Source organism: Micrasema longulum, unplaced genomic scaffold (assembly GCF_059751315.1).
Source record: "Micrasema longulum isolate JH-2025_06_02 unplaced genomic scaffold, ASM5975131v1 h1tg000256l, whole genome shotgun sequence".
Lineage (NCBI taxonomy): Eukaryota > Metazoa > Arthropoda > Insecta > Trichoptera > Brachycentridae > Micrasema > Micrasema longulum.
The window spans coordinates 530,357-592,632 of NW_028277461.1; the positions used below are offsets into that span (position 1 = coordinate 530,357).

At 30.5% G+C, this 62,276-nt stretch overlaps 1 protein-coding gene across 2 annotated transcripts; it reads right to left on the reverse strand.

Moving 5' to 3' along the window:
* Window positions 1-18,899: 18,899 nt before the first annotated feature.
* Window positions 18,900-41,843, reverse strand: LOC148283176 (maltase 1-like). 2 transcript variants are annotated; one of them, XM_088223927.1, is made up of 9 exons: window positions 41,502-41,843; window positions 38,275-38,454; window positions 36,744-36,907; window positions 35,856-36,235; window positions 34,319-34,517; window positions 24,970-25,178; window positions 21,547-21,789; window positions 20,554-20,694; window positions 18,900-19,039 (listed from the first exon to the last, which is right to left on the reverse strand). In XM_088223927.1, exons 1-9 carry the CDS (start codon window positions 41,683-41,685, stop codon window positions 18,964-18,966), a joined length of 1,776 nt encoding a protein of 591 aa, XP_088080053.1. In that variant the 5' UTR covers window positions 41,686-41,843; the 3' UTR covers window positions 18,900-18,963. The 2 variants fall into 2 exon arrangements, 1 of the variants encoding a protein (XP_088080053.1); XR_015821916.1 differs by lacking the exons at window positions 18,900-19,039; window positions 20,554-20,694; window positions 21,547-21,789; window positions 24,970-25,178 and adding an exon at window positions 33,422-33,825 and having other exon boundaries at window positions 34,031-34,517; window positions 41,502-41,774.
* Between the last annotated feature and the right edge of the window lie 20,433 nt (window positions 41,844-62,276).

A 62,276-nucleotide genomic window follows, 5' to 3' on the forward strand; every position in this document is an offset into this window, starting at 1 on the left:
AGTATTTTTATTAGTAACTTACTTGTAAATATAAGTTGTTATATCATTAATATCGTATCTATTAGAATAAATTATAAACAATATATATTGCTCGAAAAGTAATTAGAGATTTGAGATAATACAACTAAAATTCATTAAGCGCTTTGTCAGAACTGTTGGAAAGTCAAATGTAAATAAATACCTATAACGTGTATTTAATATTTCAAATATAATACTCACTGAGCATATTTCCACAGGAAGTTTAATCCCAGCCATCGGCTATTACGGGCTCTCTCCCACTAACAGTTCAGAACAATGGGTCCCCGTTTTCCGTCAAGCGGAAGAATACTTGTGCCCCTTGGGTAGGCTAGCATGAACGATTTGTTCAAATATTATACCCGCGATATAGAGGTGATTCGTATAAGTGAAATGTATAGTATTCTAAAGAGTTCAACTTGTAAAATAATATTTATTTTATTATTGATGCATGTATGCATTATTCGCGCGTGAGTTGTCACTTTCTAATTTTGGTAGTTGAATGATATACAATTTGGAATAAGTACTAGTATTTTTAACATTGAACTGACGATCTATGCGATTTAAAAGGATTCATTGCATTTTTTTATAAAATCAATTGATGTTATGAAATAAAATCAAATTTAGGATATTTTGATAACTTAGTGGTTCATTGTTATATTTAAGAGGCATAAATAAAATAACTTTGTTTTATTCACACAACCGACGAGTTTCGCCAACTACACGACCAGTTTCGGCAACAAGTAATCCTAATAAATATTTAATTATAAAACTCTGAAAGTAAAATTTTTCTCCATTTTTACAATTTTTTGATTTCTTATTTATTGTATTGTTTTGTTTTGAATCCTTTTAATAATATTTTGTAAACTTGCCAAACACAAGATTCAGACTCTTTTTTGGCAAGTTCAACCTTAAGTGTTCCATTTTTTTTAATGTATGTAAAAAAATAACCTTAATAAATAGTTAATAGAGGGCAACGTGTAGTTGCCGAAACTAGTTGGTTGCGTAAATGAAAAGTGGTTTATCAAACAAAGTTATTTTATTTATGCCTCTTAAATAAATTTGGGATGATTATCGTTTTCAATAGTGGTTCTCCAATATTTTAAAAACAGTTTTTCTTACTTATCATGTCGATTCAGCGATTCATATATAAAATAAAGCAGCCATTCTTAAGAAAATAAAACTGAGATAATAACACTTTTTTTTTAATTTGATACATCTTTGATGGGCGGACATAAGAGTATAACTGATTTTTTGTTCATTTTGTGATTTATATGCAAAAATGTGCCTTGAACATGACTGAATCAATGGTATAAACAGTACACTTCTTTAACTACTCAAAACATAAATAAACAACATTGTGCTAATTAAACTTTGGTTTTAATAAAATAATTATGCATATTTGTGTCATATTTTCAGTGGCACAAAAAGTAAAAGATGGTTTTAGTAATATAAGTACACTCATTTCTATTGTTAATTGAGAAGCACAAATAATATCATATTAGTTAGTTCTAGAAATGTACGTAGACTCATTTCTGTCTCATCTTTAATGATTTAACTAGTATATCTGAAATATTTATATTATTTGTACTAATTACTTGAATGTCGTTGCAAAAATAAAATTGTCTGTAAATAATAACCCATTTTGCAAAATATGGGTTCTATAGCTTAATAATTAGGTTCATAATAACGTTTTTTTGCTCTCCCAAAAAGTTGCACTCTTGCAGCTGTACTCTTAAGTCCGCCCACCAAAGAAAAATCAATAATACATACATTAGTTTTTGGACAAAACAAAATAAAAATGTACTTGACCAGTTTCGATGACTTTCACAGCCTGGTTGATCACACAACCTAAGATGTGCATTTTTCAAAAAAACAATCAGCCCTAATAAAACTCTGATATATTTTGTTTTACAATATACTTTATTTAATATTTGTATTTGGGTACTTAATTGCAAAGAATCGCTTTATTAATTTATTAAAATAACTTTTAAAATAATTTCACTGCGTGTTAAAGGAATTTTGGTGATTTTGTTTTTGTTTTGTTGAAGTCTGGCTGACAACACAACCTAAAATATGCATTTTGCAGAAAACAGTCAGATCTAATATTGAATGATGCGTCATTCGAATTTTGAACGTTTGAGGTGACATTCTGTATGAAAACATTTTTTTTTTAACAGGCTTTTTTAAATAAATTAATTTATCCATTTTAATTTATTTAAGAGAACTAGATTTTTGGAGGCATTAATCTTCCCATCAGCATCTATATCGTAAGTTTTTCCTAGTGCTGTAGGCGTTTTCTGCAAATCGAGAAATACGGTTTTTGTGATCAACACTATTTTCAGGCGGTGATTTTTACGGTTTTTTCGATGAAAGCAGCCTGGCTGTTTTTGGAAAACATAGAATTGACCTTACGGCAACCGATTACACAATATCTTTTTTTTTTAATTGTGGACTGGCATGTTTCTGCATAATAACGTTCAATAAGTTATGAATGTATGCGCGATACCGTAAAAGCGAACAAATTCTAAAAATAACTACTTTTAGTTAAAAGTATTTTTGAAAATAAATATAAGAATGTTTTTTTAACAAACGCTAAAACCACACTTACAGATAAGTTTTAAATTAATTTTGAAATTTCATGGTTTAGAAATGTGGGTAGTTAAAAATTAGAGATTTTTAAATTTATAAATGTTTCTTAAGATAGTCGTTAAAATCGTGGGATGTTACACAACATTTTTATTCGATGAATGTACGCACATACGGTTTTTTCGTTCATTCACCATAAATTAGGCACACAATTTAAAGCAATGGCCGGAAAGTGGCAATAATTTATATCTGTTAGGTTCTAAGCGTCGTTTTTTCGGTTCCCTCCTAATCCAAGCTCTGTTTATTTAATCTAACGGCAGTAAAGTAACGGCGTGAAAGCTCGTAACGACTTTATAAACGGAGCTTTATTTTCATTTGTTTATGAGCGTTTACTTCTGTTTGTTTATCAGAAGGGCTGTTTGTTAATATCCTGGCAATTGTATAGTAGCGGAACACTAAACGCGCTGTTTGTTGAACACGTGGACCTGTTAACGGGGTGTTTGTTTATTTGTCGAAAAGCGCATTAAGACCATACACTGAAACCAGTGCAGCGTACTAATGGAACTTTGTGAAAATCACACTCCAATTAGCTATTTACTTTTAGCTCACGTTTATAGCTTACTATGTTTGAACTTCTTAATTTTTAAAAACAAACTTCGGATACCATACTTATGGAGTATTTATCAATTTTATCCGGTTATTTTTTAAATCATACTGGTTTATCAATTCATGAATCTTTTAGTATTTTAATACATCCGCATCTATAAAAATAGTAGTAAACTTATGTTTTACGAAATCATAGTATGTGTTATTTTTGAATAATTTTGTTATTTTTATAAAAATATCATAGATGTAAAAATAAATTTAAATAGTTGGTAACAATATTTTGGACATGTCCAAACGTAAAAGCTTAGATCCTATATTCCCTTCTCAAAAATGTTTATGTTCTCAGTTGCATTATTGACGTAGTTGTTGTAGCAGATTGTAAACGTAGTGTTTTTTTTGTAAAAATCCGATTTCAAATTTTTAATGTTAGTAAATAAAATAACTTTGAGGTAATAACTTATAAAGTTATTAATTAAAAAATACTTGGTACACTTCCAGTTATTTATTTGACCAATTAGCGCTTTCACCCTCTAATGAACATCTTCAGACTGGTGAATATTATACAGTGTAAGGATAATTTATATAAACTAATGTTATTACCTCATTACAATGGAATTCCATCAAGAATTGTCAATAAATAATTTAAATAAAATAACTTTGTTTTATAAACCACTTTTTATTGTCACAATCGACTAGTTTTGGTAACTACACGCTCTCTTGCCCTTTTCAGGATTATATAATAACTAAACATACATATGTAAAAGAAACAGTGAACAGATAAGTAGGTGTCGATAAGGAGCAGGGAGTAATTGTGTTTAGGTGTGGTAGGGAAGGAAGAGGGGTAATTGTGTTGAAGGTAGGGTTAGAATTTATAAGAAAAATATTGAAAATATGGCTTTAACTAAACTTTAATTTATTATTTATAATATCAAAATTTTGTTTGACGGCTTTTTTTATTTCAAGAATTTCCAAATTATTGAGTTGATGTAGGTATAATGTATTTTTAATTTAAACAAAAATGATGTAACTTCTTCTTTTAACACGAGTTTTCACTCTATTGGAGAGGTAGCAACGTTACTTTTAATTATGTATCCCAAAATTATTTGTAATTTTATTGTCAATTTAAAAAAAAAAAAAACGATACATTTCAAAAATTTAAATCTAATCAGTTATTGAACAAGAAACCATATTATTGTATTTTTTAATTTGTTTAATCCATTCACGTCCAAAACAAGATACTGCCCTTCTATTCACCCTCATCCCCCTATCTAATGTCATCCATCCATCTAATTGGTGGCCGTTCCTCGTGGATCATGGTCTCCGGAAGCACGTTTGGTCCATCTATCTTTAGACGTATGTACGTGCAAGGGCTGATAAACCGAACAAAGTCGTACGAAAATTTCACGATAAGAACCGCTTATTAAGCTGACTAAATCCGGTAAGAAAAATAATAAAAGTAGTTAAATACTTATAAACCCTTTGCGCCTAGAACGTTTTTGGTAAATTTAATATTGAACAATGTTGGGGTTAATAGAAAAGCACTTGTTAGGGGAGATGTATAAACCCTTAAAAAGTCTAAACGCTTTAGCTATTCAATTTCATTTATTGGATTTCCATTGCTTTCGTTTTACGCGTTTTAGCTCAGATTGAAAATTATTAGAGCCCACGAACTATAAATTTTGTTTAATTAACCGGTTTTTAATGACAGTGGAACTTGCACTACCTTTATTCACGAAGCAATATTTTTTGCAGTATTTAGATACATTGATAAATTGAAATACTATACATTTGTTGCAACAAAGAGGGAAAACGTTTAAGGAGAATGTTACACAGTGTGTAAAGTGGCCACTTAAACCAGCTAATGACAGGTCGTAAGCCCTGTAGATGCCTAGGCTTCTATATTACCTTCTCTTTAATGTTCTTCATCTCTGTTGTAATATTTAAATGTTATTTTCCAAACCTGGATATTACGTGCCGTAAATCACTACTGTAATAGGGCCTTTTGGCCTATATTGGTGTTAAAAATGATTGACTAAAAACGTTTAGTGTTGAATAAATATATCACACTTCATTATTGTGATTCAAGTCAATTAATTTATTCGAAATAATACATACGTAAAAAACTAAAATTGAAAACGTACATATTCTAAAAAGATAAAAAATACATAAAGAGCTTGTCAAAATAGTAGGAGAATTCTGCTCCGGAAAACCCCTTTGGATACATGAAACAGATCAACATCTAGTGCGATGTTTTTCAGCATAACGGTAGCTCTTGCAACAGGTATAACCATCGGCAGGTTGGTGCTGTATATCAAAATATGAAGGAATATATACTGACGCTGTCTTAGATAATGATCAGGAACATACAAACCAATGTTTATCATAATCTCAGAATTGTCGATCATACCGCGCAACAATCGATAAAAATGTTAAGTCGAATACACATTTCTTCTAGTCTCGAAACTGTTGTAGCCGAGCATACTCTGGAGAAACTTGGTCGGGTAGAGCCAAGTAAAATACCTGCACTCTCTCATGTAGAGATATCTAAGAAATTATTTTTTGATTTTCTCTATCATAAAAGCGTACTTCAGTTGAATGTAGCTATGCAGAAAGCAGCCAGTCCACAATTTTGAAAAAATGAGATATTTATGTTATCGTGTGCAGTAAAGTCAATTCTATGTCCTGTTAAAAACAGCAAGACCGCGTTCATACAAGAAATTGTTTTAATCACGTTTTGAAAATGGTGTCCATCACAAAAAAGGCATTTCTCAATTTACAGAAAATAACCACAGCATTAGAAAAATCTTAACAAAATTATTGAAACTAGTCAAACATTTGATGAGCTTCTTGTTTGTAATATAAAAAGAAATATATTCACTGTTTATCATTTTTTTAAAGTCAAAAACATTCTAACTGTTGTGTAGATTTGTTTATTCACTCATTTCACAAAGGTGTTCATGTAGTTCTCAAATTATCGAGCCACTCTCGAGTCTACTTCGTACCAAGGAGTTGTAAAGAGTTCTCAGTACGCCGGTATTTAAAAAAAACTGGATTATGTGAGACAGGTTGCCCTCCACATACTGTGCACTTTACCCGGAGACACGTCATATTGATTTATTTATTGGATCTCAAATGAAACAGCATTAGTCCAAATATATTGATGAATGTTTGAAAAAATAGTTGCTATATATAAATCAATATTATTCCCAACGTATCTGATATATTTAGTATAGGGTATTGTTCCTATGAACAAACCTTTTAAACTTTTTCAAATATGGTGAATGGTAATTATATTAATTTATTCATGCATTTCATAATATATATAGTTTTTTGTTCACTTTCCCCAACTGTATGAAACCGTACTTATGATTTTTTTGTTGTATTACTTTAGAAAGTTTTATTATTCAATTTTGTTTTTTACATTTATTCTTGAATTGTTAAAACTTTCTACTGAATATGCTATATAATTTTTAGGTTATTTTTTAAAATGTAAATCATGGATAATTTTAGGTTAATTTTTTTTTATAAATCTTGGGCATAAGGAAATTTATGTTTTTTAAAAAAAAAAATACTAAGCCAAATATGTTCGTATTATAAATTTTTGTAAAAGGCAGATTTGCCGTTTATGTTAATAAAATAAATATTATTTCTGAACTCTAGGTATCGCAAACTTCTATATATGTTTTTCGGAGCATGATATTACTTCGATTATATCTTATTCTCATAAAATAATACACACATATTTATTTACGTTTTCGTGCATATAGTTTAGTAGTTATTGACCTTATTGTAGGAAGTAGAAATCCAATTACGCATAACGTTCGCTATTTTTGTAAATATCCATGCACGGCTAAGGATTTGATGTTTCGGGGCTGTTAGTATTGAGAACGGATATGAAAAACCCGCTGTTTATAACGTAGGTATATTAACGTAATTACTACTTTAGCCTTACATAATCATAGAACTTCCTTCACACTGCTGAAATTTGTCGCTATGAACGAAAAAAAATTCCCGCATTAATAAATGTTATGTCGATTAAGTAATTTATTAATGCCACTAATTCGTCCATTTTTTCAACACTTCAAATATTAATTTTTATAAAATAACCTGTTTTAAAACAGTTAGTAGAAAACATTACAGAAAAAATCTATCGAACTCACATTTGACGCAAGTTTTGTAGTCTGTCTAAATCATTATATCAATCGATTGCGCAGTTACTTATTGTGGTATTATTCTTAATACTAAACGAATAATTTTTACATTAAATTTTTTTAAAACAATTTGTTGTTTTTACCAATATTTTTTTTTCCACCGACCAGTTTTAATTCTTAACAGGCTTCTTTCTCAAGATGTACTTAACTAGTTAAGTATGCTTTGAAACCGGTCGGTGGGAAAACATAAGAAATTAGTTGTTAAATCGGGTTGTGGTCCTGTGGCTAGTGTCTCGGACTCACGGACCAAAGGTCCGTGGTTCGAATCCCACTCTACCCCAACTCGATTCCATTTTCTAATAGTGAGTTATTTACAACTCGTTGAAAATGGCCCTCAAAATTAAATATTTGGGTAAATCATAAGAACGCAAATATTTATTTTTAAAAAAAATAAAAAAATACGAAGTTGTTTTATTTATTTTAATGAAACGAAAAACCACAAAGCTAGTGTTTTAAATATAAATTTCATGTTTTATTATTTTGTGTGTATACGGGCGTATGAAATATAAAATTATGAGTAAAATAGATCCAGAATCTTGGACAAGTGTTTTTGACTCGATGGCTAAGTGAGAAAAGTCCGTTTCGTAGTGTAGTCGTGGGCGTGTTTGCCTACCGTGCTTGAGGTCCTGGATTCGATCCCTGAGTATGTCAAAATGAAATATTTGTTTATAAGGTTGTTTTACAGTGTAATATTTCACTGTGACTGAACTGGCGTAAGCGTAAGACTGATCACCTTTCCTTCTTGTTACACATGATAGAAAAACACTGCATGTGTTTTACCAATGCAGGTCATGCACAATCGGGTGAGGATTAATGTTTGTCGTTGACGAATGTAACGAAATATTTGTTTAAAAATAAAATAAATAATTTTTGTTAGCGAAACATTTGACGACATGAATATCGTCTGGCAAAACAAGCATTTAACAGTAACAGCGCTTAAACAAAGAACTTAAAAATAATAAGGTTTCTGTTTTTGATGTCAAAAATTATAAAAAGAATAATTGTAAAGCTCACACCACAAAGAGTTTGTATTCCGGTAAAGGGAAAAATCTCTTTTGTTTTAGCGTCTCCTTTATGCCTGCAGACAGAAGTTATTCGAGCTTAAATTCCAGTTATGAAAATATACCTCTTTCATTTAATCGGCGGTTTTTAGTTTCATTCGCTTTCCTCCCGCTCTTCCTTAAACTTAGATTACTTCTCTCTCTTCGCTTTCTTTCTCGCTCTATGCAAGCTTAGAGCGGAGGAGTACATTTTATAATTGATTTGGGATTTGCATACTTTATTTGCGTTATCTCTGGAGTTTTGAGTCGCAGGAAAATATTCCCGTCTGGAATACAAACGGATTAACTAGAACTAAAGGCGGAGGACGGAAATAATAATATTTGTGACAGCTGAAAGCTATACTGAAACGGAAGAATTTTCACAGAAATTGGACGCTAACGCTTTCCAGCAATTTTAATCAAATTCTACTTTTCTTATAGTATCATTTTACATCTTCATAAAAGTACTTTTGCCCTTCAAGACTTTGTAAGATTGAGAAAATTTAATTCACTTAAACACTTCAGTATTTCTGCATAATACTGGTGTTCCATATTTTTGAAATGCATAAAAATAAAATTTCAGATATTGAAGAACTCTTTTTTTTCTTCATAATCTAAGAATAGTAAAAAAAAAAAACAGTAAACACATATTTATAAAAAATATATGGCAAAAATGTTCTTAAGGCGGAAATAGGTAAGTCAAGACATTTACACGGCTTATATGTTATATATGTTACTTGTCATTGGCTAGTTAAGGTGGCCACTTTACGCACATAAACCAGCCAATGACATGTCATAAGCCCTGTGGATGTCTAGACTTCTATATTCCCTTCTGTAAAATGTTATTCATGTTTGTTGAAATATGTTAACTTGACGTACTGTTTAATATTCACCATTTTGCGTATGTTAAAACATCCAAATTTCCTTTACTCTTCCACCTGATGACTTTTAGTGAATAAGCTTGTGCATATTCAGAAACCATAAACAATTTATAAATATTAATATACAATTTTAAAATATTAATAATAACAAGAATACAAGGTCATCGTCAATTTTCTTTTCGCAACTAATGATGCATAGGGTACTGCATTAGTACAACAATTGCAGCGAATCTTGATTGTTTTTGCTACATGAAGGCAAGATGATAAGTTTTACCCTTCAGATGTTGTCATACACTTTGTCAGCAGATGAAATTATCAAACAAAACCAAACAATTCGAATATAATTGGCACATTTAAGAAATTTGTTTTTATTAAAATGTTAAACCAATATTAGGCACTATCTTATACTGGATGTGAAAGTTCCATAGATGCAACAGTTTTTTTTTTTAACATGTATGTTTACTAAGTAATCTATTATAATTTCACAATTATTGTAAAACGTTACATTAGAAAAAAATATTATTCTATTTAGAGTTCATATAATATTAAGCTGTGAGAATACAAGTTTCTATTATATGCTGCAAAAATGCTATTAAAAAAAAAGGAATAATTGGTTCTTTAAAATTTGGCAAAGTTGTAACAAATACATATTTTTTTATCATCTGTGTGTTCGTTCCCGAGAAAGTGAATTCTCGTAAGAAACATTGCCATGCGTGAGATTCATCTGGCTGATTTTTTCCACTTAATAGAGAACGCCTGAAAATATTTATATTTTTTTATACCAGCTTAATCAATATTTTAGCAAAATACCCAGGTGGGTATGTACACACAAAAAATGACAGAGTTAAAGATAAACACAAATAAAAAGCACATTATTTTTATACCTAAGCATTGTTTAAAAGTAAGAGTGTTTAAACAAAACTTACTTTCGAATAAGATGAAAACCCAAAGACCTCCAAAGGTAAATATTATTAAAAGACAGCTTTTCACCATTTGTAGGGTATTGGCAACATTAAGGAGTATATTTCTTTTAACATATTACAACAGACATAAATAATATTTTACAAAAGGGAATATATAAGTCTAGGCATCCTCAGGGCGTATGACCTGACATTGGTTGTTTAAGTGGTCACTTTACATACTGTGTAGCATTCACCATTATGCTTATGTTTAAACATCCGTATTTCCTCAACTCTTCCATCTGTTGACTTTTGCGAAGTAAAAGAGCCTTAACCTTATCATGTGGGTGAGATTCATCCGGCTGAACCAATTCACCTACTGGGCAACGTCTGAAAACAATTTTCCAATTTTTATACTTCTTCTTTTACCAGTTAGTTGATTCAACAATGTTTTGAATATGTCCAAACATTTGCATACAAGCTGGACTTCCTCCCTAAGGAGTTGTTCAGATGAAAATCTATAGTATTTTAGTTTATTATTAGTAATGGGGAAACGGTTTATATTAATTATTTAACTTTAATTTCAACAAATATTAAAATTAAATCATTGTTATTAAAATGATACAAACACGTATATATATATATATATATACATATATATATATATATATATTTATTATTCTCTCTTATTCCTAATAACTAATAACGGACTCCATCCCTCCCCATTCTTCTTATTTATTATTTCTCAAAAGTAAAAAGAATTATTCAACAAATATCTTATGCAGCTGAATTTTTCCAGATCAATGAACCCGTGAAAAACACTTATGTTCTCCAAAGCTGCGTACCACGATCCTCATATGAAAATTTTCATATCAGCCTATGAAAGCCTTTTATTAGGGATGAATCCATAAAGACGCCCCCATACAGAGCCGATTCGCAGTACAAAAGGTTCTCGAAATAGGTAATACTTCGGCTCGCTTCGGAGCTGTTCGTGTCTCGTTTCATTTATGTCTTGTTATATCCGATTACGCTGAGTTACCTGTATATATTTTATGTTTGGGAAAATTGAAAAATATTTATCCAATGTTAACATTTTATTAAAAGTGAAACCTTTTCTTAATTAAAAATTTTTTTCTTGTAGCAAATAAAAATTATTATAAGATTATCTCAATAGTTACCACCCGATATAATTGTCACACGATATTTAAGAGCTATGAAATAATTATGAGACAGCAGTAAACATTTTTCGTTTATTTCAAAAATTCAAGAATAGATATGGTATTTATTTTTTCTACAATAATGTTTATCGTGTTGTTTAAGATCAGATATATGTAGAATGTAGATACATAAAAATTACAAATTTAAATGTGATTTTAATGAAGTCTGGGTGTTTTGAGCAATAATTCATCACTGTAATTTATCTTTCTGACCCGTTGTTAGGTAAAATATTTACAAACTACTCCCTTTTACAAAAAAACAACAATCGTTTAAATTTAAGCTATTCAAAACTATTTTTTTCGGTTCAACTAGCCCATATGGATTTCAATTAATGTTAAATATGAATATCTGTCAGATTTTTCAAATATTGATTGCCTACAAAATCAGCGTTTTTTTTTGTTCAGTTCAGCTTTATTCTTAGGGATATATCTTTATACCAGAGACAGTCTGTTCTGAGATAGCTAGTAATTATTTCTTTGCTGTTTTATCTAAATCATTATTTTGATTAAATGTACTAGGTAGGTGCTTAGTAAATATAAACGTTGAAATGTAAATAAAAAGAATGTAAGGTGGGTGCTATAGTAACTGGATACTGTAAATATAATGGCCAAAATAAACAAACTTACTCCACCATAATATAAACCCTTTTTTAGTTTTTCCTTAAAATGGATGAATTAAATTTATTAATTTTTGACCATTAGATTTAGAATATCCAGTTACTATAAGCTCCCACTCTATCTTGAATTGAAATATCTGTCATGTTTTTATGATAGTGATTTGTTAGATTTATTTAAAATTGACATTTCACACATTTGACAAAAAATATATTATATTTTTTCGTATAAACGTATCATCTACTGAAATATTAAATAAATAAATAAGTATTTATATCGTATATGAACCATTTTTATAATTTAAAAAAAGTGTTGGATTAATCAATTTTATACCTCTGCATACGTATCATTATGTATATAAAATTAACTAAAACGAAAATTCCACGCATACATATTATATATAATATCATATGCAAGATAACACACTAAAACAGAATAGCCCTTAAAATGTGGTGTTAGTGGTTTCTAAGGGAATTTGCGGAGTATTTTTTTACAGCTTCAAGCGTAGTTACTGGATGTATATTTTACTCATAAAATGGCGCCTACTTTAACGCGATATTATGGGGATTCTCTTCGCCTCTAGAATAACGTAAGCCATAACGCACACCCTTATCACTATTTCAAGATAAAAATGATTATAATGTACACGTTCTATTACAAATAAACACGAATAATATAAATAATAAACCGTGATTTTTTATAGCTCCCTTTTGCGTGTATAAAAAATCTCAACTATGTTAAATACTTGTTAGAAAAGTATGTAAATCTGGGCATTGGCAGCGTTGTTTATTGCGCGATGTGTCTTTCCCTGGTGTAATGATCACTATATAACTATGTACGCCATGTCACATTCACTATTTTGTCCATGACTTTATGTGACAAGAAACTAAACACGGGCAGATTTCCATCGCGAAAAGTAATACGAGATTTGATAAAAAATACAAAGAATATTTAAATTTCGAATCTAGATACGTAATTTTAAGAGCCTATTTTTTTTCCTTAATTGGTACACGTATTTATAATAGGGAAATATCATACACTATGAATACCGATAAAAACATGTGAAATTGATTAAGATAAATTGATTGTATTTTCTAAATTAATATGGATATTGAGGAAAATGTTGGTCTTTGGCCTTGACAATTGTTACGTGAAGATTCGTGACTATGTTATATTTCAATTGAAACACTCACAAACAAAGTAAAAAATTTGACAAAATCGTGCCGTATTAGGGGGGCGTGGCCAATGGAGTGAACCGTTTTCACGGGAATTGAAAATTCAAAAACGATTATTTTTTTACTCGACAGTACTACAAACAAATTTCGTATATTTTTTTATCACACGATGTACCTAAATAATTACATTTTTTTTGTTTTATTTACAATTCATCATAATCATTTCCTTTCCGTACCTAATGTTGCATAGGGCATTGCATTGGTACATCAATCGCAGCGTATCTTGATCATTTTTATTACATGAAGGTAAGATAATCAGTCTAACGCTTCAGGTACCAGTCCAGGAATTATGAAATATTCTAGTTTGAAAACACGCTTTTAAATAAATATTTCATATTAATCATGTTGGGAACCAAACCCGAGACCTCTTGAATGGTAGGAAAACGCGCTTACCATTACATCACGAGGCCGACAAATTTATTATTAATAATTATTTACAATTAATATTGCTTAAACAATTATCTAAATATTTCATATCTCTACCTCCGCCTTTGTTATTGTTCCATATATTGGGACACCCCGTGGTGTAACGGTGGTGTAATATACGCTTGCCCCACGCACGGAGGCTTCTAGGTTCAATTTCCGGCGAGATCATAAAAAAAGTGATATTTATCAAGCTTGTGCAGTTAAATCACAACTGTAATTATTTTGCCTCCGGGCTTGCTGTAGTGAAAAAAATCATCGCAGGACAACGGTCCCACAGACGATTGAAATATTTCACAGCAATCATCTAGAATCAAATTGCATTGATAAACATACGAGACGAGACATATCAGTAACTAAAATTATAACTCGTTGAAAGTAGTCCCTTAAATTGAAATATTCTAGTCACTCACGAGAACGCCACTATTAGTTTTTTTTTTAAATTTAAAAATAAATATGGGCGTTCTTATTTTATACAAACATTTCCATTTTGGTGGCCATTTTTAATGAGTTGTAAGTCTTCTTCAGGTCCTCCCGACGTTGGCGATCACTACAGCGAAAGTACCTTGGTCCTGCGTTACTCCGCAGCCAGGACACCTGCTTATTAGATGTACTCGTCATAGTGATTCCGGGAAAAAGATGACCAGAGTGGTTTCCCGCTGCCTTCTCTGGTGGATTTTTTTGTCAGGGTTACCTTCCCTTAGCTGGTTGTTTCTGGTTTGGAGGCGCCAAAAACTCGCCTTTTATCCCCTCGATATCTGCTGTGATCACATAGTTATGAGTGTGATCCCACTGTCAAGGGTTCGCGACGTGGATGCTAACGAGTTGGACTAGTCAGTAGTGTTGCCGGTGGCATGCAACTGGGCGTTTGCAGCATTTTATATAATTACACCCTTCAGCAAGATGTGACTCACTGCGACCCTACTGACGATTTGAACGGTTGTATATAGGTAATCACTATTAGAAAATGGAAATCAAGTTGGGGCAGAGTGGGGTTTTAACCTCGAACCTCTGATCCGTAAGTAAGGACCACATTCAAACTATAAAATACAAGATAATCTATGTAATTTAATTGAATTGTGTGTGACTTTAAATGTTTGCATTTTAAATAAATGTATGCACATATTGCATATAGTCTCGTGAGATACATAATAATGAGTAGATAGGGTTATAGCAATGGCCGCAGCTATGTAGAACGCATATAGTACAGTTAAACCGTACGATGGCGGTGAAAATGAATCAATTCTACCGGCCCGTACATCTATGAAACTCGAAAACATAAATCAGCCTGTCTTTTTTACTACCGCCGCTCCGCACGATTGTACTTCGTACTAAAACTCATGCAGTGTGAGGGTCGAGGAACGGAGGTTGTAGGCACTATAATATCGGCAGCACACTAAAACTAGAGTACGAACCTCCACTCAATTTATGGTGATCGTCCGTCTTAAATAATTTATTGCAGCGCTGATAATGTACAGGGAAAAATGGGGTTTGCCACTTCTGTTTGTGATACGAGTATCTACCAAATAGAAAATAATTCCGAACACATTTAAGAGGATACGCACTTTTCTTCATACAAACGTATTCCCGTATTTTATTTTTGGATCATGACACTACAGCAGTGATATTTTTACTCACTATAAATATTTACTATTGGCGTGTTTCTATTGCTACACTTTTTTTATAAATAGTGTCTTATGGGAGCTAGAACCATTCAAAAACCTTTAAAAGCCCCCGATTTTATCTGCCGTCTTCGGACATACGGTGTACCCAACATGATAAACAATTTTGAAAAACAGAAAGCCTAACGAAATTTTTATTTTGATGCTCTTACTTGATAAACAAAAAAAATCGCGTCAGTTTTGGGATGCGAAAAACGGGATAACGAAACCTCGATTTTGTCGATTTTAGTTTAACATAATCAGTTCGAGGGACGTTCAGTTGTCCTTTTTGCAAAATATTGGAAAGCATCTGCAAAAGAGTGACGAAAACACTATGTTTAAAAACCTATTCGCTTAATTTCTCTTTAATTATTTTTTTTACACACTCCAAATGTTGCATATAAGGCAAAATGGTACAAGCGGAGAAGAATAATTTAGGTATTTTCAGGCGTTTTCTAGTTTGTATTGTGTAGAATCTTGCCCGCGATTCTTTAATTCACAAAAATTAACACATATAAAAATTAATGTAAAAAAAATGTTTCAATTGCAAATTGGTGAAAGTTACATTTAACGTCACAACGTAAAAAAATTAACAAACAGTGGAATTACAATGTTTTATATTTCCTTTTATTTTTTTATTTATTTTTTTATTTAATGCACAAAATACACAATTTTACATAGACACAATTTTATGTTTTTTTATGTCCCGACTTGTTAGAAAATTCCGTGTTAAGTCGGGACTCTTCGATATATAAATCCAAAATATTTATCAAAATATTAAAACAATACCCAGGTTATCAAAACAATATGCAAAATAATCAAAACAGTATACAAAATAATAATAGAAAAATATACAAAATAATAATAGAAAAATATAAATAATAAAAATTTATAAATGTCGAAAAATGTAATGTAGAAAAGTGACATAATAATACGCATGACAGTGATGATATACACATATACGTATATGGATAATAATGAAAACAGCAGCGATGTTATGCATTTATTCCCGAAGCAATCTCATACAGTGGTCTCTACCCCTCGATACAATCCAATTATGGATCTTCATCTTAAATAAAGACGTTGTTTTGGAGAACTTAATATGTTTATCCAAGACGTTGAACACTCTTGGAGCTACATATGAAAAGTGTCTCCGAGGAAACATCGTACGCGTTCTCGGTATTAAGAAGTTTAGGTTACGCGAAAACCTCGTACGGGCATTCTGTTGGGAGTTGGGACCTCCTTCCGTAGTCGCCTGGCCAGAAAATTGTCAATACATTCTTGATATAGATTTGACGAATATCAAGAACTTTTAACAATTGAAATAATGGTTCAGATGGGTAGGTCGGAGGGCACCGAAGCATAAATCTAAGAATAAGTTTTTGCGTCTTGATTAGGGGTTCATGACAATTGTCGAGCAACCTCCCCAGCCAATTATGCCATAAGCAGCCACCGATTGGAAAAGCGCAAAGTGGACATTTTTAAGAGTGCCAACGTCCAGGATGTTTCTGAGTGAGCTAAAGACATGACACATTTTTCTTAAATATTATTAATATATATCAATTTTCGACGTATTTTTACGAAGAACACTTTAGGAGCATAGAAATACAAAATAATGATTAACTGCATTTAGAAGGTAGTTAAAATATGCATTTAAAAAATGCAAGCTAGGGGATTACACCGGTTATTTATTTATGAGTGGATAAGCTGACTAGTCTTACATCCCAATTTACGAGTGAAAACACTGACTAGCCATGTGGAATTCAGCTTGTTGTTGGGGTTGGAGCTTCTACCCGAGTTGGAGATTGACAGAAAAAACGAGGTTGGCATTCAGTGATTATTTATTACACGGACCTTTGTTGTAAAGCGCTAAAATAACGGCGATGATGAGTTGAACTGACTGCCCTTGGATTATATGTTGAAATTGTCTGACTTGAGCTGATTGACGTCATTACGCCCTATGGTCTTTTTATGGGTCACATTTTTTTATTCTTTATATCTTCATGGCGGGAATGAAGTTAATGTTCTCCTAGACCTTGCTCTTATATAGACGGATGTCTTATGTGCAATACCGCTTTTTTTTTATATAATAATTTGGCTCTTACCGAATATGATGTATTGAATTCAATATAAAACGCTGAGTTACATCTTCGGTCGTTGCTTTATATTTCAAGTAAAATCGGCGTGTGTGTCATCTATTACTGGACTTTGACCCCCCCAGTCTTATCCATTTATAAGTAAAAACGCTGACTACTCTTACCTACCAATTGACGAGTAACATTTCAATACTATGGTGACATAAAAATATAAAATTGTGTTTGTAGCAAGAATAACAACAAAACATTGACGTCCGCGCTCGCCTATAGAAATCGATGCTCTAATTACTGTCCTAGTCTCATTGTGGCTCGGTAGATTGACGGGAGAGTGGAATGGAAGGGGCATAAAGGGTGGCGGTTGGGTGGGTTGGGAAAGTGCGTGGGGGCAGGGGGAGGGGCTAGACGGTGACACTTTAGAGGCGATTAATCACAAACAAGGGAGGCGCTAGATCTCCCCTCTACGATATTTCGACAATAAAATCCTTCGCGGGGAAGCCACGAGTATGACTACGTTTGACTCGTCGAATATTCAAATCATTGTTACTTATGAACGAACAATTATATTATTAATGTTAAAAATATAGCGAAATATGAAGACTCACCTTTTTATATTTTAGTAATAATTTAAACCACTGATATAATTTGATTAATAGCATATTGCTCATTCGGTGCAATAATAACCTTTTTTCGTTATAAATACACTAAAAAATAATTAATCCTCGGCTAACAAACTTAAAAAAAATATATTTGATTGAAGTCTTGCTGACTTGCACGCCTGCAATTAGTTGTTTGGTTTCTATATATTTTTGCTTCCCATCTTCATCCAATGGTGCTAAGGACACTGCACAGCATGCTACTTAAGTGTATTTTTGTAACCGTCGGATTTAAATATTACTTTTGATATAATCGTCATTGTATGCAGTTTTATATAAAAACGACTTTATTGTTCTTTGTGAATCAATAAGACGAAATCAAAATTTTGTTGAACAAAGCCATGTATTTGTTGAATTAAAAAAAAATATATATCCATAGTTATTTTATATCTTTCTAAGTAAGATAAAAACGAAAACTAAATAGTGAAAAAAGTATTCAAAAAGTTCGGCATCCTCTAAGCAGACTGATTTAGAGTTGTTTGGTTCGATTGAGCCATCCCAAAAAATAATAGAAAACGGTTGTAAGACTAAAAAGTTTTGTCGAGCCAACCAATGTCCATATAAAAAAAAAAAAATGTGTTCATAAGAACAGAAAAAACTTGTCATAAATAATGGTTATTTTATTTAATACGTTTTGATCTAAAGTTGCATTATTTAGATTGTACTATCTAAAATTATACAATAAATAATAAAATAATAAAAATAGCTGTTCCGATCAGTTGAGTATACATTTTTTATGATTTTAATATTTAAACTATTAATATATGTTTATTTTTAATATTGAATTTAGGAAGCATGGATGTTTTAAATTGCATTTTGTTTTTAAGGCTTTCCTGGTGCCACGAGAACAAGAGCTTCACCATTATCCAACGGTATAGATGTTTTCATCACCCGATCTCTGAAAAGTAAATATGTAAATAAAAACATCAACTCAAATTCCTTAAATATTTATATCTATTTTTTTAATCTTCAAAACCATTAATACATATTTATTTGGATACAATAATTATATGCTGTTATTCTGAGCTCTATATTTTTTTTCATAAAGACGAAAAGAAAAATTATCCTAGTCTATATATTCTTCCATAGTCTAGTATCTAGCGCTTTTTTCCGTTATGACTTAAGTCTTGGGATCGTTTGCCGACATGGTTAACATTAAGTTTTTTTTTAAAAATATGCTTTTCAATATTTCAATAAATTGTCCCTGAACTGGCACCTGTAAAGAATACTGGTTTTGTCTTTTCGAATTGTAATCAAAACGAAGAAAGTCAATAAAATAGCCAATACAGTTACACTAAACTACAGGAAAAAAATATTCCTACTATTTTGTTTACTCGATAATAACAATATTATTACAGGATATCTTTGGTAACTTAAAATATAAAAGCGTTTTTTTTTTATGATCTTGATGTTAAAAAAAAAAATCTGAAATAATGGAAAACACTATATTTATATAACCATCTGTTCGACCTCGTGGTGTAATGGTCAGCGCATTTGCGTACCATGCAAGAGATCTTGGGTTCGATTCCCGACATGGTTAATATGAAATATTACCTAATTTATAGGTCTAAAAAATAAATATAAATTTTGAATAGTTTTTTAAATAGATATTTTTTAAAGTATCGAATTATATTATGCTTTAAAATATATATATTAATAACTATAAAATAATAAAAAAGGAGGTAGGTACATGATAAAATATTTTAAAAATTAACAACAGTTTTAGACCAAAAATAAACAGTAGGTATTATTTAAATGTAGGTAAGTAAAATACGAAAAGTCAAAGTGATTTTTACAGCATTCGAATAATGTAGGTTATTTTGATTTTATCGCCGTAAGAATTTTTAATCTGTATACTGACGATGGAAAACGAAACTACAATTTCTCCATACTCGTTTCCGACCCGGTGTTGATCGCGCTACTCACCAGATAGCAGATGAACGCTCGAATTTTGCGTGTTTTGCTGGTTCGCGGATTTCAGCGTTGCTATTACGTTATCTTTATTTATTTTGCCACCGAACCATTGAATGAATGCAATTACCCACCTTCTACTGGGATTATTTCAACATTAATGTTCAAACAATTAACGAAATGCAGATGATTGGAGAATTTACAAAATAATTATGCCTACCACACGCCACAACAAATGTTAATTAATAATAAAAATAAAATATCATAGTTTGGAAAAGTAATCTAATATTTATCGAGAATTGAACCATGGAATTCACGAATGAGAGACGTACGACCTTACTCATACACCACGAGATATAAACATTAATTTTTCGGTAAATTAATTCCGATGATAATCACAGCAGTACGATCCAATAATCGAATTATATAACTCATATCAACTTTGCGCAATTGGAAATAATGTGTGTATTGAATGAGAAAGATAATAAAGTGAATTATTACCCTGGGTTTTTGTTTGAGAGCACGCTGGCTGTATAGACGATGAGGATGTCCGGTAAATCCTTAAATTGTGACAAGTCAGCATTTTCTTTTTGTTCACCAAAGTTAAATACGACAGCAAATGATTCACTGCCCTCCAAAGTCCTAAAACGAGACAGTTTATTGGAACGAGGGACAAAATTGTCTGTATAAACATTACTATTATAGATATTTCATTTCAAATAATCTGGAAGATAAATTATTAAAGCATCTAAGCATGTGTGTATATTTTTAAATAAATTATTATTATTATTTAAATAAATAATTATAAAAACAGTATGTAAGCGCAGTAATTTTTTTTTAATTTGTATTTTGTAGACAATTTTCAAAGAGTTTTAAATATCTCACTATTGGAATATAGGAATCAAAAGTAGAGTGAGGTTTGAAGCCCAGACTTTGGATCCGTGAGTCTACAACACTAGCCATGGGACCTCAACACCATTCAAAATATTTGTATTCTTCTTTAAAAAATATTTTATTCTTGACTTTTTTTCATATTTAGTTGTTCATTTATATTTTTTGCAAGTATTGAATAGAAAAATACTACGTATTTAAATGATTTTTAAACAATTGGGCTTATTTTGAAAATAATTCAATTACTAAACCACTTTTTAAAACTTTTCTTTTAATTTTATACACTTATTTTTTCAGCTAATATGATTTTGTTATAACATATTTTTTGTGTTCGATAAAATAATATCAAAGATGATACTTAGCAATACACTCAACAACTTACCAATATAAGATCTAAAATAATTATAACTTATGCCTTAAAAAATACAATTATTAATAAAAATTAAATTAAGACAATGAGAGAAAATAAAAAATACCAGAAAGACCTTAAAGCGATAACAGTGAAAATTGAATGAAGGTGCATCACAATTTTTTTTATAGTCTTCTATGGGAATTTGCGTGGAATGATTTAAAAACTTGAATTGAAAACTCGTTTTTTTATACCTTAAAATAATAAATGTGTTATCAGATAGAGGTTTGATATCCCAGTCTCCCTCCTGAATAGTTTTATGTGCCCTTGCTGCAGTAAGATCTTTGTAGACCTTGTAGTGACTTCTTTTAGTATTTTTCTGATTTTTTAGGTTTAAAGATTTGTAGTTCTGAGCAATAGGCAGCCAGGTCTTGGAAGCGTTGGAGAAGCCAGCGTTGGTTGAATCGTCCCATTGATATGGGGTTCTTTCTGGGTCTCTGAAGATAAAAATAGGTAAATAATTTCTTAGAATGTAAAGGGAAATTGATGAACGGTAGTGAAACATTTACATTTGTGTATTTGCACACTCTCTGTGTCTCTGTGTCAATCGACGCTGACGGCTGCTTTGAGGTTCTTTCTGGGAAAGTAAGGAAATATAATGGAGATAAGTCCGCCCCGTTGTGTAGGGTTTGACCCGTTTGCAAGCCATTCTTTAGGTCATGTGTTCGATTCCTGGTAGAGAGGAAGTAACATATTCATTAGAGATGATTTTGGAACTGTAATGTTTCACTGTTCCTTGACATATGCATTACAAGACTGATAACTGGTTATGGCTGTTGGAAGGGCTATCTCTATAGTGAACAATATTACTTTGGACATTGATATTTTTTATGTCTCTGGACGAGTTTTTGATTACAAGATTCTCATACTTTTACTCTCAATATGTTTGTACCCCAAAGGCAGACGGATGCAAATCTAAAATTTGATGGAATGACATTTCGATTTTCGTATCCAGTTTATGATCATGTCCATTGATTTTGAAGAAATTTTAGTCTAATAATGAAAGAACCAATGTATAAAGATACTGAAATTACGAATTAATGTTATGATTTATTAGAAATCACTTAGAGAAACTGGATTCCGAAGGCTATTGTTAAACATTTGACGTTTGGATTTGCATCCGTCTGCCTCTGAGGTACAGATATTATGTATACCTACGTGTTGTTTTTTAAATAAATCTAAATTTGTTGATTTTTTAATTTTCATACTTCTATACCTATGAATTAAGATATTTTATTTTGTAATGTATTTATATATGAATAAACGAAATAGAAAATAAAAAATCACACTACCTTCACGTAACAGATGATTGAACTACGCTGCATTTTTAAAAATAATCTAGTGCCCTTTGCACCATCGGGTACGCATAGGGATAGGTGAAAATAGTTTTTTCTTTGATTTTTTTTCAATAGAATAAACCGTTAAGCCTTTATTTTAGATAATTTAGCAGGTGTAAAATACGGAAATAAACTATTAAAAAAACACCACGTCTTCCATACCAACAGAAAAAAAATTGTGCCCGGAACGCATCTCACGGTTCGCAGTCTTACTAACTGCGCCCCGGTGCCCGTCTAAACCCAAATAGTTTATTGTTACAGGGCTTATTAAAATCACTTCTCAGTAATTTTTGTAAAATGTAATGGGGGTTAGATTATAACTGTCAAATTAACCTACGAAAATTCAAAGAAACTCAAAAGTGGTAGGTAGCAATGTCTTTTTTAAAATTTATTTTATTTTCAAACTCTTACGGATTATTACACATTCTGTTTAAAACTGAATATTTTATTTTTTTGTCTTCACTTTGTATCATCATCATTTCCTTTGTCGTTCCTAGTGGTGCATGGGGTACTGAGTTTGTACAATAATACAGCACATTTCAATCACGTTCTTATCGTTACATAAAGGGATGATGATTAGTCTTATGCTTGAGGTGCCGGTCCAGGGACAGTGAAATATTGCAGTGAATCACTTTTAAAACAAATATTTCACGTTGACCTTACCAGGGCCGTGATTATGAACAGCTATCTTCATCGGTATATACTGAGACGGTATAAACTAATATCGATATTTATGTACGAAAGTGTGTATATTTGTTTAAAAATTGATAATATCTTCATCGGTAATCAGTAATTTAATGTGTTAAGAAAAAAAAATTGTAAACATATACTATTTTTCATACAGAAAACTTAATTTTACTTTGTAGACAAACTTGAAGATACATTTTATCTTCCCATTATAATCGAGACCCTGGAATCATCCTGGAACATCAAGCAAGGTTGGCAAATTCACCAACCACTACACAGTACGAGGTAGACTTATCTTCACTCGATTTATTTTTTCATGAATTTTACCAGAAAGAAGTCATGTAATAAAAACGCTCGTTCAGGGTTATGGCTCTATTTCACACACATAAATGTATTCTTCATCCGTCTGGACATAAAAAACATAATGTACGAACGTGCTCTCTGTATAAATAAACAATAAACAACTGGTCCAAGAAGAAGTTTAAAAATTGGAAAATTGTTTTCAGGCGTTGCCTTGTATGTAAAATAATTTAGTCAGATGAATCTCTTCACAAAAATAAAGGTTTCGGCTCTTTAACTTCACTTAAATAAAGAAATGGAAGAATTGAAGAAATATGGATGTTTAAACATAGGAAAAATGGTGAATGTTTAACAGTGTGTAATGTGGCCACTTAAACCAGCCACTGACAGGTCATAAGCCCTGTAAATGCCTAGACATCCATATTCCCTTCTTTTAGGTATTCCCCATCCCTGTTGTAATTTGTTAATAATAAAATAATTTCGTTTTTAACCACACATTAGATCCATACGATTATTATTTTTTGTTTCAAACCCCCAAGGCTTTTACATTCATAAAAGTTATGTAAAACACGAGTATATAAACAACATGATTTTTTTTAAATACAACATAAAGAAATAAAAGATAGAACAGTTTTTACAAATAAAGTTGGTAAAGAAAAATATAAAGAAGCTGTAAAAGAGGGATTTAAAAAAAAAGTTATTACATATAAAAAATTCGATAAACGTCCGATTTCATGTTAAGTAAAAATTATTAAAATAAAATAGGATAAGATATATTCGTTAATTATACCTTGATAAAGAAGCCTATGGAGCTTTGGAACCAGTAAGAAAAAAAAGTATGTGTTTTAAAACAAAGTTCTTTAATATTTATTTCATTATGGTTTGATAGGATAATGTGCTGCTGCGGTGATTGGTGTGTGGTTCAGTGATTGTTTTGTGGGTGATTTTACATGAACCCAATTCAATTAATCTTCTGTTTCATTCCAAAAATTAAATTGATAATATTTTGTTCTCTGAAATATTTTTTGTTATAGCTTTCAAGTGTACGCTCGTATATCGTTTATAAATGTTAATAACTAGTAAATATTTTAATGATATTAAGATAAATGTTAATATTAGAACATTCATGTATTATATTTGTACTTTTTCAAGATTAAATAAAAAATATAAAAAAACAATCAAATTTATTATTGACAGATTAATTATTATCGAAATGTAAAATCATGAACAAAAAAATAAAGCTCAACGAATTTGTCGTTTTCGTCGACGAAAACAAAATATCACAGTTATTACCTCGAGTATTTTTGATAATCATCCCTCCCGGCGGTGCAGCCTGATACGTCCACCGTATCCTCATAGCTGACGTACCCATCCTCCATACCAATCTCGTCTCCCTGATAGGTAATGGCGACACCTGGGAGAAGAAGATCCATCATGTTCAGTCCGTCCACGTACTGGGGACCGAAGCGGGTGGCCATACGGCTGTTGTCATGGTTACCGAACTAAAAAAAGAACATTTACACCTGGGCCCCAATTACAATGGGAAATGGACTTCGAAGGAGTTATCTTCGACTGTCTATAAAAAAAAACGATTATTGTAAACGAAAATGAGTATATTTGCATGAACATTTAAAGTATCTTCATCGGTAAACTATAATTAAACATGTTTATATCCTATATTCTGCTTTTCATACAGAAAAAGATAAATTATCTTGACTAAGAGACGGATCCGTCTCGAAACCAGTAGATGCAGAAACGTTGGTAAACCACATACCAATATTTACTAATATGTATGGAAATTTGACCACAAAGTTAACGCTTTAAATAATAAAAACATATGTTTTTATGTTCATACATTCGTTATCATCATGATCAGATCGAAAAAGTTTGTTGTAGTTTGTTAAAGATGTTAAGATTCGTTGAGTACTGAGAATTCTTAGTAACTCGAGAGTGGCTCAATGATTTGGGGACCGCGTAAGTTTTCAATTCAATTAAACACAATTCAATTAATTTAGTTTATATAATACATACATAACGAAATAAAATTTTATGCGTACATATTATAAAAAGACAAAAAATATAAAGAGACTCTTGTCAAAATAGTAGGAGAATCCTGCTCCGGAAAACCCCTTCAGATATATGTAACAGATCAACATCAAGAGCGATGTTTTTCAGCATAGCGGTAGCCCTTCCAACAGGCATAACTATCGGCAGCTTGGTCCTGTATATCAGAATATGAAACAATCTATGCTGACGCTGTCTTAGGTAATTATCAGGAACATGTAAACCAATGCTCATCATAATCTCAGAATTATCGATCACACCGCGCAACAATCGATAAAAATGTGTAGTCAAATACACATTCCTTCTAGTATCTAAACTGTTGTAGCCAAGCATACCCTGGAGAAACTCGGTCGGGTAAAGCCAAGGATAATACCCGCACTCTCTCATGTAGAGATATCTCAGAAACTTCTTTTGGATTTTTTCTATTATAAGAGAGTACTTCAGTTCATGTGGCCCCCAAATCATCGAGCCACTCTCGAGTCTACTTCTAGTTGAAGTACTTTTTTATGGTGGAGAGGGTTCAGAAAAAAATTCTTCGGTTTCTCTACACGAGGGAGTGCGAATATTATCCATGGCTTTATCCCACTGAGTTCCTCCAGGGTATACTGGGTTACAGGAGTTTGAAGACCAGAAGGAATGTGTATTTAACTACGCATTTCTTTTAATTGCTAGGCGGTATTAATGACAACCCTGACATTATTCGGAGCATTAGCTTTTATGTTCCGGATAATTACCTTAGACAGATTTAGCATCGACTGTTTCACATTCCAATATACAGGACCAAGCTGCCAATGGTTATGTCTGTTGAAGGGTTATCTCTATCTTGAACAATATTACTTTGGACAATGACATTTTTCACGTCTCTCGTGTTTGTCGTTATAAGATTCTCTTAGTTTTTTAAACATATTATTCTCTAGATATTATGTATACCACTACTACTACTACTGCTATCATCACGCCATTTCCCCGTAGGGGTAGGCAGAGAGAATGGACCACCACACACGTCTATCCTGGCATATATTCATACATTTTGTCATACATGACCAGACTTAAGATTTTGGTTTATCTGATCATGCCACGTCTTCCTTGGTCATCGAATGTTACCGTTCATTTTTGCCATATATACTTGTTTTGCCATTTTTTCGTCGTCTATTTGTTTTACATGACCAAACCATCTCAGAGACTCTTTCTTAATCTTATCAATTATACTTGACTTAGATTTAAACTCTCGCCTGATTTCATCATTCGTAACCCTGTCATACATTGATTTCTCACACATTCGTCGAAGAGATTGCATTCCAACCGCGTTCACTCGGCTTATGTATACATTTGTGTTATTTTTAATAATAACTTATTTTACCTGTTTATTTTTATTATTTCTTTTGTAATGTACGAATAGATATATGAATAAATAAATTTTAAAATGAAAAAAAAGTTATATCTCTGGTAAACCACAGATATTTTAATTATCTATTCATTGGTGTATACCTATACGCTATACTTTGATACTCAAAAATCCTAATTAATTAATTTTTTTCTTGATAACCTATTTGAGATACCGAGTAAAATTGAATCTATGCAATAATTTTGATTTGTTCCAGCATATTATAAGCGTTCCGTAACAGTGAGGTTAAGGAATCATCAGCTAGAAACGAAATTAAAATTTATTAAAGGAAATACGCAGAAATCCTATCACGGGTATCAAATTTACGAAATTACGCTCTTCACAAAGAGCTGAAATGTACTCGATTACCTTTATAAGTGCGAAAATTTTCACTGTGATAAAGGATCCATTGAAATCAAACGTGAATATAAATCGATCGTGCGGATAATATTAAAGGATTATATTTTTATTTGAACTTTTGACATATTAACAAGTTATACAATACGTATTGTATTGATTATCTTGTAGTTCATATAAAATGCTTACTATATATATATATGTATAAAAATATAAATATAAATGTTTGTATTTTTATATATATATGATAACGTTTATAAATAGTGGACATAAATGTCTTTTAAATACGCTTTTATAATCGGATTAACTTTAGTAATTTTATAGTATACTTCGGATGGAAGAATTTATAAAAATCGGATGATCAAATATAGGCATAACGATAAATGTTACACAGCGTGTAAAGTGGTCACTTTAACCTGCTAATGACAAATCATAAGCCATGTAAATGCCTATGCTTCCATATTCCCTTCTCTAAAATGATCTTTACTCTATTATATGTTAGTAATTATTTTATTTTTTTACATTGTTCCTTCAAGCTACACTCTTTTGGGAGTGTGAGTAAATTTTATTTTACTCACACTCCCAAAATAGGATGTAGGTACGCATAACTCTCGACTAAATCAATAACAAGGAAAACACTCGCGAATTGTTTTTTTTCGTCCTGGACGAGTGTTTTCGACTCGATGGCTGCTCTCAGATAAAAATCTTGAATAAGGAATTTTGAATTTTACACAGTGTATAGAGTGGCTGTCTTAACCAGCCAATAACGGGTCATAGACCCTGTGGATGCCCGGACTTCCATACTCCCTTTTGTAAAATGTTCTCCATATTTGTTGTAATATGTTAATTTAATACATACATAAAATGTTATAATCGGTCAGTATACTAAATATTAGTTAAAAATTGTATTAAACTAATTTGCGGATGTTTATAAAACCGAGCCGTCAAATGTATTTTTTTTTACTATATACCTACTTGATTTTTTAAATGAATTATAGAAACTCCAGATGATTTATAATAACCACGTAATATCAATTAAATACATTTTTATTTCTTTGATTTCACTACAATGTATTCGATTTATTTAAATATTAATTGGATAATGTGACGTTTAAATTGGAGGTGAATAATCATGATTGATTTTGAATGCAGTTTTAAATCATAAATTAATCATTTTTACGCTCACTTGAACGCTGTAATTATACACATTTTTGAAAGGAAACGCGGCGTTACTTTTCTTCATACATACGTAGTCGTTTTTTTTTTCCCTTGATTATGGCGCTAGAGCAATATTTTTGTGCACACTAGATATTTACAATGAGGAATTCCACTGTTTTCTAATTTATTTTTTTTCTATTAGCGTACTATTTAACTAAGAAAAAAAAAAAAAAATTGTGCGTTATTTACAAAGATATGATTTTTTAAAGTTACATTTATCAAATACCGCGCCAAACGACTGTAATCAGTGTGTCACTTTTCAGTAGTGACGTCATGAAACGGTTGGCGTTCTTACTTTCACTAACCGCGGTAAGCTGTATTTCTCCAGCCAATAACAAAACCAACAAGAATCTATGGAATATTGCTTTGATTACTTCATTTAGTTGGTCGTAATTTGCTCATTTCTATGTTATAGTTGTTTTTACGAACGGTAGATCTGGCAACGCTGTTGAAATGTCAAAACTTTTCAATCACAAATTATACTCTTTTTTTTCTATGGTCAAAACGTTTCTTACAAGGGAAACCGGAAATGCTACACGTAGATATAAGGAGTGACGTCATTATTAACGATTTAAAAATGACTACGATTTTTAATATTTTTCATTTATTTTTTCGTGCGTTTTTGAGATATTTCATCCGACTCCAAAATTTTTAAATATTCACGTGCACACGAAACCATTTTAAAATTTTAATTCAGGGTTGGGCAGGAATTCCTCATTAAATGTAGTTATGCAGAAAGCAGCCAGTCCACAATAAAAAAAATTTAGATATTAGTATCATCGGGTGCAGTAAGGTTCTATGTTTTGCTAAAAACAGCCAGTTCATACAAAATTCTGTAATAATCACCGTCTGAAAATAGTGTCGAACACAAAAACGGAATTTCTTCACTTGCAGGAAACACCCACAGCACCATAAAAATCTTACGGTACTTTAAAAATAATTAAAATTGGTCAAATACATAATAGATTCTTATTTGTAATATAAAAAAAAAATTTATTCATTATTTATCATTTGTCAAACTCAAAAACATTTCAACCGTTCTTTCATTCTGTAAATTTGACTATTCACTCTTTTGACAAAGGTGCTATTTTCTCATTTTCACTTTTCTATGGCTGGCTGGTTTCAGCATAACAACGTTCGAGTAGCGTGTCTCAGGGACCATCCAAAAATCAAAAAAAAAACTTCCAGTTTTATCTGTCGTCTTTGGACGTACGGTATGCAAATACGATCAATAATTAAAAAAAAAAAATTCCAACACAGAAAATTTTATCTTGATACTCATTTTATTAGTATTATTAAATATTATTAAATATTATTAGATAAATGCCAGGTTATTTCCTTTTCTAAAAGTAAGAAACCTTTAATTTTTAACAATTTGTTGAACCACGCAACAATTGAAAGAGTTGATTTCATTAGGGATCTTGGGCGTAATTTTTGATGATAAACTTATATTTATCAAACATATTGACAAGATTTCAAATGAGACGCTTAGTATGTTGGGATTTATTTGTAGGGTTACTAATAAATTTGAAAGTATCGCACCAATCAAGTCACTTTATTGCTCCCTGGTTAGAAGTCGTTTAGAATATATTTCTCCAGTCTGGTCGCTGGTCGCCCCATTATCTTGTACATTATGATTCACTCGAGCGCGTCCAGAAGAAATTTCTAAAATATATTAATTTTAAACTTCATATTCCAGCTGCTTTATTTAATTATAATCAATTAATGTCTTCAGCAAATCTTTTAAGACTTTCTGATAGAAGAATCCTAACTCACCTAACATACTAATTCATTAATTGACTGTCCTGATTTGCTGAGTTGGTGTGTTTCCGTGTACCTGGTTGACATACCCGCCACATATCTCCTTTTTGTTCTGCAAGTTCTAGGACCAACTATCACATGCACTCGCCTATCCCTAGGCTCCATAGATATGGCAATCAGTATGAGGACAAGGCTGATATATTTGGTCGTGGACTTGATAGTTATTAAACGAGTCTGATTTATTTTTTTCTCTCGCAATATTATTCTTCAACTTTTCTTTATATTTAAAATGTTTTTCCTTTTTTTGTTTTTTCATATTTATGTATTTATTTCATTAATATTTTTGGTTGCTTATGTATATTTACCTACTTGTTACTATGATTATAGTTACGCAATTTTTTAATTTTTTGTTATGTTTTTATATTTGTATTTTTTTTTTCATGTTTATGTTTAATAAATGTTAAAGGCAATTTATGCCGTTTATGTAAAATAAATAAATCAATGAAATCATCGAAATCCGTTCATTTTTGAGGTGCGGAAAACATGACAGCGTAACGTCAATTTTGTCGATTTCAGTTGGCCAAAATAAGTCCGTCCTGCAGTTATCTTTTTCGCACTGTATCGAGGAGGCATCCGCGAGAGAGTGACAGAAAGACAATGCTCAAATACTTATTCGTCAAAATTATTCTTCACCGCATATCTTTTCAAGTAATATAAAATCCATCTCCGTTTTCATTTATTGGCAAACGATGTTTTTTAGTTGCTATTTATTTTATTATTTAACTTTGGTGCCGGTGATCCATCGTGCATTGCCCTATCGCCCGAGTCTATATCGAATCATTCAGTGTTGACATTACTGTACTTGTATAAAGGAGACGACACTTTACTTGGCGTTGATTTATCGTTTTCGCAGAGACTTTAATTCTTTCTTAAATTTAAAAGTCACAGCAGAGTTTGTAAATAAAATGGAGTGTCACCAAACTAAAAAATATTTTTGTTTATATAAACCATACAGATACTAACTAAATATTTATCTGCCTCGTTATTATATAATGTATACATATACCACCGTTTGATTTATTTGTATCAGGTTTTGGGTTCGACTTCTAACCATGTCAAAATGTTACATTGATTTCAATGATTTATTTTATTATTTCCCTAGACTATCTGCAGCGGAAACTTGCGTTGTTTCCAATCCATTTTCAATGCGTTAACACATCCACCCATACATAATGCATATTGGTAATTTTTAAACTGCGGATATAATTTTTTGAAACTAATTTCAATTTATTTGTTCAATACGTTTATGTAAATCACAAAATACATATTTCAAGGCATACGTATGACGAACCAAATACAATTCTAATAGAAAAATATGGTTAAATAAAAATAAACAGTTTTTAGAGTAAAGGGAAGCAGTTCTTTCTAAACCTTCTTTCGTTAACATGAAAGATGTCGATATACAAAGAGAAACGTTTGAGAAAAGACGTTGCTCTTCATTGGCTTGCGAGTTGAGATCATCATCATGGCTGTCAAATATTGTTAAATAAGTAGAGACATATTGACGTCTTTTCCACGCCAACAGTTCTCAGCGAATACGTTCTACGTAATCTCAAAGGCTCTTTATTATAAAATTTTCTTGTTGAAAACTAAATTTCAGCGCGTATCATTTAACTCTCTTCCCGGTTATATGTAGCTATTACACATTGTACGTAATAACTTAAAAATTTCGATAAATATAATAAATTATGGGTTATGATTTTCGGTATACCTTTTTTATACATTTACGAATAGGTAAAAAAATTTTTATATTAACGGTATTTTCCTTAATAATTCATGCTTATTGGGAGCAGAAAAAGCAATTTGTTAAAAATCGGGGATAAATCACCAATACAATAGAAAGTTTAGTAATGTGTCGCATGCTGCGGAGTACGAAGTAAAAGACTAATCCTAAAACATAGATGTTTCACACACGTTTTACGTCTCATTCTCGATATAATGGGTATATTCGGGAGCGAGAGAGAGAATTTTACGCGTCACACGTACGAACAGCAAATTTCCTTAGCGCCAGTAACACCGACTTTCATCCTGGGCGGTTCTTTCGCCCGCTTTGCGGGCCTGAGCTTACAATTTTTTTTAATGTTTTTAGCGATTATATAAAAAAATATTATAACATTTAACTTCAACTATGAATAATTGAAGTAATTGCCTAAGAAAATTCAATTTTTCTTATTTAAAATCTATCGCCTTTTGCATGTGAAGTAATGACTACACAGCACCGTAACGCGCGGATGTTTTTGGGACAGTTGTTGTGTGCCAACCTCGTAACAAACCCTTTTTGCCTTTTGTTATATTGAAAACTATCGCAATTCCTGGTTATATTCAATATGAGTGCCATCTTTTATATTTTGACCACACACATTTTTCCCAATTTGTATTGTTTCCTATTTCTTTCACACAAGAGTTATTTATTACATATTTTCTGGTGGTCATTTACTTGTACACGTCAATAATTTATTGTCTTAATACGTTTGCGTTATATTGTTCAAATGTATCTTTTATGCCTAAAAGCTCTTTTAGCTTCTTCTTTCATCTGCTCAGATGTCTCTTGGTTAAAGGATCAAATCTTTAAGCTCTAAGAAGTTTGCGTCAATTTAATACAATACTTAAATTCCGATTGTTAGATATTGGTTATCTTGCGATTTCTCCAAGTTGCACCTTTCTTATCTGAAGCTATTATTATTCCCTCCATTTAATGTAAAGATACACTTTATAACCCAATACATTGGTTCCAGGAGGACACATTGAAATTAGATTCCTAACTTAGTACGCCATGACTACGACAATTTGTTATTAAATGTAAACTTGAATATTATTAAATTATAAGTACAGTAAACCCAACGAGTGTAGTTGGAGACACATTGTTATCTTCAAAAGTGAACTAAATAAAACAATACCATCTTCGAAGCTGCCTTTTATTGACGACTGGAGGGCGATTCAATTACTCATTACAAAGTGCCCCTCAACACCTCACACGGCACAAAACACAGTAATGAAAAGGTTTATCATCATGACCAACATAATTATAAACAACAATAATTAACTTATCTCAAATTGGGATAACCTTTCAACTGACCCTTTCCCGACAAACTTATTTCTCTTATTATTAAACGATTAATGTTGACATTGATGAATATTATATAATTATATTTTCTTTGTGTAAAATCACTAAAAAAAAATATCTGCCAAACGGTTAAAAAATAAACAAAACATATAATATTAATCTCGCCAAACAATATGATGTATTATATTTACATAAGAATTCTTCATTTGCTAATATGTTTTAAAAGTTCTGTGTTTTTCGTCTAATTTTTTTTTTATTTTTATTTTTTTTATTTTTTTTTTGCACCACAACAGGACAGGAGGCCCAATTACAGTGGTGAATTACATTACAGAACAACCAGGCTTGAGAAAAATCACATTTTTAATTTTTGTGTTCTCACCGGGAATCGAACCCGGAACCTTCCGTGCGTGAGTCAAGCGTCTTGACCACTACACCACGGAGGCCGCCAGGCTTTCAATATATAATTTTCAGAAAAGGGATAAGGGATGGGTAGCAGGATTGGAATCAATGTTTTGTAATAAAATTATGAAGAGTCTATTTTGTATATTAACTATAGGAAGATTATTATTTGACAGCTTTTTGGATTTCAAATTTTTGTAACTTTAGATAGTAGTGAAAAATGAAATTGAAATTATCTAAATTAATCTAGTGATTTTACACAAAAAAGTTGATTTTTCAACATGGAAGATCATAAAGATAGGGGTACAAATATTTTTTTTTGTAAATAAACTTACCACCCAGTTGGGAGTCTTGCCAGCTGGCATGTATGTCAACCACCTGAGAACGGTATACACCATGTCCCTACCGGAGGAGTTGCAATTCACATTGGTAATGAAATCGAAGTTAAAGGGGACATTGCTGCCATTGCGTGAACCCGTTCCATAATACTTCATGGTCCTTGAGACATTAGCGTAGCCTTCCGTCAACATTACCCTAAAACAGCCATTTCGATAAACAAGTTGTATAAAATAACAATTCTACAATTTTATTCGCAGTTTGTTATTTTTAGCACCACGTTATTGCTGTTTATATGAATTATAGCGTAAAAATAGCTGAATCATTTATTTGTTTGTTTTTACGTAACATTTTTTAATTTCCAATCTCGTTTAAGTACTTTTAGATATTTTATTTAGCCTCACCGTAGGTGTTTCTTATAAATTAATTAATACTGTTTATACAGGGTGTTCATAAACCCTGTCACATCCAAAACCACGATGATCAGTATGAGCAAGAAGACATATTGGCACATTAAATGATTTTTTTAGAACGAATAAAATTTAAAAAAATAAAACATCAAAAAAAGCAAATGGTTGCTTACTTCTGCAGAGGAGAAGTGAGGGGAGCGCGGCACAGTATCAGACTCCCCCTTCCTCGTTTCTCCCCTGCAGAATTAAGCAACCATTTGTTTTTTTAAATATTTTATTTAAAAAAAAAAACTGGTTCTAAATATTCTTTTAAATATTCAAATATGTCTTCTTGCCCATACTGATCATTGTGGTTTCGAATATTACAGGGTTTAAAAAACACCCTGTATATTTAACATAAAAATGCTTCTGGTACATATGCTATGCCTGCAATAACAAAAACAAGAGATCCTGGTACCAGCAAAAAAATTAAAATATTTTAAATATAGACATTTTGAAGATTTCACTCAATTATATGTAGATTCAGCTTTTGTCAGGAACAGCGGAATACCTGAAAGGCGAGAACGTATTTTTTAAATCACCATTTCGTGAGAAATTGTTGCGAAATACAACACGATACATTATGTAATAAAGCGCATAAAGATATGTAAAGAGTATTGCTAGGGCACGGCAATCAAAGATACCAACTTATAACAGCTTCAAAGTATTGGCGATGTCTGGTGGTTTCTTTGATTTAGATTGTAGAGAGAAATCCAAAAACAAGGTTTAAAGTTTTACATGCAATCATGTGGTCGATATCTTTGATTGATTACAAATAAAAATAAATTCGATTTGAGGCAGCTGAAACTGCTGTTCGATACTAAAATGTGGTTTTAACTGTATTTCTCTGCCTCTAACAGTGTTAAATAAAGATTAGAGATCTCAGAAATTTATGTTCATGATCTCAGAAATGAAATTTTTGCTGACTAAAGATTTAAGGGCTAGCCAGTAAACGTTCAATGAGATTTTGAATGTATGGTATTCTTTCAAAGATTGAATTTTGTGTGGTGCAATTTACCATTAAAATACTTCCTCTTAGTTTGTTGTAGTTTTAAAATAAATATATTTTGAAAAAAAATTAACGTACCTTGTTACTCCGTCTTTTTTAGCGTAGTCATCTAAAAATGCTCTCCATTCGTACACAATATCATACGACTCATCTAAATCCTTATTATTGTATGGCAAGGTATATCCTAGTTCCCCTGGTTTGATTCCTGGAGCTCCACTCAAGGGATTGTCTGGGTATCCTCCGTCCTTCAGTTTAGGAGCTTCTACGAGGTACGGAAGAGCATCCACTCTAAATCCATCGACTCCTTTGTCGAGATAGAACTTTAAGATACTTTTCAATTCCTCGATGACGTCTGGATTCCTGAAGTTCAAATCTATTTGGGAGAGTGAAAACTGGTGAAGATAATATTGTCCACGCTGGTCATTCCATTCCCAGGCGCTTCCTTGGAATTGACTCTCCTGTTAAAACAAAAAAAAAAATATTTACCAATGACAACCCGATGACAAAGTATTAGTTTATAGTTTATCGGGACAATTATTGTTTAATATTTTATTATGTCAAATAATAATGTTGCATTAACATATATGTAACTTTTTCAATAATGACTCTTGAAAACAATCTAAAAAAACTTCTAGGTTTTTAGAAACCTTGCATGAAAAAATATTTAGATATTTAGAGAAAAATGGATGAGATAAGAAATGATTTAGACTCAGAAAATGAACAAAAAGAAGATCCACAGAATATCCAAGGTAATATTCTATTTTGGGTAAATAAGATTATTTTTTCTTCGAAATAATAAAGTATTTGTAAAAAAATATTAAATACGGGAGGCATCAGATTGTTGAACAAGAAAATAACAATATCAGTATACCTTTTAAAAACGTTCTGAAATAAGTTCTTTACTTGATTTTATTATTAATTTAAGCCATGGTGAGTAAGAATTTTTTGACTTGGAAATAAAATTACCCAGTTACTAGGAGGAACCCTAGTTTTGTTATCTGTCGGGTCAATCAATCCATCGTCCCAAATAAAGAAATCTTCGTATCCTCGAGTTCTATTGACGGAAAGATTGAAATAGTCTGATTCATTACTGGCGTGATTTGGGACAAAATCTAATACAACTTTCAAACCTACAAAAAATATGGAAAAATTTGATTTGTTTTCTATACACAAATAAATAAGAAAAAAAACACGGTAAAAAACATGCAGAATAAATAAAAAGTAGTTTATTTTTTGGTACATATATAGTAATAGTTTTTACACTCGCACCTGTCAAAAATATTTAATTTAAATACGCAATATAAAATGTTTGTTATTTAAAATTGAATTGAGCCATCGTTGGCATATGAATTTTTAATTTTAAAATCTATCGTAGCACTTGGTTAAATATGCTTCAAAACAGATTCAAATGGCATAATATAAAAGCATATATTATATTCTAATATCATTAAATTATTCGCCAAAAACAAATTATAAAAGTTGTAGCTTAATTCATTAGCTTGCAATGATTATTTTTTGTAACTGTCAAAATGCTGCTCGTTATTGTTAGTAAAATTAGGCGTTCATGCATTAAAAAAATAGTTTTTTAAAAACTGCAAAACACTAAGTAATTAAAACAAGACCTTTTTTGGTGGTTTACATAATTTTATACTGTTAAAATTAAGAGAATAAACATTTGATTTAGATCAGATTTGTTCAGTTAGATTTATAGCGTTGTCATTAAATCCCACTTGGTTTGTAGCTTTCCGGAACCGTCAAATTTTTCTGAAACCTATAATGTTTTGTTGGCAGTGAATTTTGACGAATCACTGTTGCCATTTTCCTCGAATGTCGCAACTTCGAGTTGGTTTCCACCCAATCTAAATCTTCGCAGATTTTAAGGGACGGAGATATTAGTAGTGCGCTCAATCTTACGTAGCCTGTTCCTCAAAACTCTGTCCCTTTGATAACGTCATTTCTTAGAAGGTCTACCTTTGAAGTCGCATATAACAACTAGTCGTCGAGCTTTCTGCTTTAAAAAAACACATAATCAAGTTTGTTGCTAAGTGATGCATGATCAACGTTATGAAAATCACTCCATGAAAAAATGCAACGACGTAAAGAAATTACCTGAAGAATATCAAAGCATTCTGATAATCAAAATCACAGAATAATTTGAAAGAAACGTAATATAGAAATGATCAAAAAATCATGCGTTTTAAAAGTTTTTTAAAAGTTTCGGTCTTTATAAAACGAAAAGTTTCTTTGTTGGCCCATTGATTTATTGCGTACCGTTTTACAGTCACCATAACGCCGATGTCCACTTCAGCCGTTTTAAAAGTGAGTCTAGCTCTTCTTATATCAAATCCGTTTTGCGTTTTTGATATGCATTCAATGTTTTCTTTTTAATACCTTCCGCGGTCTTATTATTTTGGTCAATCAAATAAAAAATAAATGTAGTTTTGTATATATTTGTACACATGACATCATATAGTTTAGTAACATTATTTTATCTTACCTCGATTGTGGGCTTTTTCAACAAGCTCCTCGAAGTCTTCCATGGTTCCATATATTTCTGCAATAGCCCTGAAATCGCTAATATCATATCCAAAATCTACCATTGGTGATTTGTAAATTGGGGATAACCATATTGCCCCTACACCCGCATCCACAAAGTGATCCAAATGGTTTGTTATGCCTAAAAAAACACATTAAAAAAATACATGTCAAAACAAAAAAAAAAACAAAATTTTATTCATGTTACTGTATTCATATTATAAATGTATTCATAGTTGAAAGAAGCGTTAAAAATATTTTAACTAAAAATATCGGCCTATTTTGTCGGCCTCGTGGTGTAGTGGTCAATGCGTCTGCCTACCCTGCGAGAGGTCTCGAGTTCGATTTCCGACATGGTTTATGTGTTTTAACACTTAAACAACGGTGTTTTAACACTTGAATATTTCATAGTCCCTGGACTGGCACCTGAAGCGAACGACTAAAAATATTCCCTTCATCTAACATAAATGATCAAGATACGCTGCAATTGGTGTACCAATGAAGTGCCCTATTCACCATTAGGTGCGGAAAAAGAATAAAAAAGAAGAACTCAAAATGCTGAACATTAAAACTGGCAAAATGTTTGTAATCTTTCACTGTTGTTCAACTAAATACCTACCTACTATTGTAAATTTAAAATCTCATTGATTATACCAATTGATGTGACAGTTATCGGTGTAGAGATACTCATTAAATTTATTGTCTGTTGCGAATCACTCTCCTAATGTTAGAACCGGCAGTTTTGATTCGATAATGTAGAATGATTTGAAAAATTTATATTTACCTGGTAAATGAATATCCCAAGTCTAGCAATACTAATACCTAATTCAGAAAGTATGTTCTTGTTTTTTTTTTATTACACTCTATAATTTAAGATTATACTATTTTCATAATGTATTAGGAAACATCACGGAAATAACGTTCAATGGAAATATAAACCATGTCACATATTACTATATTTTTTATTTTCAAAAATTGATTAAAACGTCAAGTCAAATTATCTTGAAATTGCATTCTTGAATTGTAACTTACATTAAGTGTTTAAAAAAGGCTTTAATTTATTGCTTAACAGTAGAGATAGGATTTGATTCCCGGTGACAAGATAAAAAAATCGATGTGATGTTTCTCAAGCCGGGGTGTTCTGTGCTGTAATTCACCACTCTAATTGAGCCTCTTGGCCTATTGTGGTGTTCAAAAAAATAATTAATTAAAAAAAATCATTATTGTTTTATTAAATGTGATTACTTGACAGAAAACATGTTTAAGTACTAGTTACATATTATGTACAAACAGATTCCAAGGTTTTTGCACATAACACAATAATTGTGATTACAGCAAGTGGAAATCAAGGTAATTAATTTTGAAAATTACAAGATAATTAATGAGATTGTGTATGGTAAGCACTTTATTACAATTCTTGTAAATGCATTTTTTTTATGTTTTCGCCAGCAAATAAAAAAATAAAATAATTTAAATGGAAATTCTTTTTCTCTAACAATATTCAAAAATATATATTAAAAAAATATAATAAGCACAAATTTTCGATATTGGATTTTAAAAATCTATATTTTAATTTAAAAAATTAACTTCTTTAGATTTTTTCAATATTAAACATCTTTGAACTTCAATATTAAAAACATTTTTCTTCACTAATTTTATGTACTAAATACCTGAAAGTAAACATAATTTTTATGATGCTTTTGATTCTTGTGCATTCTTAATAAGCGAATAAATTATTTTCCAAATTAATATTGTTATTCGGATAGAAAATAGCGTTAGATTTTGGTCCACGGTATTGTTGCAGACTTGCCATTCTGCTACAATTTTTTTTCTATTATTTCACTCGGTTATTTGCGAATGATTTTTAAAAGTTTTTTTTATTATTATTTTGATATATCTTGATTGTTTGAAATTCTTATAAAATATATGTATTTATTTTTCTAAATTAACTGATTTTAAGCCAACCGTTTCTGAAAACATGACAGTAAGCTTAATTTCGATTTTCGTTGCTTTTTTTTTTATTTCAATAAACGCAGTTTCAGCAACAAAAAAGTTTTGAAATTATTTTTATAAAAAATATACCTACGGAAGTATCTAAAAAAAAACTTTTTCTAAGTCAAGTACCTCCTGTTTAGTTGCAACAATTAGGAACTTCAGCCCTACGGGAAATTGGATGCAAAAAATCTTTTCTTCCGCGCGGTAAAAATTAGAGCATTAAATTGTACCGCAAAATTTCTTGAAAATGTACGAAAAAAATAATTAAAAATATTTAAATAAAAACGCACTACTTTAAATGACGTCGCTGGTTCATATGAACCATCCGATGATATGAGAGCTTTGAAGGATATCCGGTTTGGTTACCGTAAACACACCAATCGGAAGAACTATCAGAAAACAACCTCTGACGTCATACGTGGAGTTATTAAGAAATACAAAACTTTCAAAAATTAAAACGCTGATATTACGACAAATAAAAATAAAAATATTTTTTTTGCTTAGTTAAATATTCTATTAAAAAATAAAAAAATAAAAAAATACACTGAACTTCCTCATTCGCGAACAGTATACTCATATAATGCCATTTTGAATCGACTCCATTTACTCGGCAATAACTATTTCGACGTTTCTGATATGTTCAACATAAAGTATAGTTTATATAAACCAGCTTTATTTAATCATTTCAAAGATGGTGAACGGTAATTTACATTTTTTAGATTATAGTGCTTTCTATGTTTACTTTTGTATGGGTATTTTTGTGTACCATATTTACGTATATACTTTTTTTAAATTACTTGAATTTTTTTTGTACATATATTTTTTTGAGACATAAAAAGAAAAATGGTTTAAGAACTTGTATTTAAGAAATACTCATACTTTGTACCTCTTAAAGAAAAAAATATAAAAAATCTTTTCTTTTTAAATTTTTATCTGCACACATTGTTTAATTATTTTTTTAATGTCTAAATATGTTCTTTATACGAAACTGCTGTGTTACAGTATTTATGTAACATAATACTTTTCAATTTGATTTTTACGTTTTTCACATTATATTGAAGTGTTTTTTTTTTTATAATATGTATCTTTGTAAGGTTAAAGACACTGCATAAATACATTTGTCGTAAATCATCAAATGAAAATTTAACAATCATGTTCCGGTGGATGAAATTAATTTTAGAAATAATTACCAACCTTTTAAATCCCCTACTCCATCTCCATTACTATCCTTGAAAGATCTTGGATAGATCTGATAGAAGACTGATGACTTCCACCAATCTACATTGGAACTACCCTGTCCCGAAACTAGAATAAAACCACTCAGAAAAATCGTTACAATCATAAAACTTTCCTTCGCCGCCATTGCAATTTCCCACATACAGACTTATTCAATTCTAATGTGGTTTATTTTATAGGGATTGCGTCGATCTCTACTCACTGTCAACAACTGTCAAGTTAATTCAAGAAGTACGAAACACGCGAATTCTTCAACATATTTATGCTGCGCGCTAGTTAAACCTTCGTGCATTTTCCACCAACTAGTATTATCTATTGTAATGGTGATTCACTACACACGATAAATGCATTAATTCAATGATTCAGCAATAAATAACATTTGGCTTTGAACCACCACATTATAATTTACCAAAATAACTGTGAGTGAATTAGAACAATCTAAATATATAGGTACAATTGTGCAATGGCATTTTTGCATAATCGTTAATTGATTACGTATTTTTTTGTTATTTTTATTTATTTATTTGTAGATCAACAAGGAAACATAAAATGCATACATTTTTTAAGTAAGCATTACTAACATTCTTTATCCTCAATTATAAAACTCCACCATCTTTTAAAAATTATATGAAATAAGTGTGTAAAATCAATTGAAGTAATAATAAAGATTAAGTTTAGTGAATATGACCAATAACTGAATAGTTAAATAAAAATTGTTGATTTTTAATTACCTACACATTTGTATGATTAGTCCAATTAATATTTCACTAACTACCATCTCATCGTTGATTAAATATTTTTTTTTTTTTTTTTGCACCACTACAGGCCAGTAGGCCCAGTTACAGTGGTGAATTACATCACAGAACACCCAGGCTTGAGAAAAATTCATTTTGAGTTTTGTGTTCTCACCGGGAATCGAACCCGGAACCTCCCGAGCGTGAGTCAAGCGTCTTGACCACTAGACCGCGGAGGCCGCCATATAACGAATTTCAATGAGTTAATTGATATTACCTTTTAAAGCAGAAATAAATTACTACTTTTTTACGTTAAAATTTAAATTTTGGAGCCATTTTCTTAAAGTCGTTAAAAAACGACTTAAAAGATGGTAGAAAGTTGTCATAGAGGATTCGAACTTCTGATCCAGTTAGCGACACTACTAATGCAGCCCGTCTGAATATCAAAAAGTAAATAAAAATAATATTTTTTAAGAAACTTTGTTCAACTATTTTTTTTTGATTTCCGTGTTTCGTGTAAAGTAAACCCCTTTTATATTAATTTCATTATTTTTGACTAAACGGCTCAAAATTATTCAATAATGTTTTAAGTATGTCTAAATGTTTGCAAAGAAAATGCATGGTGAATGCTACACAGTGTGTAAAGTGGCCGCTCAAATGTAAATGCCTAGACTTCCATATTTTCGTCTCAAAAATGATTTTTCCCTTCTGTTGCAACAAACTTGGACAAAAATTTCGGTTTGTTTTTTTTTCGGAAAACAATTATTGGCAATTTTTAACGATTTGTAAATTTCAGTTGTTATTTGCCTTGTACATAATGTAAGATATAAATTAATATCAGCCCATGCCTTTTTTGGGTTAAAGCCACATGTAATTTCTTATTACATTGTTAAATCGATTTCAGCATTTTTGTAATTTTCCCATTGTGTTTCGTTATATCGAAGGTACGGTGGTTGTGGGACTGTCTGCTCAGCGAGGGGTGGCATTGAGGGTAAGGAGGTGGGGGTGAAGCGAAACCTTGCTAGATGGTAACACTTTTGGAACGATTAATCACAAATAAGGTTGCCATTCCCTCGAAAATAAGGGAGGAATTCGAGACGGAAAATCATTATTCCTTTACAAAATTCAACCATTTTTTGTTTCAAAATTTACCGCATTATAACAATAACGTTTTGGTTTTATAATAAAAGTTATTTAAGGACAAAAACCGTGAGCTGTGGTAAAAAGTTTAATTCAAAACAAACGTATGCAAACACAATGCATAGACATAATGCAAAAACATTATGTCGCGTTCGAAATAAGACGGCACATCTTTAATAGAATTTAACTTGTTTAATTTTTTCAAAAAAGTAATTCCTTAATTTAAAGGCCATTTAAAAAAAGTAGTTAATTAATAACAGAACTTGAAAATAGAAATAAAGTTGCCTTAGAGCAAACGATGCGGCATACAAACCCCAGACTTCTGATTCGTCCGCAACCTTACCACGCAAACAAAACCCGATGCATTTATATTGATTAAATTCGTTTTATAACTATCAATTTTTATAAACAACAACGTAAAGTCTGTAATTTGAGATTTTTGTTATTGTAACTCGCATAAAAAACTACGCATCTTTAACTAAGCCTCTCTAAAAGATGATAATTATCCGTATGATAATTTATGTACTACTTTATTTATATTCAATTAAAAAAAATAATTTTGGTTTTATATTTCATTCACAAAAGTGTTTTTCATCTCTGTTGATAAACTTGTGAATTGTATTTCGTTTAGGATATTTATGTGGATTTCACCTTAAAATTTCTAAAAGCTAGATTCCAGTTTAATTTCAACATCATCTTTTAAGCTTCAACCCATTAAAAGTACCTGACACATTAGATAAATTTCTATGCTCGTCTCGCGGTTGAGCCGTTATTAATTTTTTTATATTAAATTAAATAACTCACATTTTTAAATCCAAAAAGACGAACATTTTACCTCCCCGGTTCTCCTAATAGGATTGTCAAAGATCTGACCATCGACCAGAAAACCGCTTTACCGCTATCTGCTATCCTCTGCGCCGACATCATCGTATGGGATAGTAGAAACTCACCCCTCCGCATAGCCACATAGCCCCTCTATCCCTGTCTTTAGCGATAGAGGGACCAAGTGCCCCTTTGCTTAGTTATATAAAAAAGTGAACCAGAAGCCTCTGTTATATGCTAGAAAATTCATCCTTTCGGGCTTCATGTAATCGGCCCTCTGGGCCTGGTTTTATTGGTTCTACTGGTCTCAGTTGATTAGGATCTCGAGCATAAAAAAAATACTGCCTTTTTGGGCATCATAATTTTTTTTTGTTGTTTTGAGTAATATTAATGTAATAAAGAATAATCTGCTCAAAATAATGCAACCAAAATCATATAAAAAATACTGTCATATTTAGTATCTACGCAAAATGTGTAAACATACAATTGTTTCATTGTGTACTTGAGTTTAATAAATTTATATAAATTTTGTTTTATATAAAAAAAAATTAATTAAACGATGTTTTTTCTTATTATTTTTCATTTTATGAAGGGTATAATATATCTATGATTTGCATCTGAAAGAGGGAATGTCGTAAATTACGGCAGAGTAATTTTCAGCCAATTTGCGATGTTATATTTAACTGTTTGAAGTGTTTGAAATTATTTTAAATATCAAAAGACTACCACATAAGCATGTGTGGATAGTTTTTAAATATGTGTATTTTATAATTAACATTAACTATCTTCAAAATGTTGGCAAGAAACAAAATGACATCCGACATTGGCCCCTTTAGACACATATATTGTAGTATATTTTACTGTTTATGAACGGAAAATAATAAACAGAAAAAGGGCGGTTAACAAGCGATTAAAATTGAATAGTTAAGAATCTGTAATAATAATTACATTCCACAATCGATGTCGGCGTCTGTTACATGCTAGTAAATTCTGCACTTCGGGCTTCATTTGATCAACCCTACGGGCCTAAATGAATTAGTCTTCTTGTTAATAGTGAATATGCGAAACTAAAGAAGGGAGCAAGTCGTCATTTCGGGAAAGGGGTGTTTTTTATATCTCTAAAATTTTATTTTATATCTCTGTCTTCAGATGTCTCTCGAACCGCCTAAATATGGCTTCCTGACATTTCTTCGTCCCGCTAGCATTAGTTTGTTAGATATTTAAAAAAAACTTTCTCAAGAAATTGAAAGTCGGGCATATTGCCTTAAGGCAATTTCTTCCTACCTACTTACCCAAATCATTCAGTTTGAGAAAATAAGAAGTATATGGACATATTCTAGGTATATTCTATTAATACAAACATTTATAGTTTTATGCAAAATTGAAAACGAAAATAAATTTAAAATCAACACTATACTATAAATATATTAGTTTGGATGGGGAAAAAAAAGAAAGAGAAGAGAAAAACTTAAATATTTAGATAGTGACATTTCAATCTTGATTTAAATGTAAATAAATAAGGGACGTCTCTGACATAAGTGGTTCGATTATTCCACAATCAAGCAGCTACTATTGTGAAAGAGGAGACAAAAAAATAAAACATTAAATGGGTATTAAAAGGGATCTCACATTATTACAATGATAAGACACTCCCTGTTCTGATAGAAGTTGGAAGACCTCTCTCTAATAAACAGGCGAAGTGTTAATGAAAAGCGGACTGTGGCGAAAAAACTAATTTCGTTCGGTTTTGTAAAATATTTGAAGAAAGGAAGGAAACATGGAAATAGGCTTATGATACGATGAGGATGTTCTTCAATGTCGGGAGCTGGATGATAAAATTCACTATGAATTATGTAACTATTTGTGATTACTTTTACAACGACGCGCGACGAATTTGTGAAGAGAGTGATATAATGTGAATGTTTCTTCTATGCCCGATGATGAGCCAGTATAGTTGCGTGAGGTATTTTTTATGTGTTTTATATTTAAAATATTATTTCGTCAAGTAAATGTAGAAATAATAAATAACACAAACATCTTAGGGGCCTTAATCAAAACCTTTTGTACGAAAATTGGACAAACTCAAAACAGTGTTACAAATAAAATGTTTTGGATTAAATCATTAAATAAATACGGAAAAACCGCGTAAATCACTTAATTAATAGTCATATCTTCACCTTAAACAAGTAAATAGTATTGATACTGTCAAGTGTTAGTTTTAGTTTTTCTTCGCATTATTTTATTTTGCAATAGTTTCTAGTGCTTTTTATCTGTTAATGTAAATACCATCACTACATGGAATGCGATAAAACAGTAATCTATAAGTGATTCCACAATTTTATTGTTCCTAGGAATTTCATTTCGATCACGCGTTCTATGTAATATAAGCGTGTTTTCTTTTAAATTCATTTCAATACAAAAACAAATATTTTAATTGGGTTCAGTGCATTTCAGCTTTTTAGGAAAAACGTATGGAGCAGAAATATTTTATATAAGGAAGAATAATTAAAAGTGACATAAAGAATTTCATTACTTACTAAAAAATACTGTATTTACAAAGGTATAATCGAAATATATTGTCCCAACTCAACACAGGCCTTTGGTTCCATGAGTTGGAATTTGTGTCTCATTAAATGTTTTATAAATATCATATTGTAAATAAAATAAATATATAGTGGCTACCTTAAATGAAAAAGTATTGTTACGCAAAAGTTTTGAAAGTAAATTATTGGTATAAATATACAATTTTTTATAAAAACATAACCGAATAAATAAAAAAGATTAATTCATTTTTGACGTCAAAACTAAATTGTAAATCAAATCACAATTAATAAAAACTCATTTAAATAATTAAAAATAATAAGAGGTTTCCTGTTCTATACTCGGTAGAATCGGATTACTTTTACGGGAATTTTATATTTTGTCAATAGAGATTAAGCTGTTGAGAATGCGGAGGTCTAGCCCTTTACAGAGTCTATGAGCCGTCATCGGCTGAGTTAGGTGATCACTTTACGCACTGTAAGATTCACTATTATGCCTCTGGGTAGTTTAGTTAAGTTAATTGTTTTATTTACATTGAATTCATTAGATCGTTGATAAACGTCAATAAATAACTGTAAAATACGATAAAAAAAATAGTCAATTTAGCTCAACAAACGAGTGAATTCAAAGCAACAACACAATCTTTTGGTAAGAGGAGTCACATGCACCTTGCTCCCAAAATTTGCAACACTATATCTCTTGATTTAAAATTAAATACAAATAAACATAAATTAAAATTATTTGTTATAAAGTGGTTTTTGAATTTAAATAAGTTATTTTTGAAATACGAATAAATTTAAATCAGTAAACCAAAATCAATACAGACAAAGCTAATGCAGCTGTCTTGTCCTGCATATATTTTTTGAATCTATAACTTTTTTCAAACAGCCTGTGCTTAGCAAAATCTTTTTTAAAAAATGTTGACAAAGCCTGAATTTTAAGGGGTTGAAGAATCGTATGCAGTTTGAGGCAAAAGATTTATTTTTGGATTGTATTGTATTTACTTTAGATAGTACAAATTGTACAAATAAAATTTGAATGTCTAGTTATTGCAATTTTATGCTGTCTTTGTAAATTTATTTAGCAGTCTAGTAGTGGAGACAACTAGTTTATCTTTATTTCTCGTGTTGAACCTATAAAAATCTCTATTTTTCTTAAAAGCATTAACATTTTTGTGTACATAGATCAAGTTTTTCAATATATTGATTAGATTTTTATAATTGCATATGGCATTTATTCGATTTTCTATACATGCTTGGTTTGAATATTACATTATTTAGGGTGTTAGGTTAGTATAGAAAAGGAAAATATAAAGAAAAATACTCTAAATATATTTTATGAATTGGCTTGATCTAAAATTTTATTAAAATTAAATGAACAATAAATATTCTTGATTTTAATATAAAAATCAAACACTGGTTTGACTTTACTTAAAATCGTTTAAAATACTTTTAAAACATACAAAATAAGATGATTGTTTCAACTTGTTAGAGCATTTTCCAACGAATGTGAATGTGACTGAAAATCTTTTTATGGTTAAATAATTCTAGGTAATAATCAATATTAAGTTTCTGACCCAATGTAATATTTATGATTATTTACTCGTATGTCTGTGTAAAATAATTACTCAACACAGGACTTTTAGTCTCGCGAAGTTGAGACATATGTCTCAAAAAAATTGTGATAAACTACTTATAAGTAAATAAATAATAAATTGAACGTATTAAGTTCAGCATGTATAATGATTATAATTATGGGAAAAAACAATAGTTAAGGGTAAGGCCGGATGTTTTTTAGTAATTGAGAATTGAGGTCAATGTATTTGCATTTTGAATAAATTAAAAAAAATAACGAATTTTATGTTTTAAATATAAAATAAACGATTTTTTGTAGACTCAAAAATTATAATAATGAGTTCTACTACATAAACACCAAGTCAATAAATAAGTATTTTCAACTTTAAAATGTATAAAAATCTCAACATAATTACATTTCACATTACTAAGTGTGTGATATCCATCTTTCTCTAAATGACAATAAATTTCTCAACCCGAACCGATGTCCTTTATTTTTTTCCTACAAAAGGACATTCCATACACTCATCACGTAGAAAATAGGTTCATGTGAAGTACAAGATGGAGGAAAACCGTCCTTATTTAATTTAACAAATGAAAGAAACATGTTGAAAAAAGCTGATGAATTTACAAATTGTACCACTTTTAAAGGAATTTGAATCATTTCAAATGTCTTTTCACTAAATAAGTTTTTCAAAATAGTCCAGAATGTGCATTGGATTCATTAACAATTTTTCGTTAATTGATGATTAAAAACAAATTTTTCTAAAGATAAAAATTCATGCTTGTATAAAATATTCATTTTGAAACTATTCCACAAAACATTTGGCGAAAACACCAACATTTTTTCAAAGTTTGACATTTTAATTGAATACACTATTCATAATATTTAAATAACTTTTATGTGTGTATATGAAAGCAGAAACTGTTTAATTGTATGTGTTTTCGTCTAATTTGAATAAGACATTTTTATTATTCATTATTACTAGGTAACTTAAAAAATAAAAAAATATATTTTTTAGCCAACCTTTTTTATTTCGTTTGTTAAATTTGATTGCGATAATCTAGGTTTAAAACAATTTTAAAAAAATGTAAATAACCACTTACCGATTTTTTATTTATTTACTGCTTTTGAGACGTATTCGTCTCTTCGTCAGTAAACCAAACCGGTAAACAAACAAAAGTCGGTAAGAAGTTATTTAAAAATATTAAACAACGTTTGTTGAATTTTTTGCCAGCAAAGTAAATGCTTTAAATGTGAATAATATAATTTCAAATGTTTAAATGTCTTATTTTTTAATGGAATGGGTATCTTGATATAAATCTACTAAATTTTAATGAGGGGAATTCTGCTTTGCAGTTTGTTTTGAGGAAGTTAAATGCAATGGGAAATTGGATATAAAAAGGTTTTCTTAGACGTGGTAAAAATAAGAACATTTAATCGTACGGCGAAGTGTCTTGAAAACTTAAGTGAAATTAATGAACATAAAATACGTTAAGCTACGTCACAAGTTAAAATAAATCAACCAATGATTGAGTTTTCTAATAAGTTTTAGATTTTCGAAAACCCATCTCACCAATCAGCAGAACTTTCCGACTAAAATTTGCGACGTCACAGACGGAGTAATTTTAAAATAACAACACTTTAAAAAATCATTAGACTGATGATAATTTACAAATAAATAAGAAATAAAGTTTTGGGGATAGTTAAAGTAGCCTATTAACAAGTAAAAAATGTTAAATAACTAGTGAACTTCCTCATTGTTGCCGTTTTAAAAAATTGGCTGAAATTTTTTAAAACAGTAATTCAACTGATTATTTTTTTAGGCCACCTTATTAAAGCTGAAAGCTCCACCTTCTTAAGGAAAAAATATTTGTATTACTAGTCCTTCCACGTTCTTTCTGGCTTCAACATCACTAATAGACATCATCAGGTTTCTGCTGCTACCCCCGGTTCTCATTTCTAACACAGAATGACTCGCCTTTTACCTTCAGACGAGAAATATGGCTTAAAAGGGTTTTAACGATAATTCTCCAATCAGAATACCTATAAAAACTTTAAGGGAATAAAATGGCCGCTTAGTGTAGTAAGTAATCGTTTCGGGGGATTCTAAAACGAGCATATCAACTTTGATTGTCATAGAATTAAATGTACAATTAATTTTACTTCCCATATTTTTTTCAGGTTTAATTCAGTGCTTCATTATGGCGTTATTGGTGATTTTGTATATCGTCTCTTAAGTAACAACATCGCGTAAGCAATAATAATTATTTTTACAGGACGGCATTAAAACTATCTATTTCATTGAATTGAAGAAGACCTTAGAGTTTTTAATAGGTGACAGTTCATGAATAAATGTTTCATTTTAGTACATTTTTTGACGTAATTTAATATATCTGCTCCATAGAATAGGCAGTTTTTGCATTTTTCTGTAAAAATTACAAAAATGTGTTATGTGGTGTTTTTACTTAAAAGACGATATGCGTATGAACTATTTTTCATATTTGGATCGTGTTATTACGAGTAAGTGAATTTAACAGATTTGAAAAGAAAACAAGAAAATATTTATGTTCCTTTTAGTACAAAACTTCCCTTACAAAAACGTATTTTATTATTGGAACTTTTATTTTTGAAGTAATTTATTGATAATGATTCTGATAAAATTATAAATAAAACTTTTTGGTTTAGTTTCACTTTACCATTATTTTGACTAGTTTTGAAGATGCCTACTTAGGCGAAAGCGCTTGTTGGTCAAAAAAATAAAAAAGTAAAACATCAAAAAGTTTTATTGATATCTTTATTTAGAATTTTATCCAAATCATTAACCATGGAAATATATATTTATATTATATATATTAAGAAATATCGTCAAAAAACATAAATATTAATTTATCCATGTTTTGTATGACATTTGTTCGCGGTCAATTAGTAACAATCTGTACTATAATATTTATGAAAAATGTAATTTTGTTACTAATGCATTTACTTTGTTATAGGATTAGAAAAAAATTGCACATAATTTATTTACTAAACGCACCTGTTTACATGACTTCTTTTCGACCAGCATTTCACTTCATTTTCGAAAGAGCAAATTGTTAAACATAAAAGAATTTTATTAAAAATTGTGCAGCTTTGTATATTAATCTTTTAATAAAAGCCGCTTGTTTTTTTATGAAAGCTCTTAGCATAATTCCTATGGAAATATAACTTATATTTTTTATCGTAGTCCTTAGGGTAACAGAATATGGAAGCTTTTCGAGCGCGATCAATATGTTTTTCTTCCTTCACAGAAGATCAAGGACGGAACCGTTCCCAGAAAATGTTCTCAGGTGATTTTCTAGCGTGACCCTCTGATGTTTATTCAACTTAAAGCCTTCAAAAGGTTCTGCAATAATAGGAACCTTTTTCAATATTCAAATTACATTTTCTCACAACGACAACTTCTCTAAAATGCCGAAATGATATCTATCAAAATTAATACGAGAAAACATATATTTTTTTATTTAATGCCTTGTACCGTAGATTTTGGGATCTGATTTTAACAATCGAAATAAAAATATTATTTTTTAAACATGTAATACGAATGAAAAAAGGTTTAAGTTTTCAATTGAAAAATAATTTTCTTGTTTTTCTCTATGTTTCTTGACGAATAATATATTTAATTTTAATGATTTACTTATGTGTTAATACATATTTATTATAAACAACATTGACATTAGTTATCAAATTAACAATTATGTGTCTGTGGTGTAACACGAGTCTACATAGGATACAATACTTGATATATATATCTTATTTATTTAAATTATGAAGTTTGATTTTTGTAATCTTCAAACTCATATTTTTACCCCGGATTTGAACAGTAACATTTGTATTCATAAGCTAGATTTAAATTTACAAAAATACTTTTCCTTCTATGAGAAGTTCCTTTTATTTTATTTTTGACTTATCCTTAACTTACACGAATGAAATTGATGCCGATATCTTAATAAATCTGTTTTTATGGATAAAAAAGAGCGCGATAATAGAACTATATTTTACAAAGGAAGATAAAGACGCTTTTCTATGGCCGGTGTTTGTGTGAAAGAGACAAAAACAAAAGGAGAAATTTGTTCAGTCAGTTGGTTAGTGAGTAGGAGTGTACGCTAGTTAAATGACCATGGTATTTATGATTTTTAATTTATTTTTCCATTGCCCGCCTAAACTATGTATATTATATTTTTTGTAAATTATGAAAAAGGAATTATTTGACTCTATATCTTTATGGTTTTTTATTTTCTTCAAATGGCTGAATTTCGGAATATTCTGTCTTTTGCTTGAGGTTACACAAAGTGACGTCACCGCGTGTAAAGTATTTTTAGTACGGTTTTTAAGAGTTAAAAAATTAGTAGGAATATTGAAGTTTCATCAAATTCAAAATTTACAGCTATAATCATAAAACTTACTAGAATTATTATTTTTAATTAGATATTTATCACACACTAAGCTTACAACTATTTATTTTTACAATTATTTACGGCTAAGAACATTAAAATTAGTTTGACTTAGTTCATAATAATTACTAACATTTTATTTCTCTTTTACCTGGTCTGAATCTTAATTGATTCATCAAGGATAAAAATCTCGATATTAAATCTATCAAAACACTTAATGGAGTATTTGAGAGGGTGTAAGGGGCATATTTATGTATTGTTTTAGTGACCATTAAACGGTTGAGCGATCCTCTACCGTCCATCAGTCTATAAGTATTATGTGCCATTTTCTTTTCCTTTATCGCACCCCTTTAGATAAACCTCACCTTTCCATAAATATAACTCTAACGACCTTTCCACTCTACCTCTGGTTCGGGGAAATATTAATATCGTACTGGAAATAGTGTTTTGATGACCAGTAAAACCGATCCATATTTTATTATTTTAATACTTCCAATACCCTGTGGCAGATGGAAGTTTCACCTTATAAATATTTAACGATTTATTTAGACCCATAGAAATATTATTGTTTTTTGTGTTTAATTAACAACTTATTTCCCAATTTTTGTTATTTATGTTATCTTCAATTCGTTGCGCTACAATTATCAGAATTTTCTATGCTACTACAATCCTTTGGGGGTTTTAGCGTTGTTCGGCGAACGTGTTCTTTTGTTCCTATTTATGGGCCCAAATTGCAATGGGGAGATAACAGAAATTTCAATTGTCTATAAAGTAAATTATAATTTTCTAGACGAAATATTAACAATCCTTAATTTTTTTATTTGAAACATGTTCAATTAAATATATATTTTAGTACAAAAAATACCATTTAATTTGGATAGACAAAGCATATTTCAATATAGCTCTGTTTTTTCATCGTAATTAGAGCACTGTACTATTTGTTTCTTTATAATTTTGGTAAGGAGTTTATTTTTTGGGGAAATCATACAGTCTTTTTAACAAAATCAAGGCACAAGAAAAGAAAAAAAAAAGTAAGACCAATTACAGATTTCACACTAATTTATTATGAATACAGAAGGAGAGGAGAAAAAAATAAATACAAAAACGAAAAAACTAAAAAATGTATATTTATGAATAAAAAAGTCACAACCAACAATAATTAGTACGTAAAAGTAAAAGTTAAAAGTTAAGTAGGAGATAAATTGAAAAGTCTGTATTCTTCGAAGAGTGCTATTCTTCATACACTTAGTCTGTGATCTCGGAATGTCAAAGAGTACAAAACGACGAGTTCTACGGACAAGGACTCTATATGAAGTGCTTCTAACAATTTCAGGGCTATCAATTAGTAAATGAACTATTTTAAAGAGAAAGCTCATATCCATCAAGAGAAAGCTCATATCCAGCAAGATTTTTTTTATTCAATCAATAAAACCATTTTTCGATTTTTTAAAGAAATAAGACTAATAAATTGGATTGATAAAAAAATCGGTTTTTATTAAATTATGTATCAAAAGTTGAACGATAAAAGGGTATCATTTTTTTGTGTAAATATCATTAAAATCGTTTTCAAAGGATTTTATATGTCATAATAAAAACATTTAATCGTTGTTATTTCTAGAATTAAAAAAAGGTAATACCCCTTTTTCTTAAAATAATACAATTTTCAAACCAAGTTATGGGAATAATAACCAAAATTTCGTTTTATTCAATACAATGTACAAAGTAAGTTACAAGACGTAGCGAAATCGGCTTTTTAAAGTTAGCTACGCTAGCAATTTCGTGTACTGTCGTATTAACACTTGTTCTGTTAGGCAATTGGAAGAAGTTTCTTCCTTATAATTAGGTCTAAAAATACCCGGGTAATTGATTGTAAGATAATGAGTTCTTAACCAGCCGAGGGTTGGTTCTAGTAAATCAGCCTCTAATGGACGCCTTAAGATGGACTAACCCCCTCCCCTCCATCTCCGCCAACCCTCCCCTCCATCAGCGTTTTCGAAACTTAACGCGCCATTTATTCCTTCCAGATAAGAATCCGTTACAATGGAAAACTTGCTTCGGTTAATTATCTTGGCAAAAATTTATATTAGATTGTGGATAAAAAATTAACACAAATCATTCTCAGGAGGTTTTTAATATTTGAAAAATTTCCACGAATTTCTTTCATTTTTGGTTTTAAGTATTTTTGTTTTTTTTTTTGAAATATTTTTTTATTTTATGCAGTAATATAAAATTAAATATACCTACTATTTTAGTACCCGTGATGTAGAACAAACAAATTGCATTGAATATTATACATCAAATAAATCTACTACAATTGGAGAACAAAATTTAAGTAAAAAAAAAAAAAAGATATGATTCAAAATACACTTGTATATGAAAACGCATCAAATAAAAAATATTTCTTAAAAATCATTATATACCTTAAAATTAGTAGAAAAAAACATCAAATGGAGGGCATTGGTCAAAATAAATCAATTTGGAAAACTGTAAAGGAAACGTCTTAAAGGGAAATAATATTTACATTTTTTTCAACGAATTTAAATTGGTAGGTGCATTTAATTACTGAGCTCGTCTCATGCATATGATATTTTTCGCAGTTTTTTTTATTATCGTTTAGCAGCTATCTCTTTCCGTATTTTTTAAAAGATAGTTGTTGATTCTATGTAAGTGTATAGTGTGTATGTATACGTTTTCACGATTTATTATTTATCGTGAGATGCATTTGAAACGTTATATTTCAAAATTCAGAGTCTTTTTAAAAAATTATTTAATGGGTTAAATAATCTGTCAAGAAATGCTGACTTCAATAAAATTCTAACATAACAAAAAAAAAAACACTTCTCAAAACTTTGTTTCTCACAAACTTTTGAATATTTATTATGTGTATCTGAACTATCTTGTTTACTTTATCATTCTGAATGCATGCATACTTAATATGACCTTAAAAATATCGAAATATAGTTGAAGAAGAATAAACTTTAGCTGAATACAGATAAAACTAAGTTTATGAACATAGGAAATATAAAAATTCCTATTTCACCAACAATAATGATGGATGCAGAAATATTAAAGGAAGTGAAAGAGATAAAATATTTGGGGAATATAATAGATTCTAGATTGACTTTTTCCCAGAATACAAGATATGTGACAAATAAGATAGCAAGGAAGGTTTCTCTTATGGGAAGAATCAGAAGATATATAACTGCAGATTCGTGCAGGATGATTTAGAACTCCATAATTGTGCCTCATACAAATTATTGTAGAAGTATTTTGTTTTTAACAACTGAAGGGGAAAAAATAAACTTACTGTTCTGCAGAATTATGAGAGTAATTCTGAAAAAAAAATAAATACACCAGAATAAAGTTGATGCTGAAACAAGCAAAAATTTTGACAGTACGTCAACTAATATATTTTAATGTAATGTTTTTTGTTCATAAAATGATTAATGGTTATACCTCAAAAGAGTTGACTCAAAAGGTTTTTTCTAATCAATGTGAACATGTATATAAAACAAGAAATAAACATGAAGAAAGACTACCATTTCGTAGGAAAACAAGTACACCGAACTCATTAATGCACCGAGCTGTACAGTTATATTATAAGGAAATACCATTGGAAATAAGAGAGCAAAAAAATATTATTTCATTTAAATGTCGATTAAAAAAACATGTGTTTAGCAAATAAATTTTAAAAAGTAATCTTATTCGTGTTAGCTTTATAGAAGTTTTCTTTTTAAGTGTACGTATACCGTTTGAAAATTGTTGTACCGTTAAATGTTTTAATAATAATTAGATAAAAGTTAATATTAGGAAATTCATTTATCATGTTTGTACTATTTAAAGACAAAATAAAAAAAAATAAAAAAGGCATATTTTGAAGAATCGACATAAGTTTAAATACAAGCCAAAGTCAATTTTAACACAAACTAACAGATAAACAACTTATAATTATTAAGGGTATAAAAAAGTTAAACTAACTAATATTAAAAATTGTATTACACAATACTTAACGCCGTGGCCCACTGTATGTTACGTAATTCACTTTCTTCTAACAGGGCTTGCTATTGCAGTTTTTTGGCTATACATTACAAATCAAAAAATGAAAATAAATTTTTCTGTATCTACCCGATGTGTGGAAAATCCTTTGACGCGTTTCCTATATACGTATTGAGGCTTTTCATACATCCTGGTTTGACCGGAATTTTCCCGGTTATACAGATTGGTTCTGGCGCGGTGTTGCGTTGGCATTTTGTCCTGGTTTTGCGAAAGTAAAAAATAAAAAAAAAAACAGAAAAAGGTTGACTTCAGCGAGAAGTACGATTGGCAAAATACAAGACAATAATTAGATAAAATGAATTACTTGATTTGGGTCAAATTAAGGATTCAGAATAGGTAAATTATCTTCATCTTTTTTATTGGTATTTATCGTTTTAACGTATCTGCCTAGAATTATTTATATGCTTTTTAAATACCTAGTAAATCTGTACAATTTAGATTGTTGGGGGTTGGAGGTCCTACCCCAGTTGGAGATTGTCAAAAGAAACGAGGTTGACGTTCAATGTGTTACATGACGAATAAATAATTAATTTAATTAAGTCGCGCGAGAGTTACGACGATGATTTGTTGAACTGACAAAGTTGACTCTTTGGGTAAATGATGTTACCTCGCCCTGTGGTCTCTTTATAGGCCGCGCTTCTTTCTTTTTCATTACTCCATTGCGGGAACGAAATTAATATACTCCGGGACGTTGACCGTTTGTTGACGGATGTCTTATGTGCAATACTGTTGGTCTTGTAGAATATAATGTATTGTATCCAATATAAAATGCTGAGTTGCTTCTTGTAATCGTTGTTATTTGTTTTAAAAGAAATCATTTAGCAAGTAGTATGTGTGTGTATGTATCAATATGACCCCGACAAATCTAGACTGATATCGTTAATTGTTTTAAATCTTACTTTATAAATACAATACTGTACTGTGTATCAAAACATATTTTAATAATAAAGAAACTTTCGGGGTTTAAATGAATTCAACTCCATTTGTCCCCCCCGCTACAGCAACAAAAAAAAAAGTTTCGGTTTAGAGATTCATAATTATGATAAGCCCGTACATATTTGATATTCCATATAAAATATTTAAAAAATCCTGTTGACGGTCTTAAACATTGACTGCTAAGTACTATTTATTTTCGTAAGAATTATTTCAACATTATTTTTTAATTAAATAACGCTATTCCTCTGTTATAAAAGTTTATGTTGGAACTTTTACAATCGCAAAAGTCTAGAACTCGCTGAAACTCGCTGCATATATTTCCAGGTGTGTAAAAAGAGTCTCGCAATTGTCATGCTAAGTGTGAGCGGGAATTCCCGGAAACAGGGTTTTATTTTAAATTTGGAACGCAATATGCAGGCATTTCCGGTCTCACTTCCGCCCTTCCGCGCCGCGGGAAAACTTACGGAAAAAGGAATATTTTTTCCCGCATATGCGAGTTCCCTTTGAATTTAACATCACCCGTTTGAATATAAATTAGAGGAATAAAAACATTTTTACTTTATTATCAAGTTAAATAAGGTAAAATATGAAGAAGGTTCACCTTTAATAACAAACTTTATTTATTTTTTAGGTTTATGTTGCGCCGGAGAAATAAAATTGAAATTTGTAATGAAAACGAGCTTTAACCCGTGGCTTTGCTCGCATGGTATTTGAGAGAAATTGGTTAGATATTCAATTATTTTTGTCGTTTAATAAGAATTTTCCTCATTGAATAATGTTTTTTTGAGATAGAAAGTAGCTTGTATCGATTGCCGGTCCTCCAACTGTCATTATGAAAAAAAATTGACGATCCGTTAGTCTACGGCGACGTAGTATCATTATTATGTTCACAAATCCAATATCCTACGAAAAACCAAAACGAAAAGCAAACGAAACTAATCGTGGCCAAAGCAAGTCAATTAAAGAAATTAAAATAATTAACTTTTGACATTTCATCCAACCGTTTACTGATCTTCAAATAATGTTGCTCATTATTGTTAAGTTTCGTTAATTTTAGTATGATATTTTAATTTCAAGATACAAAAAAGTAACCTATTTTACTTTTCATATCTACGGCTATATAGATGCGAAAAATCACGTCACCGGTTATTTTACTGCAACGTGAAGGAAACTCGAAAATTTCATTTTTTAAAAATAAAATAAAGGAAATTTTCTCTGGACTATGAGTATAATAAAGATAATGTTTAAAAATAAAAACAAACATGCAACTCTTCTACACGAATAAACATGCCCCGAATAAAATATTTTGATTATTGAATTTCGTTATAACCAGCATCATAAGATTATAAAATATTTTTCAAGCAATTTATATTTAAAGAAAAATTTCGTATCTCTTCCTGAAATCTTTACTTTATTTAATATTAAAGACGACTGATTCTTAAATCTGTGATTTGGAATAACAAGTGTCTTGTTTCGTGACTTTCGGAACATCTTCCAGGAATTCCACTGGTTATTTCAAATAAGGTTATTATTCTTATTTTTAGAGGTGGGAGTCAGTGCTCTGCTATGAGCTCCTGAAGTCACTACGACCTGTGAAGATTTATTGTGACAGGTCATTGTGAACAGTTCTCGCCCTCCAAGCCTAGGTCCATAAAGCGGGAAAGAGCCAAAAGAGCTAAAGAGCCTGGCTACTGTGTGAAAGGCGAGAATTCTCATTTTGCTCATTGCAATTCTCATCTCCCCCTCCAATCCCAGATCCGTAAAGTATCGGGCTATTAGGTAGAGGGCGAGCTCTTTACCATCTTCATCTTCAACCGGTGGTTTTAAATTATTTGAAATGTAAAGCATCACAATCACATCGAATGGGTATAGGTGTTTCCTCATCTGCATTGCAGAACCTACATCTGAAAGTTTCGGAAAGGTTCATTCTACCAAGGCGTTTGTTTAATCTGCAGTGCCCTGTCAGGGCTCTAGTAATAACCCTCACTTGATTTTGGCTGAGCTTTATTAGGTCGAAGGCAAGTACTTTTTTATCAGTTGCTTTGCACGGTGCTGGCCAGGTAGTTTTTGCCTAAGCTCTGTTTCCTGGCCTATGACCTTAGCTCGTTACGAGAAGCACATTTGGAAAACCTATAGTAAGACTCAGGGTCTATTGAGGCTGTCTCAGCTCCTAGTCTTGCCAATTCATCAGCTGCTTCATTACCGTCGATGTGGATTTATGTTGAGTATCTCTCGTTGTTTATTTCTTATATAAATAAGAATGAAGATCCACCACGAATGTTTACAAATAAACTTAAAGGTCCCCTCCATTTTATTTTTTTTAATTCTCGTCTTAATTTCAATGAACAAATATTGTTTTTTAATGTAGGCTCTTTTTTGTTAAGCTTATTATCGAGAAATGTTAGAAGGTAACTGTAATATATCTACCATTAGATTTACCTACTGTATCGGCATTCTCTGAGAAGTCTATTGGACATCCCAACAGTGCATAATTAATAGATTCCTTGGCAAATGTGAACACTAAGATAGGAGTCGAATCAGGAATGTACTGTTACGCGTTGGAATCCGAATTCACCATTCCTTATAAATGCCTCTCATATTCTGTCACTTTACTGGGATTAGAATATATATTTTGTCTTTGCCAAAACATGTCATCCTTATTAAACTAATTAACAAAATGACTTAAATAGCTAAAATATTTATTGATGCAGGGCAGGTAAGATTTATCCGACTGAATTATTTAAAAAGTAATTTATTTTTTATCAATTTATTTATTTTATTTACGTTTACGGACATTACAAAAATATTTCAATGCATACATAAAACGAAAAAATTAATACTAAAATTTTTATATCCAAAGATGGTCAAATAAAAATACCCAGCATTTATAGAAAAAGGATGTTCTCCTCTCTGAACTTTTTTTATCATACATTCAAATAAGTCGTAAATAAAAATTTGATAACCCATCTATTATTAAAACATGAAAAACAGAATAAACTGAATCCATATACTAAATATTTAGTTCACTTACTAACATCTTTAAAATTATATAAAATTCATGTAAGTTTAGTGGCCCATTTTGACTAAATTATGGTGGATGCTTTGTTCAACCAAATACAAGGTATGGCCTGTTTTGCATGTATCGTGGCAATCCACCCGGCTCGTGAAGGTGGATACAAATCAATTAAAACGGAAATCAAGTGGAGATTAGTTGGTCTCACGGTGTACTGGTTCCTAAGTTTACCTGCCAATTAATAATTGAAATAATTTAAAATTATATTATTATGCGATAAAAGTCTATATGTTTTTTTATGGGGCTATGTGGATATTCGCTGTGATGTGAAAACATAATCCACTACAAGTAAGTTTTTTTTATTTATTTAAGCACTTTATAAACATAAACAGTTAACATACATATGCATTATAGCGGGCATAGTGCCTTAATGTGATTTTAAACGAAAATATGAGATATATTATTCGTACCACCTGTTTCATGTACCAATAAGTAAAACGTCGTATGTTAAAAATGCTTTTTTTCGTAGGATTTTTTCAATGTACAAAACAAAATTTAAAATTATAGATTACACTAACATCACTCTGTCAGATTAAAAATTTACACTAAAAATGCATTATGTAACTTAGTAGACATTATAATAATAAATATGTACATCTCCCTTCCCCTCCTTATCCTCTCTTCAAGCATTCTTGTCCTAATCCCACCCAATTTACAGTAACTTAATGTTCTTAAAATAAATATAAAAAAAATATTTGATTATTGAGTGCATGAAAATAACATTTTTATATGTATAAATTGTATGTATTTATTTGATATGTGATATATTTTCTTTACTAACTTTGTATACTATGTGGAAATTTGTTATTAGTTCTGAGTTTATACACTATATCTGTTTGTTTACTAATAATATGTATGTAGAACTGTTGATTTCCCAAAAAAAATAAAATAAAATAGGTGCCGCTTTTATAATTTTTTATTGAAAAATGCCATTTTTACGTTTATTTTCAAATTAAGGTAGTTAATTTCTTGTTTTGTACACCATTTTGTGAAAAGGACCCAAATTATATTGTTATGGTATTTGTTACAATTAATAAAGTATTAAATTTCCGCAACCCAAGTTTTGTAAAATTTCTATTGAAGATAAAAGTAAAAATGACATTTTTCGACAAAAAATTATAAAATCGCCGTCGACAAATAATAAGTTTCATATTTTCGTTTGAAATTACCTTAAGTCAATTTCTTCTTATCTACCTACACCGTTCAATTTGAGAAAATTAGTGGTAAATAAACATAATATTGTAGGTATATTATAATATTTTCATTATAAAACAAAACATTGATTCACACGTATTTTGTAAGAAAAAAAATTTACTCAATACCTACACTTTAATATAAAGAGAGGAGATGGTTGAGAGGGAAGGAAAGAGGGAGGAGAAGGGAAAAATTCAAATATTCAGGAAGTGACATTTCATAGGTGAGA

Coding starts and splice junctions, on each gene's coding strand:
- LOC148283176 (XM_088223927.1), bottom strand. CDS start 41,685: ATGTGGGAAATTGCAATGGCGGCGAAGGAAAGTTTTATGATTGTAACG. Junction 25,179..34,318: donor GCAAGACTCCCAACTGGGTG/GTAAGTTTATTT, acceptor TTCTTTTTTTAG/TTCGGTAACCATGACAACAG. Junction 19,040..20,553: donor CTCTCAAACAAAAACCCAGG/GTAATAATTCAC, acceptor TTTACTTTTCAG/AGATCGGGTGATGAAAACAT.